The sequence below is a fragment of the Magnolia sinica genome, chromosome 10, assembly GCF_029962835.1.
Source record: "Magnolia sinica isolate HGM2019 chromosome 10, MsV1, whole genome shotgun sequence".
NCBI lineage: Eukaryota > Viridiplantae > Streptophyta > Magnoliopsida > Magnoliales > Magnoliaceae > Magnolia > Magnolia sinica.
In genome coordinates, this window is record NC_080582.1 from 29,529,462 (window position 1) to 29,601,550 (window position 72,089).

The 72,089-nt window shown below is 40.9% G+C and overlaps 3 protein-coding genes and 1 long non-coding RNA gene across 4 annotated transcripts in view; 2 read left to right on the forward strand and 2 right to left on the reverse strand.

The window, feature by feature from the left end:
- Window positions 1-9,660: 9,660 nt before the first annotated feature.
- On the reverse strand, window positions 9,661-40,597 carry LOC131217469 (uncharacterized). Its single transcript, XM_058212408.1, has 7 exons — window positions 40,511-40,597; window positions 40,267-40,318; window positions 38,676-38,864; window positions 37,771-37,938; window positions 37,521-37,634; window positions 37,002-37,190; window positions 9,661-10,318 (listed from the first exon to the last, which is right to left on the reverse strand). The coding sequence occupies exons 1-7, from the start codon at window positions 40,595-40,597 to the stop codon at window positions 9,843-9,845; spliced, it is 1,275 nt and encodes a 424-aa protein (XP_058068391.1). The 3' UTR covers window positions 9,661-9,842.
- On the reverse strand, window positions 40,443-42,182 carry LOC131217470 (uncharacterized). The gene is made up of 3 exons (XM_058212409.1): window positions 42,150-42,182; window positions 40,711-41,623; window positions 40,443-40,606 (listed from the first exon to the last, which is right to left on the reverse strand). The coding sequence occupies exons 1-2, from the start codon at window positions 42,180-42,182 to the stop codon at window positions 40,913-40,915; spliced, it is 744 nt and encodes a 247-aa protein (XP_058068392.1). The 3' UTR covers window positions 40,443-40,606; window positions 40,711-40,912.
- A 937-nt stretch (window positions 42,183-43,119) lies between these two features.
- LOC131257423 (uncharacterized) lies at window positions 43,120-45,287 on the forward strand. The gene is made up of 3 exons (XR_009177389.1): window positions 43,120-44,150; window positions 44,670-44,710; window positions 45,040-45,287. It is a non-coding gene; the product is annotated as an uncharacterized LOC131257423 (long non-coding RNA).
- Window positions 45,288-70,307: 25,020 nt separating this feature from the next.
- The window catches only part of LOC131258254 (lysophospholipid acyltransferase LPEAT2-like), a 3,900-nt gene continuing 2,118 nt past the window's right edge, over window positions 70,308-72,089 (forward strand). Inside the window, exon 1 of the mRNA XM_058259435.1 lies at window positions 70,308-72,089. This exon is cut by the window's right edge and continues 794 nt beyond it. The gene's annotated coding sequence lies outside the window, so the exon portion shown is untranslated.

Genomic DNA, 72,089 nt, shown 5'->3' on the forward strand with positions numbered 1-72,089 from the left:
ATTTTGGTCGAGACAAGACCATTGCCCTAGTGGATGATAGGTTTCATTGGCCAAGCCTCAAGCGAGATGTGGTCAAAATTATAGGGCAATGTCGTACTTGTCAACTGGCAAAGCAAAGGAAACAAAACACAAGGTTATACACACCTTTGCCAGTCACATTCATCCCTTGGTAGGACATCAGTATAGACTTCGTGCTTGAACTCCCCAAGACTATTTGGAAACATGATTCCATATTTGTTGTTGTGGACCGTTTTTCTAAAATGGCCTACTTCATTCCTTGTTCTAAGACCTCCGACGCATCTCATGTTGCCAAGTTCTTTAGTGAAGTCGTCAAACTGCATGGGTTACCAAAAACCATAGTGTCTGATCGGGACATGCGATTCATGAGTTACTTTTGAAAGACACTATGGCACATGATGAATACTAGGATCCAATTTTCTACTTTTAGAAGACGCTATGGCACATGATGAATACTAGGCTCCAATTTTCTTATGCCTACCACCCTCAGACCGATGGTCAGACTGTGGTGGTCAATAGGAGCATAGGGAGCTTGCTCAGATTTTTAGTGGGGGAGCACACCAGGACATGGGACATCGTACTACCTACAGCCGAGTCTGCTTTCAATAGTTCCGCCAATAGGTCCAAGGGTCTAAGTCCTTTTGAAGTCGTTACTGGTTATAAGCCTATGAAGCCTATTAATCTTGTCCCTATGTCAGTCCCATATGCCATCAGAGTCTGCAGAGTCCTTTGCGCATCACATTCATTTATTGCATTAAGAAATCAGGTGAAAGATCACTACTAGTCACGAACATTACAAATTTTCTGCAGACCAACATAAACGTTTCAAGGAATTCAATGTAGGGGACTTTCTGATGGTTCGTATTAGGCCCGAGCGGTATCCTCAAGGGGCCGTTTGTAAATTATACACTCGTAGCGCTGGACCCTTCAAAATTAGAAAACGAAACGGTCTCAATGCGTATGTGGTAGATCTTCCACCTTCCATGGGAATCAGTTCCACATTCAATGTGGAGGATCTAGTTGCTTTTCAGGGGACCACTGATACTTTGTCCGGCCCTTCGCCCACCCATCCTGATTCCCCAGATATGTTCCTTGATCCGTGGCCTCTTCCCGACCTTTCTTCCCAGCCTCTACCTCTCATACCTAACTTTCCCACACCCAGAGAGGAAATAGAGGATATTCTACACCATCAGATAATATCAATATCGAGCAACGGATTTCAGAAGTACCCGGTTAAGTGGAAGTCACGCCCAGCTTTAGATAGTACGTGGCTCGTTGAAGAGGATCTTTAGAGACTTAATCCTGACATCTTAAAGTGGTTTAGGAGTTTTGTTTCACCAGTGGTGAAATCTTCGCTACCAAGGAGAGTTGATGGGGACATCATGCGCACATGCACGCCCCCTACGTACGTACGCAAGGAGGACCCCACCATCGATCTGGATCGATGACGACGTCCAGGGAGGGCCTCCTAGTTAGAGGACTATGTTTTGGTTTGTTGGAGTGGGCCCGATAGCCATGTAAAGCCCACCATAGGTTCTCATGATCGTGGCCCACTAGTCTAATTAATTTCGTATTTTAGGTTTTGCTTATTATTGTTATTTAGAGTATCATAGACGGTTTAGATTACTTTGATCAGTTGTTATTTTTGATTACTTCATCGCCAAGTAATTGATTGCGCACATGGCGCGAGTTTTGGGGTACAGGGTTTTCTTATAAATAGGCACCCCTTGTGGGTTTTTTTTTCTTATTGAAGATTAATAAAAAATTACTGCGTTTTTCTACTCCTCTAAGCTTCTGAGTTGTGGAAATCCAATTGGGTACGAAACACACCCTTCCTCGAAGGGCTGACTACCGTAGTGCGAAGCCACATCTATCCCGATTCGCCCCCATCTTCTGCTATCCATACTTTTCATCTCTTACTATCATCTACACCTCAAATCCGCCTTTTATTGCAGATATTTTCCTCTTTACAATAGAAATTCAAAATCTGGCCCTGCAAGAAGGCTGAAACTTTGGCGGAGCACCACAACAGACCACACATTGGATCGAGCCAAAACTTGGGGGTTTTGGATTTCACCCCTAGCCGACCAAATTCAAGGAGTCGATTTTCGAATCCGCGGCCCCTTCACATGTGCAGTTAGGCCCCTGCGCACATGCATCAGGTCTGGCCCACTGTTCGCGCACAAGGACTATCGACAGGTTCTGTTTTCTCACCTCTCTCATCCCTCTCGTACTTATCTTTCATAACCCAAACCCTTGATTGTATCAATTCCAATTTATTTACCCATTTTCCCTAACCCTAGGGTTCTCTGGATTGAAACCTATGAATCCCCTTGGACTGGGGATATATTTCTGTGCATGTGTGGATGACTATACTTCCCTCTGAATATTGTATGGTCCATAATTTTTAGTGATCCAGCCCTAACATGTGTAGGCCTGGACCCGCACAGATTCCCCTTACTTGAATGTTTGAACTTTTGTGTGGGATGTGAAATTTATATGTGATTGTTTCTGAATTAGTATGATCTAAAGCCTAAGATCTTGCATACCATAGTTAATTTTCATGTCCTGCATCACCCCACATTAGGAGGACACACGTGTAGGATGAGTTAGAAGACTGATCTGTTATGCATGATTTTTTTTAACATTTTTTAGAAAGCTTTGTTTTGCGCGTTTATTTTTACTTTTGTTATAGGGGTATTTTAGTCATTTTCTTTTAAATCCGAATTTTATAAATAGGGTGCTTTCTATCATAAACCTAATGATGTTTTTTAATGAAAGCTTGGTGCCTCCTTCCCCTTTCTCTCTGTGGTAAGTTCTTCTCTTCCCATAATCCATTCTCTTCTTCTAAATTCTATTTCTAGCCCTCTAACCTTTTTCTTCTTCTCTTTCTATGCCTAGTATTTTATTTTATTTTGGTTTTATTGATCTTGAAAATCTGCGAGAATTGATTCCAATCTTCTCAGATTTTCCAGCCATCCCTATTCCAGAAATCCTTTGATTTCCTGGGCTAGAGAAGCCGAATTGATTGTTGGATTGAAACCATTCAAGATCGGGAGGTCCTATCCCTCGCCGGATCCAATTTACGCATGAATCGAATAGGGTACCGTAGGATTGTGATGATGGTTTACAACCATTGCATGTTCCCTTCATTATTATCTTTACTATGATGTAGAATGTAAATAATTTAATTGATTTGCTTAGTTTATTTCACTAGATCATTTTTGTGCTCACACATTTGTGTTTTTTTTTTTCTACGAGTTTTTCTTTGGTTCTTTTAGTTAGACCATCCTGCATCAGGTCCCCTCTCAAAGGATGAATATATAAGTATAATCATTTGTTCATCTTAAAACTTGTTAGAAAGTCATGAAACAACAGGGAACTAAGATCCCTGGAACACAACTTTCCCTTTACCAATAGCCATTGCGCCTCAACTCAAGTTCCCAAGGAAAACCAAGGAAACCCCCTCCTTTAACCCTTATACACGTATGATTTAAGATAAATGAAAGTTGATTGAAGGCAAGAGAGAGGCTAGGGTAACTTGTGTTTTTATGTTAGTCACTTGACTAACTCACACGCACACATATATATTAACTTAAAAGCAAGGTGTCCCGTATTCATTACGATACGGCATATACGTAATGGTAACGGCCAACACCGTTACGCGATACGAGGTCGAAACGAGCACCCCCCCCGATTATTTCACTGTAACGGCCATTACGGGGCCGTTACGGGCCATTACGGACCCATAACGGCTGTTACGGGCCTTGAAAAATAGGGAAAAAAAACTTACCTTTTTTTTTTTTCTTTCTTTTATTCTTCTTCTTCTCCTTCTCCTTCTTCTTCTCGGGCAGCTACGGCTGCGGCCGCCGTGGCCTTCTTGTTCTTCTTCTTCTTCTTCTTCTTCTCTCTCTCTCTCTCTCTCTCTCTCTCTTCTTTCCCTCTTTTTTCTTCTCTCTTCTTTCCCTCTTTTTTCTTTTCGATTTCCCTCCCTCTCCCTTCTTTTTTTATTTGTAGGTGTACCACGCACTAGCTAGCTGTTGTAGGTACGTGTCATGCTAAGACGAGCGTTGACACTCCTCGAGCTCTGAGTTGTACGAACGGTTCAAAGGAGATCAAAGTTACATGGGCTGCACAGTGAAGTATTTATTGTATTTACACCGTTCATCTATTTTCAGAGATCATTTTAGAGCACTACCAAAAAAATGAATTATATCCAAAGATCGTCTGGACCACACCAAAAATAGCAACGGAGATAATGATTTTCACTGTTAAACAATTCGTAGGGCCCACCGTAACATTTATTTTCCATCCAATCTGTTCATAAGGTCAAAAAGACCTGAATGAAGAGGAAAAACAAATTTCATATTAATCCAAAACTTTTGTGATCCCAAGAAGGATTTCAATGGTAGACATTCAATCCCCCATTGCTTTTTGCAGTGTGGTCCACTTGATAATTAGATCTGTATTATTGTTTGTGTCAAGCCTTGGGAAGAGCTCGTCAAATGAATGGACGGTTTAGATATAACACATACCTCATGATCAAACCCGAGTGGGCCCCACCATGATGTATATATTTTATCCATGTCATCCATCCATTTTGCCACGTCATTTTAGGTCAGGATCCAAAAAATAAGTAATATCCAAATCTCAGGTGGACCACACCATAGGAAACAGAAGTTATAAAATGCTCACCATTAAAAATTTCTTAGGGTCCGCTGTAATGTTTATTTTCAATCTAACCTATTAATTGGGTCACACTGACGTGGATGAAGGGAAAACACACGTCAGCTTGATCTAAAACTATTGTAGCCCCCAATAAATTTTTAATGGTGAACGTTTAATTATTGTTGTTTCTTATGGTGCAGTCCACCTGAGCTTTGGAAGTGCCTCATTTTTAGGCTTATGCCCTAAAATTATTTGGCAAAATGGATGGACGGTGTGGATATAACACATTCATCATGGGTGGGGCCCAAAAAACTTTGACACGTGTGCTACACTTCACAATCCGAGTCCCGCCTAAGTCGGGCTCTTAAAAAATTGTACACGAGACATATATTAACTTAAAATTTGCCAATTAAATTATGGACTGCAATTGCTAACTCACAATGCCAAAATCAAATTGTTTAAATAGTTTTAATTGTTAATTTGTGGACTTCTATTTTTTAAAATAGGGCCTACTGATTGTTTTCATGATTCAATATCCAATAAATGTCCACCAATTCATAAGTGGGATAATGGCAATAAATTGCATGAATTTGAGGCTGATTTGGGGCATAGATTGGTCCTCCAAGTCAGCCCCAAATTGGCAACGCCATCTACCAGAATTTAATTTCATTTTTTCAAAGAACTATTGGGAGAAATGATATCAAATTGTTAAGTATATAAATTAGATATTAAGAAAATTAAATATATGAATTTTGTAGTCAAATTCAGATTACCTAGTTCAAAAATTAATCAGACAGCCCAATACAACTTCTCACCAAAGAGTGGACCATTACACCACCATAAACATGTTCCAATTTATAAATGAATGCATATTTGGAATGCTTAGAAGATTCCGAATTTAATCCATATTTTTTCATATTTTTTTGGTAAAAAAAAAAAAAAATTGCACCGTTATGGGCCGTTACACCCCCGTATCTGTATCAGTACCGGAGGGCACCGTTACGCCAACTAATACCGATACGGGATACCTTGCTTAAAAGAGACATACAATGCTTCACAGGAGTATAAAATATACATATACATACAAGCACAATTACATGTATTTCCACACTCTCCCTCAAGCTGTAGCATAGATATTGATCATGCACAACTTGGAATGCTTACAAAGAAGAATATGATGATCAGCATGGACCATTGATCTTCGATTGTTGGTTGTCTATAGAATGTTGCTTAAATATTCTTTATTCCTTGAATCTTCTCTTCAAATAGGAGGCCACAACCATCAAATCACCAACTCATCACCCACATGCAGAATCTTCTTACAAACTCATGCAACATTATACAATGAGTAAACTACAATCACAACACTTGAGAGAATACACACACAATGACATGTGAAGACATGCATGCAACACATGTAACACTATGTGAGTGAATTACACTCATAACACCCAGATGCATAGCTCAAGTGGTAGACTGAGTGAAAGATACCTCGTTTCAACACCGAGGTCCTGGCATCGATTACCTAGTGGGGGGTGGCTAACAATGAAGTGTGATCTAACAGTGGGTGTACTAACAAGCTAACGAAATAAAAAAATAAAATAAATTTACATTCATAAAAAACAATAAGGTCCTAATAAAGGAAGAGATGATGAATGGAAAGGAAAAGCTCAGTTACTTGTAAAAACTCCCAATGTCAAGTTGAGTCAAGTATAATGTCGAATAGTTTGTGTGCACAGTACCTCTAACCACGGAATGAGAACATCAACTACACCATCACCATCAACATGATTTTGCATCACATTTCACAACCCCATAACATAAGAACATAAAGGAATAAAGAAATTCCAATAAAAACTGAAAAACAAGGGTCAATGACACCCATTTCTCACACACAAAAAATGTCATAGCATAACCAAATCTCGACAAAACTTCACAATTTTTGTTTTTGGTGATTGTAAATGATCAACTGCACCTGCTCCATGTGGAAAATCTATCTTAAAACCATTTTAAAAAAATAGTACAATAGGAAAACCAAAATCTGGACTTTTTCTGACTTTCTCTATTTTTCACTGAAAAGTCATAAAAAACTAATACAATAATTAAAGAAAAATCACAATTATTCTTCTAAAATCATTATCTTCTAGACGTCATATTTTTCTTCTTCAAAAGAACTACTTATCTGTACCATGGGCTCTACGTTTTGTAGGCTGCAATTTGATCCACAAACCGCTCTGATACCAAGTAGAAGTTGATTGGAGAATAAATCTCCAAGAGGAAGAGGAAGAGGAAGTGGAGAGAGAACTTGACTAACTTACACAGCATGTGTGTGTGTGTGTATTAACTTAAAAGAGACAGGCAACACTTCATAGGAGTATAAAACATACATACACACACAAACACAATTACATGTATTTCCACAAGATATATCTTCATACTAGTTATGGAATTAATTTACATGTCTGCACATGACCCATAGTCATCATGATTTATGGACAAGATCATCAATTCAACGATTAAGCTCAGTACATTGGCTTTTCAAGGCACACAACACTAACAATGAATCCAAATGACCACCTACATTTAATATATACAACGGATGTCATAATTAATGTGTGAAAAACTTTACATGTTTATGATTTTATGGGTTACAACAAGGGATTTCTCCAGTTGTCCTGGGGGGGAGATGAATTTGGTTACAACAAACATTGTCCAAGGGAGAATTGCATGGATCTTGGTACCCTAAATGTCCATGACCACTGTAGCAAGGTTGGGAGCATGAGTGTTCAATATGTATGCTGGTTATTATGTTTAGGCTTAACTAAACGCTTGCATCTGAGGATCACATCAAGTCTCTAATTCAGGAGACCCATCATGTCCAGATTGGATTGACTTGATCATGTACTAGCTTTGACTAATTTTTAGACTTGAGGTCGTGTCGGAACTTCAAGTTATGTCAGCTAACATGGCTCCCAAGGAGATGGCATCGAAGATGTATGATGTTAATATATGGAAACTAAGAAACTGAACTAGATATAGAAGACCATGGCCTACAATCAGACAGTGCAAATAGTGATTATGGAACACCTTGGTTAGAAAGAAAAGAAAAGAAAAAGAAAAAATCCCTATCTTGTGTAGACTGGACAGATTTTTTATTGACGATGAATGGGACAAAAAGCTTCCTTTCTCCAGGCAAGGAACCCTCCCAAAGCCTGCTTTAGACCACTGGCCATCTTCTTTCGAATAGAGGATTTGAGGAGGGCTCCTTAGCCATTTAGATCCGAAAATAAATGGTTACGAATTAGTACTTACAAGAATGGTGGACTGATGGAAGAGCTATCAGGTTTGGGGGTGGTCAAGATTCAGGATGATGAAGAAGATATAGTATTAAAATCTAAACTGGACAGGTGAAATACAGTAATGGAAGTAGCAGAATCAGGAAGACGAGAGGACACCATTGAATAATCCATCCTTGCTACCTCCGCCTGACTCTTGAAGAGAGGGCTTCCTAACTTAACCAGTTGAAAGACCTATGTGAGCTATCCCTGTGTGAAGAAATTGCTTCGAATTAAAGGTCCAAGGCTTGTTTGGCTTCAAGTGATTAAAAGAAACACCGACTTCTTACACGGGCTAGTGAATGGTCGGAAAGGAGAGATGTTATCTCCAAGCTGACCGTTAATGGAATTTCTCTGGAAGATAGAGATGAGATCAAGGAAGAAATGATGAAATTCTACAAAAAGATTTATTTGGGGGATAGCATCCTTAGAACTACCCTTAACAGGATTGTTTTTCAATCTCTATCTTTCCAGGATGATAGGTTGCTGGAAAAGAGCTCACTAAGTAGGAAATTAGAAAGGCGATCATGAATGTTGGCTCAAAGAAATCCCTCTCAATCAGTGGCAGATCTAATCCCTTCGTGCTTGATCTTGCTAGCAGGGGTTTCACCCCGTTATTGTTGTAATTGGGTCTGAATATTGTCGAATTTTGGGTGAATTTGCTTATGTTCTTCCTTCTTCTTCTTTTTTTCCCTTTTTTCTTCTTTTGAAGTGAATATGTTTGGATTGCATGGAAATATAATTTGATGGTAGAATTTTATTATTAAGTTTAGAAGGTTTATTTTACTGTTAAACTGATTCGACTTCTATTTACGCAGCATACGATTTATTTCCTGACCGTTGATTGCTTTGCATTGGTTCAATGTCTTTTCAGTATAGAGGATTTTCCAATGGAAATAATTCAATCAATACTAAGCCGATTGGAAGAAGCACATGATGTGGTAAGTGCGTGTGTTACTTGTCAGACATGGCTACATGCCCTCCTTACCATCACTTCCCTTCACTTCATTTACTTCAACTAGGTAGGTTACAATTCGCTTCCTCCCCATCAACTAGAAATGCACATAGATCAGCTCGTGTATCAAACTACGAGGTTAGTGTCCTTGTCAATTATTATGCATCCCAATCACGCTGGATTCACTCCAAATTCAGTGACGTCGTGGCTCTTACATACCAGAGAGACTCTGCGTTATCTGATGTACTGCGTTCAAAATACATATATCGACATCATGCAGGAATGCAACTCCTGCATGATTAAACTACGTAATGTGGATATCACCAGATCTAGATTAAAAGCCATTTTTATGTCAAGATGGAAATACATAAATTCTATACTTAAATTACGTAATGTGGATATCACCAGATCTGACTCATCTGACCCTGTAACCACCAAGTTGCCGAGTGTAAGCTCTCCAAAATTGGGCAAACCATGACCAACTTAACCAAATCTAACACTGAAATGGTGAGAGACATCAAGGACACGGTATGTAGATGTTCAAAAAAATTAATGGATGTCATGTTTGGAGAATGAAAGGCCAGCTAGGGCATTGTCGGGGCGAATTAGGCAACGGCCCGGGTCACCGTGCTAAGCGGGCGGGGCTAGTGCCACAGCGGGCAAGGCATCGTCGGGGCCCCTTTCATTCTCCAAACGTGACATCCATTAATTTTTTTGAACGTCTGCATACCGTGTCCTTGATGTCTCTCACCATTTCAGCGTTAGATTTGGATAAGTTAGTCGTGGCTTGCCCAATTTTGGAGAGTCTTACACTCAGCAACTCGGTGGTTACAGGGTCAGATGAGTCAGATCTGGCGATATCCACATTATGTAGTTTTAAGTATAGAATTTATATCTTTCCATCTTGACATAAAAATGGCTTTTAATCTAGATCTAGTGATATCCACATTATGCAGTTTAATCATGCAGTAGTTCCATTCCTGCATGATGTCGATATATGTATTCCAAACGCAGGATATCAGATAACGCAGGGTCTCTCTGGTATGTGAGAGCCACGACGTCACTGAATCTGGAGTGAATCCAGCGTGATTGGGATGCATAATAATTGACAAGGACACTAACCCTGTAGTTTGATGCACGAGCTGATCTATGTGCATTTCTAGTTGATGGGGAGGAAGCGAATTGTAACCTACCCAGTTGAAGCAAATGAAGTGAAGGGAAGTGATGGTAGGGAGGGCATGTAGCCATGCCCGACAAGTAACACACGCACTTACCACATCATGTGCTTCTTCCAATCGGCTTAGTATTGATTGAATTATTTCCACTGGAAAATCCTCCATACCTGAAAAGACATGGAATCAATGCAAAGCAATCAACGGTCAAGAAACAAATCGTATGCTGAGTAAATAGAAGTCGAATTAGTTTAATAGAAAAATAAACCTTCTAAACTTAATAATAAAATTCTACCATCAAATTATAATTCCATGCAATCCAAACATATCCACTTCAAAAGAAGAAGGGGAAAAAAAAAAAAGAAGAACAGAAGCAAATTCACCCAAAATTTGACAATATTCAGACCCAGTTACAACAATAAGGGGGTGAAACCCCTGCTAGCAAGATCAAGCACCAAGGGATTAGATCTGCCACTGATTGAGAGGGATTTCTCTGAGCCAACATTTATGATCACCTTTATAATTTTCTACTCAAAGACCTCTTTTCCAGCAACCTGTCATCCTTGAAAGATAGAGATTGAAAAACAATCCTGTCAAGGGTAGTTCTAAGGATGCTATACTCCAAATAAATCTTTTTGTAGAATTTCATCATTTCTTCCTTGATCTCATCTCTATCTTCCAGAGAAATTCCATTAACAGTCAGCTTGGAGATAACATCTCTCATTTCCGACCATTCACTAGCCTGTGTAAGAAGTCGGTGTTTCTTTTAAACATTTGAAGCCACACAAGCCTTGGACCTTTGATTCGAAGCAATTTCTTCACACAGGGATAGCTCACATAGGTCTTTCAACTAGTTAAGTCCGGAAGCCCTCTCTTCAAGAGTCAGGCGGAGGTAGCAAGGATGGATTATTCAATGGTGTCCTCTTGTCTTCCTGATTCTGCTACTTCCATTACTGTATTTCACTTGTCGAGTTTAGATTTTAATACTATATCTTCTTCATCATCCTGAATCTTGACCACCCCCGAACCTGATAGCTCTTCCACCAGTCCACCATTCTTGTAAGTACTGATTCGTAACCATTTATTTTCGGATCTAAATGGCTAAGGAGCCCTCCTCAAATCCTCTATCCGAAAGAAGATAGACCAGTGGTCTGAAGCAGGCTTTAGGAGGGTTCCTTGCCTAGAGAAAGGAAGCTTTTTGTCCCATTCATCGTCAATAAAAAATCTGTCCAGTCTGCACAAGATAGGGATTTTTTTTCTTTTCTTTTCTTTCTAACCAAGGTATTCCATAATCACCATTTGCACTGTCTGATTGTGGGTCATGGTCTTTTATATCTAGTTCAGTTTCTTAGTTCCCATATATTAACATCATACATCTTCGATGCCGTCTCCTTGGGAGCCATGTTAGCTAACACAACTTGAAGTTCCAACATGACCTCAAGTCTAAAACTTAGTCAAAGCTAGTACATGATCAAGTCAATCTAATCAGGACATGATGGGTCTCCTGAATTAGAGACTTGATGCAATCCTCAAATGCAAGCGTCTAGTTACGCCTAAACATAATAACCAGCATACATATTGAACACTCATGCTCCCAACCCCGCTACAGTGGTCATGGACATTTAGGGTACCAAGATCCATGCAATTCTCCCTTGGACAATGTTTGTTGTAACCAAATTCATCTCCCCCCCAGGACAACTGGAGAAATCCCTTGTTGTAACCCATAAAATCATAAACATGTAAAGTTTTTCACACATTAATTATGACATCCGTTGTGTATATTAAATGTAGGTGGTCATTTGGATTCATTGTTAGTGTTGTGTGCCTTGAAAAGCCAATGTACTAAGCTTAACCGCTGAATTGATGATCTTGTCCATAAATAATGATGACTATGGGTCATATGCAGACTTGTTAATTAATTCCATAACTAGTATGAAGATATATCTTGTGGAAATACATGTAATTGTGTTTGTGTGTGTATGTATGTTTTATACTCCTATGAAGCGTTGCATGTCTCTTTTAACTTAACACACACACACACACACATGTTGTGTAGGTAAATCAAGTTCTCTCTCCACTTCCTCTTCCTCTTCCTCTTCCTCTTCCTCTTCCTCTTGGAGATTTATTCTCCAATCAACTTCTACTTGGTATCAGAGCGGTTTGTGGATCAAATTGCAGCCTACAAAAAGTGGAGCCCATGGTACAATTAAGTAGTTCTTTTGAAGAAGAAAAATATGGCATCAAGAAGATAATGATTTTAGAAGAATAATTGTGATTTTTCTGTAATTATTGTATTAGTTTTTTATGACTTTTCAGTGAAAATAGAGAAAAGTCAGAAAAAGTCCAGATTTTGGTTTTCCTGTTGTACTATTTTTTTAAAAAATGGTTTTAAGGTAGATTTTCCACATGGAGCGGGTGCAGTTGATCATTTGCAATCACCAAAAACAAAAATTGTGAAGTTTTGTCGAGATTTGGTTATGCTATGACATTTTTTGTGTGTGAGAAATGGGTGTCATTGACCCTTGTTTTTCAGTTTTTATTGGAATTTCTTTATTCCTTCATGTTCTAATGTTATGGGGTTGTGAAATGTGATGTAAAATCATGTTGATGGTGATGGTGTAGTTGATGTTCTCATTCCGTGGTTAGAGGTACTGTGCACACAAACTATTCGACATTATACTTGACTCAACTTGACATTGGGAGTTTTTACAAGTAATTGAGCTTTTCCTTTCCATTCATCATCTCTTCCTTTATTAGGCCCTTATTGTTTTTTATGAGTGTAATTTTTTTTTTTTTTATTTTGTTAGCTTGTTAGTACACCCACTGTCAGATCACACTTCACTGTTAGCCACCCCCCACTAGGGAATTGATGCCAAGACCTCGGTGTTGAAACGAGGTATCTTTCACTCAGTCTACCACTTGAGCTATGCAGCTGGGTGTTATGAGTGTAATTCACTCACATAGTGTTGCATGTGTTGCATGCATGTCATCACATGTCATTGTGTGTGTATTCTCTCAAGTGTTGTGAGTGTAGTTTACTCATTGTACAATGTTGCATGAGTTTGTAAGAAGATTTTGCATGTGGATGATGAGTTGGTGATTTGATGGTTGTGGCCTCCTATTTGAAGAGAAGATACAAGGAATAAAGAAAATTCAAGCTACATTCTATAGACAACCAACAATCGAAGATCTTGTATCTTGCCATGTTGTGTTTGAGGGAGATCAATGGTCCATGCTGATCATCATATTCTTCTTTGTAAGTATTCCAAGTTGTGCATGATCAATATCTATGCTATAGCTTGAGGGAGAGTGGAAATACATGTAATTGTGAGTGCATGTATATGTATGTTTTATACTCCTGTGGAGCATTGTATGTCTCTTTTAAGCAAGGTATCTTGCATCGGTATCGGTTGGTGTAACGGTGTCTTCCGATACCGAAACGGATACAGGAGTATAATGGCAATACGGGGGCGTAACGGCCCATAACGGTGCAATTTATTTATTAATTTTTTATGCCAAAAAAATATGACAAAATATGGATTAAATTTGGAATATTCTAAGCATCCCAAATATGCATTCATTTATAAAATGGAACATGTTTATGGTGGTGTAACGGTCCACTCTTTAGTGAGAAGTTGTATCGGACTGTCTGATTAATTTTTGAACTAGGTAACCTGAATTTGACTACAAAATTCATATATTTAATTTTCTAAATATCTAATTTATATACTTAACAATTTGACATCATTTCTCCTAATAGTTCTTTAAAAAAATAAAATTAAATTCAGGTAGATGGCATTGCCAATTTGGGGCTGACTTGGAGGACCAATCTATGCCCCAAATCAGCCTCAAATTCATGCAATTTATTGCCATTATCCCACTTATGAATTGGTGGACATTTATTGGATAGTGAATCATGAAAAAAATCAAAAGGCCCTATTTTAAAAAAAGAAAGTCCACAAATTAACAATTAAAACTATTCAAACAATTTGATTTTGGCATTGTGAGTTAGCAATTGCAGTCCATAATTTAATTAGTAAATTTTAAGTTAATATATGTCTCGTGTACAATTTTTTAAGGGCCCGAATTAGGTGGGACTCGGATTGTGAAGTGTAGCACACGTGTCAAAGTTTTTTGGGCCCCACCCGTGATGAATGCGTTATATCCACACCGTCCATCCATTTTGCCAAATAATTTTAGGGCATGAGCCTAAAAATGAGGCACATCCAAAGCTCAGGTGGACTGCACCATAAGAAACAACAATAATTAAACATTCACCATTAAAAATTTATTGGGGGCTACAAAAGTTTTAGATCAAGCTGACATGTTTTTTTTCCCTTCATCCACGTCAGTGTGACCCAATTAATAGGTTAGATTGAAAATAAACATTACAATGGACCCTAAGAAATTTTTAATGGTGAGCATTTTATAACCACTGTTTCCTATGGTGTGGTCCACCTGAGATTTGGATATTACTAATTTTTTGAATCCTGACTAAAATAACGTGGCAAAATGGATGGACAATATGGATAAATATATACATCATGGTGGGGCCCACTCGGATCTAATCATGAGGTATGTGTTATATCTAAACTGTCCATTCATTTGACGAGCTCTTCTTAACGCTTGACACGAACAATAATACAGATCTAATTATCAAGTGGACCACACTGCAAAAAGCAGTGGGGAATTGAACGTCTACCATTGAAACCCTTCTTATGATCACAGAAGTTTTGGATTAAGATGAAATTTGTTTTTCCTCTTCATTCATGTCTTTTTGACCTTATGAACAGATTGGATGGAAAATAAACGTTACAGTGGGCCCTACGAATTGTTTAACGGTGAAAATCATTATCTCCGCTGCTATTTTTAGTGTGGTCCAGATGATCTTTGGATATAATTAATTTGTTTTGGTAGTGCTCTAAAATGATCTCTGAAAATAGATGAACGGTGTAGATATAATAAATACATCACTGTGGAGCCCATGTAACTTTGATCTCCTTTGAACCATTCGTACAACTCATAGCTCGAGGAGTATTAGCGCTCGTCTTAGCATGACACGTACCTACAGCAGCTAGCTAGTGTGTGGTACACCTGCGAAAAAAAAAAGAAGGGGGAGAGGGAAACCGAAAAGAAAAAAGAGGGAAAGAAGAGAGAGAGAGAGAGAGAGAGAGAGAGAGAGAGAGAGAGAGAAGAAGAAGAAGAAGAAGAAGAGGAAGAAGAAGAAGAAGAAGAAGGCCATAGCGGCCGCAGCCGCAGCAGGGCCGCAGCTACAGCTACTCGAGAAGAAGAAGAAGAGGAAGAAGAAGAAGAAAAGAAAGAAAAAAAAGGCAAGTTTTCCTCTATTTTTTTCCCTACTTTTCAAGGGCCGTTACAGTCACAGAATCGGGGGGGTGCCCGTTTCGACCCCGTATCACGTAACGGTGTCAGCCGTTAACGTTACGTATCGGCCATATCATAAAGAATATGGGACACCTTGCTTTTAGGTTAATATATATGTGTGCATATGAGTTAGTCAAGTGACTAACATAATAACACAAGTTACCCTAGCCTCTCTCTCTCTCTCTCTCTCTCTCTCTCTCTCTCTCTCTCTCGACTTCCTCTTCCTCTCTCTTGCCTTCGATCAACTTTCATTTATCTTAAATCATACGTGTATAAGGGTTAAAGGAGGGGGTTTCCTTGGTTTTCCTTGGGAACTTGAGTTGAGGCGCAATGGCTATTGGTAAAGGGAAAGTTGTGTTCCAGGGATCTTAGTACCCTGTTGTTTCATGACCTTCTAACAAGTTTTAAGATGAACCAATGATTATACTTATATATTCATCCCATGAGAGGGGACCTGATGCAAGACAGTCTAACTAAAAGAACCAAAGAAAAACTCGTAGAAAAAAAAAAACACACAAATGTGTGAGCACAAAGATGATCCAACGAAATAAACTAAGCAAATCAATTAAATTATTTACATTCTACATCATAGTAAAGATAATAATGAAGGGAACATGCAATGGTTGTAGACCATCATCACAATCCTGTGGTACCCTATTCGAATGATGCGTAAATTGGATCCGGCGAGGGATAGGACCTCCCGATCTTGCATGTTTTCAATCCAACAATCAATTCGACTTCTCTAGCTAAGGAAATCAAAGGATTTCTGGAATAGGGACGGCTAGAAAATCTGAGAGAGGGTTGGAATCAATTCTCATGGATTTTCAAGATCAATAGCACCAAAATAAAATAAAATACTAGGCATAGAAAGGGAAGAAGAAAAAGGTTAGAGGGCTAGATATAGAATTTAGAAGAAGAGAATGGATTATGGGAAGAGAAGAACTTACCACAGTGAGAAAGGGGAAGGAGGCACCAAGCTTTCATTAAAAAACATCATTAGGTTTATGGTAGGAAGTACCCTATTTATAAAATTTGGATTTAAAAGAAAATGACTAAAATACCCCTATACTAAAAGCAAAAATAAACGAGCAAAACAAAGCTTTCTAAAAAATTTAAAAAAAATCATGTGTAACAGATCAGTCTTCTAATTCATCCTACACGTGTGTCCTCCTAATGTGGGGTGATGTAAGACATGAAAATTAACTATGATATACAAGATCTCAGGCTTTAGATCATACTAATTCAGAAACAATCACATACAAATTTCATGTCCCACACAAAAGTTCAAACATTCAAGCAAGGGAAATCTGTGCGGGTCCAGGCCTACACATGTTAGGGCTGGATCACTAAAAATTATAGACCAAACAATACTCAAAGGGAAGTATAGTCATCCACACATGCATAGAAATATATTCCCAATCCAAGGGGATTCATAGGTTTCAATCCAAAGAACCCTAGGGTTAGGGAAAAGGGGCAAAAAATTGGAATTGATACAATCTAGGGTTAGGGTTTAAGTACGAGAGGGATGAGAGAGGTGAGAAAACGGAACCCATCGATAGTCCTTGCGCGCGGACAGCAGGCCAGACCTGACGCAAGTGCGCAGGGGCCTGGCCGCATGTGCGAAGGAGCCGTAGATTCAGAAATCGACTCCTTGAGTCTAGTCGGCCAGGGGTGGGATCCAAAACACCCGAGTTTCGGCTTGATCTGATGTGCGGTCTGTGCATGGTGCTCCGCCGAAGTTTCGGCCCTCCTACAGGGCAAGATTTTGAAATTTTGTTGTAAAGAGGAAAATATCTATAATAAAAGGTGGATTTGAGGCGTAGATGATTGTAAGAGAAGAAATATAGATAGTAGAAGATGAGGCGAATCGGGATAGATGTGGCTTTGCACTACGCTAGTCAGCCCTTCGAGGAAGGGAGTGTTTCGTACCCAATTGGATTTCCATAACTCAGAGGCTTAGAGGAGTAGAAAACGCAGAAATTTTTTTATAAGAAAACCCTACAAGGGGTGCCTATTTATAAGAAAACCCTATACCCCAAAACTTGCCATATGCTCAACCTATTATTTGGCGATGAAGTAATCAAAAATAACAACTGGTCAAAGTAATCTGAACCGTCCATGATACTCTAAATAACAATAATAAGCAAAACCTAAAATACGAGATTAATTAGACTAATGGGCCAAGATCATGAGAACCCATGGTGGGTTTTACATGGCTATCGGGCCCACTCAATGAACCAAAACATAATCCTCTAACTGGGAGGCCCTCCCTGGACATCGTCATCTATCCATATCGATGGTGGGGTCCTCCTTGCGTACGTACGTAGGGGAAGTGCGTGTGCGCGTGATGTCCCCATCAACTCTTCCCGGCAGCGAAGATTTCGCCACTGGCGAAACAAAACTCCTTAACTACTCCCAAGGCGTGTTTGGGCGGTGGGATTAGAAAGGATTAGGTGGGATGGGATTCAAAAAACATAATTATTACCCATGGTAGGGATATGCTCTCCTCTTAAGATTAATGTCATGCTTTATTGGTAATACGGTGGTACATTGAATGTATATACCCACCATCATTTGAAATTACTGAGAATAACACATGTTATATCTAAACCGTTCATTTGTTTTGTAACCTCATTTTATGGCATGGGCCTAAAAATGAGGCAAATCTAAAACTTATGTGGCCCCAAAGAAGTTTTCAACGGTAAGTATTCAATCCCCGTTGCTTTCTATGGTGGGGTCCACTTAAGCTTTAGATTTACATGATTTTTTGGCCCATGCTCTAAAATGATTTCGAAAAATGGGTGGACGGTGTGGATATAGCCCACACATCATGGTGGGACCTACACAACTTGCTAACATTGAGTTAAATTGGCACCGGACCCAATGCAATTCCATCTAATCTAATTCCAAGCTTTTCCATTCTTCCCAAACATGGAGTGGAATTGGCACAGGACCAAATGAATCCCATCCCACCTAATCCCTTCTAATCCCATTGCCCAAACACGCCCCAAGATGTCAGGATTAAGTCTTTGAAGCTCCTCTTCACTGAGTCACATACTATCTGAAGCTGGGCGTGAATTCCACTTAACCAGATACTTCTGAAACCCGTTGCCTTGTGTTGATATTATCTGATGGTCCAAAATATCCTCTATTTCCTCCTTGGGTGTGGGAAGGTTAGGTATGGGAGGTAGAGGCTGGAAAAAAAGGTTGGGAAGAGGCCATGGATCAAAGAACATATCTGGGGAATCAGAATGGGTGGGTGAAGGGCCGAACAAAGTATCAGTGGTCCCCTGAAAAGCAACTAGATCCTCCACATTGAATGTGGAACTAATTCCCATGAAAGGTGGAAGATCTACCACATACGCATTGAGACCGTTTCGTTTTCTAATTTTGAAGGGTCTAGCGCTACGAGCGTATAATTTATGAACGGTCCCTTGAGGATACCGCTCGGGCCTAATGTGGACCATCACAAAGTCCCCAATATTAAATTCCTTGAAACGTTTATGTTAGTCTGCAGAAAATTTGTAATGTTCATTACTAGTAGTGATCTTTCGCCTGATTTCTTGATGCAATGAATGAATGTGATGCGCAAAGAACTCTACAGACTCTGATGGCCTATGGGACTGACATAGGGACAAGATCAATAGGCTTCATAGGCTTATAACTAGTATCGACTTCAAAAGGACTTAGACCTGTGGACCTATTGACAGAACTATGGAATGCAAACTTGACTGTAGGTAGTACGATGTCCCATGTCCTGGTGTTCTCCCCTACTAAAAATCTGAGCAAGCTACCTAAGCTCCTATTAACCACCTCAGTCTGACCATCGGTCTAAGGGTGGTAGGCTTAAGAAAATTGGAGCCTAGTATTCATCATGTGCCATAGCGTCTTCCAAAAGTAGAAAATTGGAGCCTAGTATTTATCATGTGCCATAGCGTCTTCCAAAAGTAACTCATGAATCGCACGTCCCGGTCAGACACTATGGTTTTTGGTAACCCATGCAGTTTGACGACCTCACTAAAGAACAACTTGGCAACATGAGATGCGTCGTAGGTCTTGGAACAAGGAATGAAGTGGGCCATTTTAGAAAAACGATCCACGACAACAAATATGGAATTGTGTTTCCGAATAGTCTTAGGCAGTCCAAGCACGAAGTCCATATTGATATCCTTCCAAGGGATGAATGAGACTGACAAAGGTGTGTATAATTTTGTGTTTTGTTTCCTTTGCTTTGCCAATTGACAAGTACAACATTGCCCTATAATTTTGACCACGTCTCACTTGAGGCTTGGCCAATGAAACCTATCATCCACTAGGGCAATAGTCTTGTCTTAACCGAAATGACCTGCGACCCCTCCTGAATGTAACTCCTAGACAAGAAAATCGCGGAAGGAGGTGTGTGGTATGCACAAGCGGTCACTCCTAAACAAATACCCATCTAAATTCAAGTACTCACTGCTAGCTCCTGACGAACTCTCTAACAACGACGCGTACACAACTCCAACATTTGGACACTCAGAATAATCTTCTTTGATGTGCTCGAGGCCCGTGACTTCGACACTCATCGAATTGAGTAACGCGACTCGGCGACTCAACGCATCGATAAGCTTATTCTCTACACCAGCCTTGCGCTTAAGCACAAAATTGTACTCTTGAAGGAATTGAACTCACTTGGCGTGCCTAGGGTTTAATTTTTTCTGAGAGTTGGGATATCTCAAGGCCTCATGATCTGAGAATAAGACGAATTCTTGCAACAATAGGTAATGACGCAATGGCCTAGTGATTGCATTACCGTATAGAACTCTTTGTCATAGGTGGAATATTTTTGCTTCGCCTCATTCAGTTTTTCACAAAAAAGGCGATAGGGTGCCTTTCCTGACTAATTACTCCTATACCGACTCCTGACGCGTCACATGCAACTTCAAAAGCTTTTGAAAAATCCGAAAGTCACATGACTGGAGCTTCGGTCATCTTGACATTTATCTCCTTGAAGGCCTTTGAGGCTGCCTTTGACCATTGAAACTCTCCTTTTTTTTATGCAATCCATGATGGAAGCCATAATGGAACTGAAACCTCGAATGAACCACCTATAGAAGGTGGCTAGGCCGTGAAAGCTGCGCACCTCATGAATATTGCGGGGTTTAGGCCAATTGATGATGGTATTGACCGTTTCAGGATCTGCCGATACGCCCTCAGCTGACACAATAAAACCTAAGAACATAACACTACTAGAAAAAAAACGCACACTTCTTTAGGCTAGTGTACAATTTCTCGGCTTTACGGATCCCACAAACCTACCTCAAATGGTTGAGGTGTTGTTCTTTGGTCATGCTATAAATCAAGATGTCATCAAAGTATACAACCAAGAACTTCCCTATGAAGGGCCTCAACACTTGGGTTATCACACGTATGAAAGTGCTTGGGGCATTAGTTAAGCCAAAAGGCAAAACTAGACACTCGCGTAGCCCATCATTCGTCTTGAAGGCCGTCTTCCACTCATCACCAAGGCGTACACGGATTTGGTGATAACTACTTTTGAGGTCAATTTTTGAGAAGATAGTAGCATTGGCCATCATATCCAAAATGTCATAAAGACGTGGTATGGCCTTAATATCAACACACATCCTCCATGTGTCATCCTTCTTAGGTGTAAGAAGGGCGGGCACGGCACACGGGCTCATGCTCTCTCTAGTGAAACCCTTCTCTTGAAGTTCGTCAATTTGTCTCTTCAACTCAGCGTGCTCCTTTGGGTTCATTCTGTAATGTGGGAGGTTTGGTAGAGTCGCCCCAGGGATTAAATCAATGGCATGTTGTATATCCCTCATAGGGGGAAGCTCATTCGGTAAATCATCAGGAAAGACATCACGAAACTCATGCACTACGTGAATGGCCTCAGTGGGTAACTCTACACTAGCCTCTGGTACACTCTTCCTAGCCACAAGGGCGTATACCATCGAGTCCGCCTCCGTTTCTCGCTCAAAAGTCCTTAGCATTTAGAATATGGAGTGGTTTGGACTTCGACTTCGATTCCTTCAATTCTTTTGAGCCGCTCACACCACTCTGTGTAGTGGATTCCTTTCCAGTCGTGTTCTTGGGTGGCAGTGGATTTAGCCTGACCTTCTTACCCTCGAACTAGAATGTATACACATTTGAACGACCAAATATGGTAACATCACCATCATAGAGCCATGGTCTACCGAAAATGATATAACTGACATCCATGGGAACAACATCACACTAAAGTGTCTTTATATGATCCAAATTGAATAGGAACAAGACAACGGTGCGAGACTAGAATGGAAGTTTCATCAACCCAGGACACTCTATAGGGTTGAGGATGAGCTTCAAGCTTCAAGCCCAAACGGCTCACAGTGCTAGTCGATGCCACGTTGTCACAACTACCACTATCTATGATCATCTGACAGCACTTTTCTTCACATTTTGCATAAGTATAGAAGATCGTGTTGCGGCACCAATCATCAGTGTTCTTGGCCTGAGCCAAGGCGCAACGCACAATCGTGAAGGTTGCAAACTCTTACACTCCCTCTTCCTCATCATTAGTGGTTTCTACTGGCTCGTATTCTTCCTCTTCACCGTAACTCTCTGGGAGCACTACTTCTACTTACCCATCAATAAGGAATACTTTGGTGCCCTCTTTCATGTCGCACTGGTGGGCAAAGTGACCAAACCCCTGACACCTAAAACACCTAGTTGCCCCACTTCCACTTGAGCTAGACCCGACAATTTCTTTACCCTTATCATCCTTGGGCCTGGGCTGAAAACTGTTAGAAGGTTTGTTCTGGTACCTAGCACTAGGTTTAGCCCCAGAGGGGTTGGCCTTAGCACTAGAATCGCGAAAGTCAAACCGTCTTCTCACATATGCTTTGAGGTATTGCTCGACGTGTTTTTTCTTTCTTTCTTTCACTCTACTGTCGCCCAAAACCTCTTTGCTTGGCCCACAAGCTTCATCTTGGCGAATCGGACTCGACGAGCATCCGACATGTCATACCACTCAAAATAATGGTCCATATTCACCATCCAATCTAAAAATGCTTTAGGTCCAAGTGGCCATCAAACGTAGGGGCATCTACTACTCTCTTGAGGAGTTGCGCATCTGGATCATATTAATCATGATGTCCCTCGCGGGGTGGGGCCACAGGTGCGCGCCCATGACCAATTCCTTGGCCACCCCCATTCCTTAGTCTAACCTCCTAACCACCTGCTTGAGATTGAACATCTTTTCCAATGGTGGGGTTTGCCCCGAGGGAGGTCTCTAGTTGGGTAATACGCGCATTAAACTGCTCAAGGCGTTGGTCCATATGTTATTCCAACCTGCTGGGTCAACTTGTTCACTGATTCTTGCAATTGCTCCATGTTTAGTGTCAGGTGCAAACCAAAAACACGACCCGTACATGTGGGAATACAACTACTAACTCAACCTAAGGACCTTCTGCCGCAACTACATGCATCTAAATGAGACTAAATGATCTTATGGGACTATATGAGGGAACTTACACAATGTCACCGAAATTCAGCAAAATTGTTGTCAAACAAAAGGGATAACAGAAAATTACAGCAATGTGAATTGCTAACTTTCTGATAACAAAAATTTCAACAGTTTATATTAGGATTTATAGACCTCTAAACAACTATATATGATGAGAATGGATGCATAATGGACATAAACTAACTAAACCCTAAACATGTAATGCGTTCCTCCATAAGAACCCTAAGCTCTCTGATACCAATTTTGATGCAGGACATGAAAATTAACTATGATATGCAAGATCTCAGGCTTTAGATTATATTAATTCAGAAACAATCACATAAAAATTCCACGTTCCACACAAAAGTTCAAACATTCAAGCAAGGGGAATCTATGCGGGTCTAGGCCTGCACATGTTAGGGCTGGATCACTAAAAATCATGGACCAAATAATACTCAAAGGGAAGTATAGTCATCCACACATGCACAGAAATATATTCCCAATCCAAGGGGATTCATAGGTTTCAATCTAGAGACCCCTAGGGTTAGGGAAAAAGGGCAAATAAATTTTAATTGATGCAATCTAGGGTTAGGGTTATGGAAGGTAAGTACGAGAGGGATGAGAGAGGTGAGAAAACGGAACCTGTAGACAGTCCTTGCAAGCGGACAGTGGGCCAGACTTGACGCATGTGCGCAGGGGCCTAGTGGCATGTGCGAAGGGGCCCCGGATCTGGAAACTGACTCTTTGAGTCGGGTCAGCCAGGGGTGGGCTCCAAAACCCCCGAGTTTCGGCTCGATTCGATGTGCGGTCTGTGTGTGATGCTCCACTGAAGTTTTAACTCTCATGCAGGGCCAGATTCTGAAATGCTGCTGTAAAGAGGAAAATAGCTGCAATAAAAGGCAGATTTGAGCGTAGATGATTGTAAGAGATGAGAAGTATGGATAGTAGAAGATGGGGGCGAATCGAGATAGATGTGGCTTCGCACTACGATAATCAGCCCTTCGAGGGAGGGTTTCATACCCAATTGGATTTCCACAACTCAGAAGCTAAGAGGAGTAGAAAAACACAGGAATTTTTTTATTAATCTTCAATGAGGAAAAAAACCTACAAGGGGTGCCTATTTATAAGAAAACCCTATAGCCCAAAACTCGCGCCATGTGCGTAACCTATTACTTGGCGATGAAGTAATCAAAAATAACAGTTGATCAAAGTAATCTAAACCATCCATGATACTCTAAATAACAATAATAAGCAAAACCTAAAATACGAGATTAATTAGACTAGTGGGTCACGATCATGAGAACCCATGGTGGGCTTTACATGGCTATCGGGCCCAATCCAACGAACCAAAACAGTCCTCTAACTAGGAGATCCTCCCTGGACGTCGTCATCAATCCAGATCGATGGTGGGGTCCTCCTCCTTGCATACGCGCGTAGGGGGGCATGTGTGTGCATGTGATGTCCCCATCATGGGGCCTTCAATTAATCCAAGGACACGTGTAAGGTCTTCAAAATCATCCTTAATTATGCCATTAATAAGGTCTTCAAAATCATCCATAGTTGTGTAATTAACCAGATCTTCAAAATCATCCTTGGTTATGCCATGAACCATCATCGAGCCATAAAGATGTATTCATCGGCCGCCTTCGTCTTTGATAAACTTTGAAGGGCCTGATGTCCGCATCAGGACCGATGATGAATCGGGATGGAAGGTCTCCACCATCTGGTGCCTTTGCATACCTCAAATGGGATTGTTAATATTATAAAAATAGGATCCTGGCGTTAGACCCATTGGTTGCTTAGATTGGAGGATCAATTCAAGTCTCCGGATCGAGAGGCCCATCATGCCTAGTCCAGATCAACTAGTGTATGTACTACCTTTGACTAATCCTTAGACATGAGGACATAGGGATACTCAAGTCCCTGGTGCAATGTGATTTGGCCTGCATCATGAAATCAATTATAGTGAGTCATATGTGCTTGTTGCAGGTTCATACTTGGGATATGGTTGAGGCAAATGATCCAACAAAGGATTCATTAATTACCTAAGAACATTTTATGGCTGAGATCTGGTAGCTTGAACCATACATCAAGTGGTTTTTTACTATGCCTGACACTCAAAAAGGTTTTAAATGGTTTCATGAATGTTTTCAACCGCTGATCTTTTTTTTTTACTATTAAAATGTGTTAATCGAACTTGATGGTAATTCTTGAGATTTTGTGGTCCATCACGTGATTTGCATGGGAATTGGATCAAGAGTGGATGACCATGGTCAATGGAGAAATTGAGTCAATTTGGGAACATGGTTACCGCTGAGTTGGGTCACTAAAGGTAGCATTCAACATTTTGGCTTTACCCGATACTGTACTAAGGGCGAATTGCCACCTATCTATTATCTAAAGGCGATTGGTTTCTTAAAGAAAACACTAGTAGAATCAAAAACTCTAATTCCATTCATTGTATAGAATGGTTCAAAGAGATAGTCATTCTGCTCACTTTTCTCGTTAGAGTTCCTTTGTCCATCTTTTTTCAAGCAATTATTAAGCGACATCAATATTTTCCACCTAAATCTAAAATCCTAACCCAAAACCTCAACCCTAATGTTCTAAACCCTAATTCATCAAAGCCTAGATACCCAAACTCATTCCCCACATTCCCTAGCTCTTAAATAGCCCTAACACGTCAAAACTCATACTAAACATGTGATTTCCATTGAATTCAGATTTAACCCTAGCTAGGATGGGGATTCTATCTCCCATAGGTCGTAGGCTTGAATTTGGACGTCATGAATATGAAATTTCTAAATTTATGGTAAATTAGTTTTATTTTGCCGTTCCATTGCTCTAGTTAATCTATCTTTTAATTTCATGGCATCATATCAAGTTAGATCATTCCGCCATGCATCAAATTTTGGTATCGGAGCGAGGTTAGCATAGGGTTTAGCGTCCAACACATTTAGAGTTTAGGATTAGATAAAGGAATGTATTGAATTGGACGAGGGCAATATATGACATTGTTAGGTCTAAGTGGGATGCTGGATTGCCTATCTTTTTTAGTAAAGGTCGGTTTGAGTCAAATCATGATTAAAAAGTAATCACTTACGGCCTTCTTAAAGACAAAATGTGTTGGGTTGACCTAGCAGTTTCGATGATTAGGTAGGAAATGCTTTAGTACATTAGGGCATACAGTGTCTAAATTATCGGCAATATTATCGAATTATCGCTGATAATTTCGGTATTGCTGGAGTTCCAACACTAAAACTCCCTTTTTTCGTTTCTCTTCCTAATATCGCTGATTTTTCGGCGATTTTATCGATTTTTTGTGAAAATGTCCAGTTGTCAGTGAGAAATCACGGGATAACTATAGCAGACAACCCATTTTCAACGATAAAAGACCAATAACATCGGGGTGTTACATAAATACGCAAAATATCCCCAAAAAAAGGAAAAAAAATGTGGAAACTTACGGATTTCCGTACCTGTAGAAGAGGTGGGCCAATCGTAGAAGAGGATTGGTGAACGGAAATTGCGATGGGCCAATTGATTGATCGGTGTGCCGTAAGTGCCATCCAATCTCTCCTTTCCTCTTTTTTTCTTCGAATACTCAAAATTTTCAAACCTAGAGATGATTTCGACAAAGAATTTGTTGAAGATTAGGGATTTGGAGAGACTTTCCATCGAAAATTTAGGGTTTCGAGGGTTTCCTTCCGAAGTGGACGAAGCCCACTTCCGTTTCGAAAACGTAAGCTCTATTCGAGACTGAAGGTGGAGGGGTTCCCTCTAGGGGTTTTTACGGGCGCAGATTGGCTACTGACAAGTTGAGTAGCGAGACTACTACTAAAGTGACATCACCAAGTTCTGTGGGCCCACCATGATGTATGTTTTGTATCCACGCAGTCCATCCATCTGGAGAGATCATTTTAGATTAAGATCCAGAGAATGAGTCACATCCAAAGCTCCAGTGGACCCCACCACAGAAAACAGTGTGGAGAGTGACACCACCATTAAAAACTTCTAAAGGCCACTAAAGTTTTCGATCAAGCTGATATTTGTGTTTTCCCTTCTTTGACGTCTTTATTAACTTTTGAACAGGCTGGATTTCGATAAAACATCATGGTGGGCCTTGGGAAGGTTTCAACGGTATACATTGGGGTCCACTATAGCTTTGGATCTGCCTCGTTCTCTGGGTAATGCCTTAAAATAATATCTCCAAATGAATGGACGTTGTGGGTACAACACGTACATCATAGTGGGGTCCACAACTTGGTGACGTGTAGCGAGTCTTGCTACTCAACCTGTCAGCGTCCGCGTTTTGGGAACGGATTGGCTACTCCCCCTGCCACCAACCAATGGCTGATGGTCGATGCTCTGTGGGACCCACGATGATGTATGTGTTTCATCCATTCCGTCCATCTATTTTTCCATATCATTTTAACTTAAGAGACTAAAAATTAGGTATATCTCAATCTCAAGTGCACCACATTAAATGAAACAGTGTTGAATGAGTGTTGACCATTAAAAACCTTTTGGGGGCCATAAAAGTTTTGAATCAAGCTGATCTTTGTTTTTTCCCTTCATCTGGGCCTGTATGACCTAATCAATAGATTGGATGTCAAATAAACAGTACAGTGGGCCTTAGGAGGATTTTAATGATGGATATCCAACAACTATTGTTTTCCTTTGTGTGATCGACCTGAGATTTATATCCCTCTCATTTTTGGCATTAAGACATAAAATAAATTTAAAAAATGAATGAACGGAATGGATGAAACACATATATCATGGTGGGGCCCACAGAGCACTGTCCACCAGCCCTATGCGAAATCAGATTGGGTACTGAGTTACTCAGTATGCTCTCTCAGTAAGCTCTTATAGTACTGAGTAAACTCTGTTAGGCCCATCGTGAATGTATCCGGTCTATCCATGTCGTCCATCCATTTTCCATCTTATTTTAGGGGTTAAGACCAAAATTTAAGCATACCTAAAGATCAAGTGGACCATACCATTAGAAACAGTTGGAATAATAACTTCCACCGTTGAAACATTTCGTGGGCCCAAAGTGATGTTTATTTCTCATCCAACCTGTTCATAAGATCACACAGACATGGATGAAGGGAAAACACGAGCTTGATCCAAAACTTTTGTGGACCAGTAGATGTTCAATTCACATTATTTCCCATTGTGTGTTCCGCTTGGGGTTTGAATATACTTCATTTTTAGGCTCAAGCACAAAAATTATATATTAAAATGGATGGACGGAGTGGATAAAATACATAAATCACGGTGAACGCCACAGAATTTACTCAGTACACAGCCCACCGAGTTAGCTTCCTTTTAACGTGGTATGCAGGTGCGACATCAATGGCGTGTGGAAGTCACCAAGTTCTGTGGACCCCACCATGATGTATGTGTTATATCCACATGATCCATCCAACTAGCGAGATCATTTTATGTAGTTAACCCAAAAATGAGGCAGATCCAAAGCTAGGGTGGACCACATTGCCAAGGCAGTGGGGACAATGATTCCTACCGTTGAAACCTTCCTAGGCGCCCACACTGGTGTTTATTTGTCATCCAAGTTGTTCATAAGATAACACGAAGATGGATGAAGGTAAAATACAAAAATGACATGGATCCAAAACTTTTGTGGCCCCTAATGATTTTTCAATGGTAGGCATGTTCAATTCACATTGTTTTCTGTGGTGTGGTCCATTTGAGCATTGGATATGCTTCATCTTCGGGATCAAGCCTTAAAATTATCTTGTAAAATGGATGGATGGGGTGGATAAAATACATAAATCACAATGGGCCCCACACAGTTGACTCAATACGATAAGGGTACTGATTTATACTGTGCGCACATGTCACTTGTTTATATCGGTGGATTGATAGGTCGATGTTATGTGGGGCCATCATAATGATAAATATTTTATCAATGCCATCCATTTATTTTGATAGATAATTTTAAGGCATGAGTTCAAAATGAGACAGATCTGCATGACTGCATCTCAGGTGGACGTGGACCACACTAAGGGAAATAGTGGTGATTAAATGCCCACCATTAAAAACTTCATAGGGCCATTGTAATGGTTTTTTTTTTTTTGCCATCCAACCTCTTGATTAGGTCACACAAATGTTGATGAAGTGAAAATATGATTTAGATTATGTTTGAATTTGCCACATGTACCATTTTCAAATGCTAGGTATCAAGTGTCATACGCAGCCAGAGTATCAAATACCACGCTGATTGGATAATCTGATCCATCCTTGATTTGGCATCTTTGAGTTCATTTACTTTTACATGTCTTAAGTACTGTATGCCAGCTGTATTTGTATTATATAAACTCATTTTGGTTACTATTTGAGTGATTTCTTATGATAACGCATGCCTTTTGGCCCCCATTAAATGGAAACTTCTAATTTAATGCATTCTTTTTGCAATTTTTTCATTTATGAATATGTAAATATGTGTATTTAGGCATGTCCTGAAGTTTCACTAAAAAATTCCACCATTTTCTCCATATTTTCCCTTTTTTCCCTACATTTCCGGTTATCGGTGATATTGTCAGCGATAACGATATTATATCTTTATCTCTGGCCAGCAAAACTTGTAGCGATACCGACAACTCGAACACTGAGGGCATACCAAAGTTTATAGGGTAGTAGAGCACCATATTGGTCTCTCCTTTAAACCCTAGCTCCTCCTTATAAATAGATCCTATTTTGGAGGAATTAGGGGGGAAGGAGAGAGAGAGAGAGAGAGAGAGAGAGAGAGAGAGAGAGAGAGAGAGAGAGATCACCTCTCCTCATCCATGCATCCACACATAACATGTGGGGTCCATTGTTGTGGGGATGAATCTCAGTGCGTTGTCGTAGCCTTGCTCTAGGGTTAGGCATGTTGACACATCTATTCTCCTCATTCGGGATAGATTTGAGAGAGAACATTCTCAATTAATGGTATGACATTAGTAATCTACATGTTTTAAATGGCAGTGATCTACAGGTAATTTTAGATTCAGAATTCTCAGAATATTCTTTTTCTATAAAAACTTGACAATATCTTAATGGAGATCCTTAGGCCTAACATATTAAATTTGGACCTGTTGAAATTTTTAATTTTCTACTACATTTGAAAACTCTAACAAAAGTGGTATCGGAACAGTCCCTTTTGTAGATATTTATCAATTTATATGTTTTATAAAGCCTATGAATATGTCTGTTTTGCACTTAGAATGACCAAATTATAGAAACCTTAATGAGGAGCATCCTTTCTAAATTTGATTCTTACATTGTGGCCCACCTAAAGACTACAATTGTCTGATTTTTTAAGCCAAAGATCTAAGCATTATTTCCAACCCTTTTTAGAGAATGCAAGTCGTGTATTATATTTTGTGCTTCTCCTTTATTTCTTTCTGGGTGTATGCAGAAGCATAATGTTGTGTGCTCCTGCAGAGTATGTATATAATAAAAGATGTGTTAGGGCTTGCTTGAAGCCCTAACACACAACACAAGCTTCTCTCTCTCTCTCTCTCTCTCTCTCTCTCTCTCTCTCTCTCTCTCTCTCTCGTAGCTCTACTCTTTCCTCCTATTTTCTTTTCCCTTTTTCCTCCTTTCACACCCTAAATCCATCCCAAACAACAGGAAGAAGACAAGGCGTCGCTACTCTTAGCATCGCTTTAATGCAGGCGCATCTCCACACTAGGGTGAGGTGGCCCACAAGGTGGGGTCTGTGAGATGCAGAATGGCCACGGGGTGGGGCCCACTGTGGGACCTGTGAGATGTGAAGTAGCCCACAGGGAGGTCTCGATCGATTTGCCTGGGAGGACCTAGATAAAGGGAAATTTTGGTGCTTCCCCAACAACTCTAGAGCTTTTGGTGTATTAGCCGATACTCCCTGCTTAAAGTGGTATCAGAGAAGAAGACTAGTGTTCGAGTCTCCTTACTGGTGTGGGGTGGATGATGTAAGTGCATCTCCACATTGGAGTGGGGTGGCCCACAAGTGGGGTCTGTGAGATGCAGAATGGCCACGGGGTGGGGCCCACTATGGGGCCTGTGAGATGTGAGGTAGCCCATGGGGAGGTCTCGGTCGGTTTGCCTGGAAGGGCCTGGATAAAGGGATATTTCGGTGCTTCCCCAACAACTATGGAGCTTTTGGTGTGTTGGTCGGTACTCCCTGTATCATGCTTCCCTCCTCTTATGATCATCTTGTCACAACCCTACTTTATGTGAAGGAGACTAAAAACAGAGGAAGTTACCGTAGTGCTTTTGTCAAACAAGATGAGAGGAAGAAACCCGACAGTGAGGAATCCTAGGCAAAAGGGCTAGTGGCGAAAGGAAATCAAGGGCATTGGAGATCAAACGAGAAATCTGGAACAGACAGGATGACATCTAGATTGAAATCAAGGCCAAATGATGGTTATTACTACTGTAAACAGAAGGGACATTTTAAAAGAGTCTACTAAAAATGTCAGAAAGACACGGAAGACAAGAAGAAGGAGAACTTCAAATAGCAATGATGGGGACCTATTCTCGTTCTCCTCAGGTACGAGTTATCTTGTTGATGCTTGGATTTCAAATTCTAGTTGTTCGTATCATATGTGCCCTAATAGGGATTGGTTTGAGACACATAAATCTTACAACTATTGTACTATTCTAATGGGTAATTATGTTGCATGTAAGGCCATTAGAATAGGGACAATACAAATTAAGATGTTTGATGGAGTTGTAAGGACCTCGGGTGATGTCATGCATGTCCCTGGGCACATTAGATTCAAGTGGTTGCACATACGTGGTAATAGGTGGAGTTATAAAACTTACTGGTATTAATGAAGGGATAGAAAGTGGGAAATCTGTACAAATTGACAAGGAGCATAGTTATAGGTGGAGCTGTTGTTACTTCACTTGCAGAATCCCATACATACTATTCAAATATGTGGAATATGCAATTAAGGCATATGAGTGAGCGTGGCATGATAGAACTTCACAAAAGAAAATTATTGAAGGAGGTAAAATCATACAAAGTGGATTTCTGCAAATATTGCGTATATGGAAAATAATGTAGGGGTCTGGTTTAAGACTGAGTCTTATAAGAGTAATGAAGTTCTGAACTATATTCATTCCTATGTCTGGGGGCCTATGACAATACCTTCAAAAGGTGGAGCTTGCTATTTGGTGAACTTTATCGATGATTATTCAAGAAAGGTTTGGGTCTACTTCATGAAGCATAAGTATGAGGTTTTCACTGAATTCAAGTAACAGAAGGTAGAGTAAAAAAAGAAGAAGAAATATGATGTAGGGAGAGAAGAGAGAAGGGGAGAAGAGAAATGGCTTGGGCAACAATTGTTGTGTTGTAGTTAGTTGAAAGACCAACACACACACACACACACACACACACACACACACACACACACACACATTATTTGGAAGGAAATGTTGCAGTGCTCCACAAGAGTACATGACAACCATACGCACACAAAATTACACATAATTCCATACACCCCCTTAAGCTGGAGCAAGTATATTGATCATGCTCAGCTTGGAATAAATAAAAAGAAAATAATGGTGATAAGCATGGATTATCACTCCCCCTCAAACACAACGTGGCAGGATATAGACTATAACTTGAACTTCCTCCATCCATTGAACATTCTCTTCAAGTACATGGCCATAACTAAACTCGACAAACATCGAGTCACAACTTGTCATCCACATGAAAATTTCTCTCACAAATAAGTGCAACTTTCATAATAAATGAGCATGCGTCACGTGCAACACTCGAGAGAATACACACAATAGCATGTGAAGACTTGTGTGCATCACGAGCAACACAAAGGAGTGAACCACACTCACAACTAACGACATGGCCAGATAAAGGAAGGGAAGATAAACTGAGAAAGAAAGATCCCCATTTGTAAAGAGACTCCCATGTGAAGTTGACTGACACTTTTCATCAAACACCTTGTGTGCGCAGGATACTTCTAGGCACGGTACAAGCAATCCCCGCAACATGATATTACACAGGATTGCCATAACATATATAAAAGAAGGGAATAAAGAAATCCCAACAAAGGATCCAAAAATAAGGGGCCGACGACACACGCTCCTCATGAAACACGCCATAACATCAAGGTATTCAAAATCGGTTACGTAACGGCTGTAATGGCTATTACGTAATGGTAACTGTCATAACCGTTACGCGTTACGGGGTCAAAACGGTCATAATGGCCATCACGGAAAAAACAGGCCGTAACGGCCCCGTGATAGTCCTATAATAGTTTTTTTCAAAAAAAAAAAGGGTCATAATGGCCGTTGCAGCTTGTATCATAACAGTAATGGTGGTGGCCATTATGGCCACCATGCATCTAACCCTTGTGGAAGATTTACTCAAAAGTCCTTAAGAAAAAACAACATAGTAGAAAGAACAAAATCTGGACTTTGCCAATTTTGTTTCCATTTTTCTTAAAACACCACAAAAACTCCAAAATATGGAGAAAAATCTCCATTATTCGTTTAGTTTCCAGATCTACCATATCCTAGCTTTCCCTCCAAAAGAACTGTCGGCCGCACACTGCTAACGTCATCGGTATGTACGGACGACATCAGTAGTGGGCCCCATATCCGTAGGTTTTGATCAGGTCCCGGATCGCACTCTCTAATACCAAGTAGAAAAATAAAGAAGAAGAAATATGATGTCCGGAGAGGAGAGGGGAGGAGGAGAGACAGCTAGGGCAACAAGTGGTGTTGTAGTTAGTCAAAAGATCAACATACACACACACATTACTGGAAGGAAATGTTACAGTACTCCACAAGAGTACATGACAATCATACACACGCACATACAAAATTACACATACTTCCATAGGTTGAAGTAGAAAAGCAGACGGGGAAGTAGATAAAATGTCTTATGTCAGACAATGGGACAGAATATAGGGAGAAGGAATTCATTGAATTATGCAAGAATGAAGGAATCACTCAACATTTCACCACTCTAGGAACCCCACAACAAAATGGGGTTGCAGAACGTATGAACATGACTCTTTTAAAGAGGGCTAGGAGCATGAGGTTACATGTAAGGTTGCCGAAGAGCTTTTGGGCTGAAGTTATAAATAAGGCATGTTTTATAGTTAACAGGTCACCATCCACACCATTTGACTTCAAGGTTGCAAAGGAGGTTTGGACAGGGAAGAAAGTTGATTACAACTTAGGGTGTCTTACTTATGTTCACGTGCAAAATGGACAACGATCAAAACTAGACCCAAAGTTAAGAAAATGCATATTTCTCAGGTATGAGAAAGAGTGAAAGGCTTCAAGCTATGGGATCTGGTTGAACAAAAAATAGTCATCAGTAGGTATGTCGTGGTTGATGAATCCTAGGTGGTGAAAGCCAATAAGGAAGATGAAGAAAAGTTGCAGAATGGTAATAGTAACAGACAGTGCAGGTGGAGCTAGATGAGTTAGAAATTGAAAAGGAAAATCTTCAACAAGAAAGGTTATCTAGCGGGACAATCAACAACAAACTCAAAAAAGCATAGCTAAAGGCAAAGGAAAATGGACCACTAAAGCCCCAGTGAGGTATGGTTTTAAAGATATGGTTTCTTTTGCTCTGATAACTGGTAGTGGAGACCCATCTTCTTTTTAGGATGCCATCGAGTTAGTTAAACTGGTTTAGAGAGAGAGAGAGAGAGAGAGAGAGAGAGAGAGAGACCTCATGGTCAACCAAACATGGAAGACAGGAAGAAACAGACATGGAAGAAAGGAAGAAAGCCAAAGCTAAAGTGAAGCCATCAGTTAGGAGTGAGACCTCATGGTCAACCATTCCTAGTATTTAATCCCCTCTTCAATCATAAAGTCAGCTCCCCGTAATAAAGAAAAAGAGTCATGTTGCGTAGCATTTGCCTTGGTCATCCATTCACCTAAGACTATTACTTCAGAACGTATATTTGTTGTTTTAATTATAGGAATGATGATTTCCTCAGAAGATTGATGCTTCAAATTGTAAGAATCATATTTCCTATTTTTTTCTTTCAAAGATAGGACAAATTTCTATTTATCTCCTCTATACGTGGGGGTCACCATTTTACCACAAAAAAAAAAAAAAAATGAAAACCATCAAATATTCTGTTTCTTAATAATCTTAAAATCAACATTTTGAAACTCACCCGAGTCCCACGCAACTCATCTTAGGTGACTCAAACTTGGTCTGACCCAGTCCAGTTTGACCATCAGAGTCAGAATTGAAAATTGGGGGTGATTCTGCCTAACTTGGCCAAGTCGCCTTCACTTGGCCGAGTCATGACTTAGCTCAAGACCAAACGAGTCAGTCCAAGTCGTTAAGTCTTAAAACCATGCTTAAGATTATAGCATATTCATTATACAATGTATTTCTATAAATATAATTTAATACAACTATGCACAGGAACACTCATATAGTACTTAATATAATTATGCACAGGAACACACATATATAGTACATATTCATGCAACTAAGGTATTGCGAGAAGGAATCCCATAAGCATTTAAGAGTACTGCTTATCAAGATGCATCAAGGGAATACGATGCAAGAATATGGCATTTCAGCCTTCAATATTAGATTTATTATTATTATTTTGTGTGTGTGTGTGTGTGTGTGTGTGTACTGACTATGAGAAATTAAAATAATACCCACTACTTAAGAAATCTCTAGTAGAATAAAATTAATTCATTGTGGTTGTTTAAAAGCTTCAGAGGTGTATGACTCTAATGCACATCTCAAATCAAAAATCTCACAGGGCACATGCGTTACTCACAAAGCATGCCTCAACAGTCCAGGTGTGTGCCCCCTCATGTAATGTTCAAGAGGCAACATGAGTTTGGATCATTTTATCCTTTTTTATTATTATTATAGAAGTTTATCCTTTCTTTTCTCAATTTCTTTCCATCACTCGCCCTTAGATTATTTAGTGTCGTTATGATAAGTTCAAGTAGGAGGTATTGAAACATAAAATAGAACTTGTAGATATTCATTTGAAATCATCATAATTGATACATGCACTCCAGTGAAACATTGAAGCAAAGGTAATAGTAGAAGTCAAATACAGATCATGTAGGACCACGCATGCATTTAAAGACCCTCTCACATGAACAATGTCAAATGGAGAAGGACGATTTTATACGAATACGACATTTTTTTTTTGGCAACTAATAATTTCATAAAAGGAAACAAGGTGTGTCAAGGAAATGGAAGAGACTCCCCCTATATTGAGGGACCAATACAAGAATTTCTCATCAACGAATTGGTCGATGAGAGTGGCTCTAGGAGTTCTAAACTAATCAAGCAATAATTAGTTACTTTTGCTTTTGGTAAAGTGCTCGAAATGTTTTGAATCATCGCCTCCTTTGAGAAGCATATCAGCCCAGCGACTGTCAGCCTCTTTGGGCAAGACTGGCAACAATTTCAGTAGGAGGTCTCCAATGTGCACCCACACGTGCTGCTTATGGGATTCACAGTCCGCAAATTTCTCACCACACAAGAAACATGCCAATATCAAATGGAGAACCGCAAATTTATACCAATACAAGATTATCATTATTATTATTTTCAAATGACAATTAATAATCTTATAAACGGAAACAAGATGCATCAAGGAAATTGAATAGAGTCCCCTGTACGGGAAGGTCGATACAAGATTTTCTCATCAACTCATTGGTCAATGAGAGTAACTCTAGGAATTCTAAACTAATCAAGTAAGAATTAGTTACTTCTTTTTTTTTTCTCTCTCTCTCTCTCTCTTTTTTTTTTTTTTTTTTTTTTTTTTAAAGCTTACGTGCTTGAAATCTTCATGCCTGCTAGTAGCTGGGAAAGCCAATAGTTTGATTGTAATCACAATGTCACATATCAACATGAAATAAAAGAAAGGCCTAAATAGTTCATCTCAAGTTAAACAAGAATGAGAAAAATGGGGGAGGGGGGGAGTATACAAGGATGTGTAAAGTGATATGATATTTACCAAGGCTCTCTTGCACAGCTTTTGTAAGGTTAGCTTCGAATCTTTCCTCATCAATTTGAGAAGGGTTGTCCTCGTAGTGTTTGTTCTCAGATAAGGTTTGGGGATGTCTATCACTGGCAGGGTTCTGACTATGAGCTTGCCTTCCACTTGGTGAAAGACTATCCTCTGAAATTCCTTGGACTGTTGCGCCTGAAAAGACAGAGGATATGAAACACATTTTAGACAAAAGCATCCATATTAATGCAAAAACACCAAGCCTAAGCTTGAGCATTGGATCTGTAATCTTCCAAGGTTCTATCAAAGATAATATAGGACCATGCATGCAATTAAGGATTTTCTCACATGAGCAATATCAAATGGAGAACCACAAATTTATACCAATAAAAGATTTTTTTTAATGGCAACTAATAATTTTATAAAAGTAAACAAGATGCATCAAGGAAATTGGAGAAAGTCCCCTATACAGGGAGGCCCCACAAAGATCAATTCCATGGATGTGTAAAGTGATGTGATATTTACCAAGGCTCTCTTGTATAGCTTTTATAAGGTCAGCTTGGAATCTTTCTTCGTCATGCTCCTCTGCAGAGAGATGTCCTAGTGCCTTTCTTTCATTATCTTCTAGATGTGGATCAACTAATTTTCAAAGTATATGATCATCATGTTAATTCCATGTTTCAGAAGCATTTCAAACTCTTACAACTGATTGAGCCAAGTAAACAAAAGCACAACAACTCAGCCATACTGCAGCCAACATGGAAATAATCCTTACCCCATAGATGAGTTTGCTCCTTGAAGCAACCTTCAATTTGAGAAAGGTTGGCTTCATTTTCTTTCTCAGATAAGGTTTGAGAATGTTTATCACTGGTAGGGTTTTGACTACGAGCTTGCCTTCTACTCAGTGAAAGACCATCCTCCGAAATTCCCTGGTTTGATGGGCCTGAAAAGACAGGATATGACATATATTTCAGACAAAAGCATCCATCTTAATGCTGGGCCTGTTTGGGAGCCTGGATTCAGAACCCCCTGTATTTGAAACCCCCTGGATTTGAAATCCTCATACTGTGTTTGGCACCCTGGATTGGGAATCAACTTTAATCCAAAAGTAGCTATGAATGATATATGTACAGGGGTTTGAATTTAATTACTTAATCAACTTTAATATCTCTAATTAGTGACGTATGTAATGTTTGACACAATGGTTGTAATAAGCCTGCTGAAATATATGCTTTGCCCGAAAATGATGAAATTTCAAGTCTCGGATGGGCCACAAGCACAAGATCATGTTTGAGTGACTAACCAACGATTTTTAGTCGTTGATTTACATGGACAATGTTTGGACGGTGCTGGTCACCATATTATGCAATTGATAATATAATTGTTTTTGGATATCATTCGTAGGTCATGTGCCCAATAGAATAATAGTATGGTGACACATATGTTACGCATGCAACTATTGAAAGGATTTTAGGTGTAATCCAAGCTCTCACCTTGGATTTCAAACCCCCTCTTTGAGGGGATTTGAAACCCCCTAGATTTGAAACCCCCGGTTACTTTATGCTGCCAAACAACCAGGGGATTTGAAATCCCCCCTAATCCATGGTGCCAAACGACCCCTAAAGAAATCATATTAATGCACAAACACAAAACAAAAGCTTGTCGTCTTAGAAGATTTACCAGGGACTGCAGTCCTCTCAACAGATCCTGTATGCAAGCCCACTGAAGAACCCTCGGATTTGTCTGTGAGGCGTTTCTGTTTAGCCTCATTTTCTATTCGAATTTGATACTCAAGCTTTTCCACAAGCTTTCTTTCAGCTGCTTCAAGCTCCTCTTCTAGTTCTTTCAGTTCATCAACACTTTCAGCGGCTGCAAACACCAACACTCTCTGATGAACATCAGTTGCATCAACCAAGGTACTGCTGCAAGGTACAAATAGTGAAATGGGGCAGCGGATAAACTTCCACCTTGTTTCAAACACGTACGTGGCAAATAAAATAATTACAAGTTTATTTCCAATTCACTATAATTACATCAAATCAAACAAGTTCTTATATATTTTTTTCTTCTTTTTTTTTTAATGTGGTGTGGCCCGCCTGATGATTGGATTGGCATGATTCTTTTGGTTTTGTAAGCCAAACATGGGACACACCCAATTGACAGTTTGGATGACATATACAAAGCATAGGGAGCGCACCTTCGCTGGACACCCACCCAGTACATACGCACCCTCCTATTTTAAGGCATGGACTCAAAACTCAGGCCAATGCATGACTTAGATGGACCATACATTGGGAATCGGTAAGAGTAGATGCCCAACCATTAAAACCTTCCCGATTGTTTGTGGCCCACCTAGATGTGGTTCAGACATCTGTCCGTCCAATGTGTGTTTCACAGGGGCCACACAAAATTACAGGCCATTCCAAAAGTCAAGTGGGCCCAACTAACAGATTTTAGATGTCTTAGGTATGATTTCACACGGTTCCAGATGGTGTAGCCGACCTGATTTTCTTATTGATGTTTGGGAGATCCCGTAACCAGGAGGGGACTGATCAGATGCACGGTTCAGATGTCCACGACGCATTGAGGTTGACCAAAATGTATGGTCCAACTAGTTGTGTGTGAGTATCTCTCTCTCTCTCTCTCTCTCTCTCTCTCTCTCTTTCTACATATATATATATAGAACCGGGTGAGTTTGAATTTTCAATTCAGTGGTAATTGCCAAAGAAATGAATAATAATTATTTCACCCGTATTTACGGCACTATTTCTAGTGCTTGATTTGACCGGCTGCTCTTTAGATAAAAAAGGTCATACAATTTTTGTGGGTCCCACCATGATGCATGTTAATTATCCACACTATTCATCCATTATGCCAACTGAATTTATGGCATGAGCCAAAAAAATGAGGCATATTCAAAGCTCAAGTGGACCAAGCCGTGGGAAAAAGGAAATCGAATATTTATTAAAAACATCTCGAGGCCACTATTTCTTTTGGTGTGGGCCACTTGAGTGTTGTATTTTCCTCGTTTTATGTATCATGCCTTAAAATATTGTGGTAAAACAGATGAACAGAATGGATATATAATACACATCACCCTGGGTCCACAAATTTAAATTAATTCTGTTGAACCAGTTTTCAAGGCAGTAATCCCTTTCTTTTTCAACAGGGTGAAATGGTAATAATTACCTATTTACAGGAGTAATTACACAAGCTCTCAAAAATCAAACCGGCAAAGATTATTATATATAGAGACTCGAGAGAGACATACGCTTGTTCTTTAGTTTCCTGATGAGTGCAGTCTCTTTGTCACGAACAACGCCCTGAAAAAGATTTTAAAAAATTATAATAATAAACAGATTAGCAGGTATCAAATGAAAGCGGTCCTAATAAAAGAAACAGAACCAGACCCAACACAACTGAAAACCTCTGGATTCTTACTTCTTAGTTCTTCTATAATCCTTCTTCTTCTTCTGTTTTCTTTGACTTTGCCTGTATCTGTTTTGAATCATCACCTCCTCTTTTGTTGACATTGCTTTTGGCTTCAAGCTAAAGCTCCAGTAAAAGTGCTTCACTGGCAGCATCAGATTTCTCTTTGGCATCTTTGCGTGCTATATCCTCCAAAGATAACCACCAAAAACATTTAAAACTCGACCTCAATCAGGCAAGTATAGAGGAAAACGGTTAAATCAAATCAATATAGACCCGCACGAACTTCTTCACGAGGAGTGACATAACTTCCCAATAATCAAAGCTGCAGATGACCTCAAGCTCACATTCCAACTGCTGCATGGCATCAAGCTTCTGCACGATCCGTACATCAAATCTACTCGTCTGCAGGACAGCAACCTACTACTAAGACCTCACTAAAATGTCATTTCTTCATTAAAGATTCAAATAGGAAAAAAAAAAAAAAACTAACCTCCAGATCTGAAGACAGCTTTTGTTTTCCGATTACTATTACTAGTCTCTCGTACGTCAACTTGATGCAGGTTGTCCTGAATTCTCAAATCCTCCTTGTTGTTGGACGTAACATTCGAAGCCTGATATTCTTTAAGAACAGTTGAAATAGCATCCCGCCCAATCTCGATGAGAACTGGATCATCTTTTCTTTCCGCAAGCTCTTCTTGCCGCTTCCTCAAGACAGCCTCCCAACTTTGATGAGGTACATATTCCACAGAGTCCTGTTCCCTTTTCCCAATTTCTTCAAGACAGAGATCTTCAAGATCACTGAAAGCTTCCATATAGCACTGATGCTTAAATTTCTCTTCACAGAAGCTCTGGTATAGATCAAACTCCTTTAGCTTTTGAAAAATCTCCATTCCCCGACGGAGTCTGTCTTTCCTCAGATAAACCCATGATAAAAGTTCTACATCAATCCGAGAAGGGCGAAATACCCCGTATAAAATGTTATCCCAGTCTGACCTTCCTCCACCTTCACTGAGGGCTGCATTTCCAGCTTTATTAGAATCAGTCCCAGTTGCCAACAAAAACTCATTCAAAATGAGATGAGTTGAATCGTCACTGAGCGCAATCTGCTCTAGAATATCACTCACCGGAGCGTCACCACGGGTATCATCTGCTGAGGTGGTCTTCTCAGAGTCTTTGCTTATGGCCTGTTTGGATGCCTGTGAGTCGGGTAAGTGGGAAGTAACTTACAGGGAAGTCACTTACAGGTGGTGTTTGGGGGAGAAAAATCAATTGTAAGTAACTTACAATTTGCAAGTCACTTACAGGCAAATCTACCAAAAACTGCAGGGGGTGGGGGTGAGAAGTCACTTCCCTGTAAGTCACTTACAGGGTCAACGGTCGGATTTTAAAAAAGAGGGGAAGAGAGAGAACACATCAAAGGGGATTGAAGGTTTCGTCTCTCCATCCCAAGCTCTCTCCTCCTCCCTCTCTGCAATCCCTCTCCCCCTCCCTCCCTCTCTGCAATCTCCCTCTGCAATTACCGCCTTCCGTCTCTTCTCCTCCTAGAACGGTAGGGTTTCATCAACCCTTTTTCTCTCTTTCCCTCTCTGCAATCTCCCTCTGCAATTTCCGCCTTCCGTCTCTTCTCCTCCTAGAACGGTAGGGTTTCATCAACCCTTTTTTTCTCTTTGAAAACGGTAGTGGCTTGACGTTACTCAACGAGGCACGCTCACTTATACGCACCTGCGCATGTGTGCATTTTTTCACACGTGTCATGGACCTCTAATCCGAACGGTCCATGTGATGCAGCATCCCATGAAACCAGTGCCGACCAATTTTCGCCCTGATTTAAAACTCTGGTGGGCCATAGAAAAGAGAGATGCAAATCAAGGTAGAAAAATGTTTTCTTTTGTCATGGTCCACCAATGTTTTAGATCAAAGTAACAGTTGGGTCATAAGGGTTTCATGGGGTTCAGCATCACGTGGACCGTTCAGATTTTGGACTCAATTCACGTGTGATGAGTTCTCAAAAAGTTCTCTCAGAGTTTGGATCCTCTATTATTAGGCAAATAGGGATCCCCTGATTGCCTAATCCTCATTGGTCCACGTCACCACTCACTTTTAACAAAAAAACTAAAAGAAAAATTCAGACTTCAAAATATTGTCAAAAAACCAAAAGAAAAAAAAGAAACAGAAAAGGAAAACGACAAGAAAAAATCGTTGAGTCCGGTCCAGCACTCTCTCTCCCTAAACTTCAACAAACAGCCCTCTCTCCCTCAATTCCTGCCACCGGACGCCCCTGTGCAGCCTCTCTCTCTCAATGCAACCCTGGCCGTGCACCCCTCTCTCTCCCTCCTTCAAGGAAGAAACCATAACATGGGTTTGGATCTAGATTCAGATTCAACAGTTCTGGCTCGGGATTAGGACATGGTTCAGGATCAGGAAGCGATTATGGGTCAGGCTATGGTGAGGTTTCGGGATCTGGCTCAGGGTACGGATATGGGTCTGGGTCTGGATCTGGATGCAGATAAGGGTCAGTTTTTTTTTTTTTTTTTTTTTTGGTGTAGATTATGATTTTCAGCGTTGGATTGATAACATTGTGCAAGTAGCATTTGAGCAACGTAATCATATTTTTTTTTTTTGTTTTTTTTTTTTGAAATGGATATTTATGTTCTCAAATAGTTGAATTGTGTTTAGTGTCTTAATGGCCAGGTTCGAAAATTTGATGGAATCTAGAGTTTCAACAACATCTTAGTAATTCCAATTGGTATGATGTTAAGTTCTCTTACTATTGTTGTTATGGTTTTGTTTTTAATTGAAATAGAATAGTTATTGCTATAAAAATGGATTTATTTTTATTTTTGTGTTTTTCTTTGTACTTCAAATGATTAACTGGTACCTTGGTTTTTTGGCAGTCATATCTTTCCATATCAGGTTAGAAAATGTGATGGAATCTAGCTTCTGGCTATCAAATGAGCTTGTATTTTTCTTTGTTATATTATTATTATTATTATTATTTATTGGTGTTTTTATACTGTATTGGAGGTCCCTGAAGTGTGGAAAACATCTCTACCGTACACATGGCACTTCTACAATATTGTGATCAGGGCCGTTTACTTGGCGGGCCACCACGTGGATGGACCATATACCAGAAAACAATAAGATTTATTTGTTGTAGGTAACTACTCTGCAGCCTGCAACTCTGTCTAGAATTCAAGCCTGTGGCCTGATTCACTAAAACAAGAAAAGGCAAAAGCCCCATAGGACTCGAACTTAAATTGACCTCATTTCATACTATTTAACACTATGTAAGATTCCCAAAAAGTATGAATATTTAGTATTTTTTTCCAGGACTATTTGGATTAGTACCTTGGATTTTCCATTCTAATTTCTAACTTCATGAATCTGGTCTTCTGTTGCAGGTTTCGAGGAAGAAACCATAGCACTTGGTTAATTAGCTTTGAGTTTTCATTTTCTTTTATGTAGTTGAACTGATATGTTTGCTATGTAATATCATCATTGTCTTTAGCCATTCAAACCTGAGGACACTGACTATATCACCATCATTTGACTTTGACTTGTAGAATACAAACAAATGACCATATCGCTTGGGACTAGGAGTGATGAAGTGCAAGTGCGGTTGATTGATAAACAACCGGATGGCAGTAGTGGAGGTGATTCGAGTGGGAACCATGGTCTTGAAACACAACTCAAGCTTTATGGTACGGAGGCCAAAGAACTCAAGTGGGTTTTTCCTTTTTCTTTTTTCTTTTTTTTTTCCTTTCTTTCTTGAAGACTCTGAAATGGCATTTGGTTGTTTTGTTTCTTTAAATTTGGCTCTCCACTGCTAGGAAACGGTAACTTTCATTTTGAGTTTTTAAATTCCTAGGGCCTCAACTGCAGAAATTCAAAGAACATACCTGTTGGAAGGTATATCTTCAAATTATCAGTTCATCTCTTATAATTGACAAGAATTTTGACTTGTAGTTGACTACGGTTGGACTAATCCAATTATCTGATCAGTTTGATGCCACTGGATAAATTAATCTTTTCTGCTGCTTATTGTTTTTGTAACTTATTATCCGGTTGTAATTTTGGAATGACAACAATCTATAATTTGTAGCTGAATTGGGTTTTCTTTGAAATTTTTCATTGGAATTCTGATTTCATTTGGAATTTTAATTTCATTATTGTATTTTTCTTTTGTCTGTTGATTGGGTTTTCTTCTATCTTCATTACTTCCGTTTTCTCAGTCCTTCCTAGGGCCTCAACTGCAGAAATTCAAAGAACATACCTGTTGGAAGGTATATCTTCAAATTATCAGTTCATCACAAGAATTTTGACTTGTAGTTGACTACGGTTGGACTATTCCAATTATCTGATCAGTTTGATGCCGCTGGATAAATTAATCTTTTCTGCTGCTTATTGTTTTTGTAAATTATTATCCAGTTGTAATTTTGGAATGACAACAATCTATAATTTGTAGCTGAATTGGGTTTTCTTTGAAATTTTTCATTGGAATTCTGATTTCATTTGGAATTTTAATTTCATTGTTGTATTTTTCTTTTGTCTATTGATTTTGTCTATCTTTATTACTTCCGTTTTCTCAGTCCCTTCTTCTTTGTTTTAGCAGATGAAACAGAGAAGAAAAGAAGGAAAAGTTAAAAATAAAAAATAAAAAATTAAACAGTAAGTTGTCTACTCCCTCTCTTTAGTTGTGGTTTTTTTTCTTTTTTTCGTGGATTATTTCTCCTTTTCTCAAATTCATCCTTACTGTTATGGGTTTGTAAGCCATGAAGTCTTTATCCGTATTAGCTTAGATGAGTTGATCAATCAGGACATTTACTAGCAATGGTAAGAGACACAATTATTATAAATATTTTTGGGTTGGATATGCGCCGTAGCTTTATTTCTAGATCTGTAGCTATTGCTAGCTTCAGCATAGTGCTATGGATTCCGTTCTACTTTTAGTTACAAATATTATCCGTAGCTATTTCGCTACATGGGGGCTACCACTTTAAATTTCTACATTTTGGGACAACAAGATTTGCCTTAAAACTGTACATGTTGGACAACTCCAATGAGCCACAAATCTGTACAATAATTGGATCATTCAGTAAAACTGGAGTACCCAGATGCTTGGATATTTTTTAAGGTATTCGCCACACAAAGACTTGGAATTCTAATTTAGCTGGGGTTTTGAACTGTATCTTCTTTATAGCTATTAACAAATAATAATCCTTGGGCATTAGCCATCAGTTAATGACTTGGTCTGAAGCTTATTATTAGATTAAAAAAATGTGTCTCTTGTTTCTAATTTCCTGAGAATGGAATGCCCCATTTTATGACTTCTAGTGTTCAAGGTATATCCTGGTAGACCACATGCATGCTTCTTGCTCACTTTAGATTTACAAGATCTAGAACCAAAGGCTTACAGAAGCCATGTTGAAATTTCACGTGTTGGTGGCAACATTGAGGGCCCGTTTGGATACCACCAAATAAGTTAACTTTTCTACTTACAACAGTAGATAAGTAACTTATTTGAGGTAAGTTTGGTTTAAGATCAATTTCCAGCACTCTTGAACTGATAATGTTGGCTTTAGCCACACATGAAGTTCATTTCTCATAAAGGATCCTGTTGGAGACTCCAATCCATTTCTAAGATCCTGTCGGTCAATTTATTCCTTCTCGAATGATTTTGACCAGCGACCATGTCAAAGTTTTTGGTGATTCTATCTTCATATGTCATTGTCTAAGGTCTTAGTCTGTTTCTCTTGTTAACTATCACATATTTAGTGCAGCAATTGTTTATTTATTTAGCTACTCTTTCTGTTTGAACTAGCTAGTGAATATCTGATTCAAGTGTCATTTAATGTTTATTAAGCCACTGAAATTCGATTGTTAAATGTTGTCATATTGCTTTGTGTTTGTTGATGTTGTTCAAGGCGCTAATTTCCAGCACCTTTATGGTATGTGCACATTTGGATGATCTATCCAATTGAATTGAATACTAATCTAATAAAGATGGAATGATCCAATTGCAATTAATTTCTTTTATGATACTGAGGAATCGGAGGAACACCACTTGCAGCTTTTTACAGACTAGTTTATGATACTCAGTAAACTAGTCTCTCAAGCCAACGGTTTCTGTATGTTTGGCTATAGCAATCTTCCTTGGTTATGGTGTCTCAAAGGCATCAGTCCTGTGGCAATATTGAAAAATGCAGCTCAAGTGACAAGATATTCTGACAAAAACCAGCAGCAATCTTCTAAGATACAGCAAGACATGTACAAGCCTAAGAAGCAACTGCAACCTTATTATTTCCTTCTACAAAGCCAGCTTCAGGAAAGATAAATGGGTGACATCTGAATGCAAATATAGGGTCTGAGCTCTAAGTCAACAGATGAAAATGGGGAGTTACTATGCGGAAGGATCTCCATTGTGGGGGTTTATCAGACAGCTTGAATTTGGAGCACCTGCAGCACATTGCAACGGAAGTGGAAATTGGTCCATGCAGATGCTGTATAGTATTTTTATGTGAAATGCCAATTCGAATGCAATGGGTCAGGTCCCAATCACGTTTCTACCATTGCTTCAGTTATTTTTTCCCATTCTCTAATGTTTTTGGTTAATCTACGTGCCTACACATGTAAATGTTGCGTATAGTGGCATGTTTGTAAATACTATAAGGAAGATGGATATGTGGTGCATTTGTCTTTAATATAATGTGTAAAGAGGTAGAGCTCACAATCATAGATTACTTTCGTAATTTATAAGGCTGATTATACGTACTTCACACCTGCAAGAAGTACATATAAATTCTTGGGCTAGCATTTCATGACACAGGTCTTGATTACATACCTTGTTCGGAATTTTAATTTTCAATTTTATAAGGTTTTCTGCAGAATTTTAATTTTCAATTTTATGAGGTTATGATGGTGATGGTGATATGTTTATGCATATGATATATTCTCTCCTGTTTCCTTTGATACTGAAATTACTCTTTTGGCAGGTGAGTCATTTCTGCCTGTAGAACGGGATATGTGCAAAGACCTTCCAGTCATTATCTACAGTCTCTGGTTAGTCGTATTCTTTTTTAAAGCACAAAGATATCTGCATTGTTTAGGGTCAAGGAACCACAGTAAAGATGTGATGCGATTAGTTCACTCTAACATGAAAAGTCCCATTACAAATATTTAGCATAGTTCTTGATCTCCATTACAAATAACTATATATAGTTTTTTTTTTTTTTTTTTTTGGGGGATGTAACTAAATTCTTTTTTTGCTAGTTTGTTTTGCAAGATTTAGGCTGGGATGAATGGGAGCTGGATCAATAAATTTATTCTTTTTTTTTTTTTTATGTATTTGGAACCATTTAACTTGTTATTGTAAATATTATTTTAATATTTTTTTTGAGGGCTGGCTAATGATGGGCTATGGCCGAGCTCAAGTTTGATGGATCTTTCCTTTGAGGAATCCACAAATCCCCGTTACATGCCCATTTTACAACCATTACAGGTCATGATTAGGCCTGAATTATAGGAATTGTTAGGCATAACTTCTACACTTTAATGAATAAGTCAAAAGGCTACATGCATGGCCGAAACTGCCTTCCATCAATATTAGTTTTTACGAAGGACAAAGCTAACATATTTTCTACAAGTGCTTTTTCGGGAGTTAACAATTGTGAAAATGCTGATTCAAGTGTGGCAACAAAGTTGACAATGGAATTTATATAATATTATCTTTTAAATTTTAAATATGTAAAAAAAAAATTTTAAAAATTATAAAAAATGCAGATTTCAATCAAATATAATAAATGTTGGCCTGCGCATGTACAGACCTTTTACCAGCACTTCCACATGCCTTTACCGGCGGTTACACAAGCGTTTACCGATTGTTCCACAACCCTTTACTGGCACTTATAAAAGTGCTGGTAAATCTTACCTACAGGGGCATCCAACACAACCGCCGGTAAAAGTCTGGAACTAATAACTAATTGATATTGATGACTTGAATTATTAAAAGGCATCCCAATGCAAGTAAGATAAATAGTTGTGTTTTTTTATAAGGTTGGAAAATTTCTACATATAAATGAAAGAAATGGCAGACACCATGTAAGAGAGTAAAATCTATATCAGAATAGGTACATGCATCTGTGGAAATGATACAGTTGATGGACTATGTGATGAGATTATACTTGATGCGTTGATATAATATTGTCCCAGTAAGATGGGGTTACACTTGAGAATGTAATATAGTTAATGGACTAAGTGATGAGTTTACCCTTAAGGATATGATGTGGTTGTGTGATAGTGTGAAGTAGTTCCACTTATGAATATGATATGATTGATAAACTATATGATGAGGTTGTGCTTGAGGATATAATATGGTTGTGTAACAGTGTGATATGGTTTCACTTGAGAATATGATATAGTTATCGTACTATGTGATGAGGTTGCATTGGAGGATATGATATGGTTGTGTGATAATATAATGTGGTTACATTTGAGAATATAATATAGTTAATAAACCATGCGATTCGGTTGCACATTCGGATATGATATGATTGTGTGACAGTATGAAGTGGTTCCAAATTGAAGAATGTGATACGGTTGATGGACTATTTGCGCTTGAGAATATGATATGATTGTGTGAGAGTGTGATAAATGATCTCCACTTGGGAATGTGATATGGTTGATAGACTATATCATGACGTTGGATAATCCAAGATTGTGTGACAATGTGATCATGTTACACTTGAAAATATGATACAATTGATGGACTATGTGATGAGATTACACATGAGGATATTATATGTGGTTAATATGTGGTTGTGTGAGTGTAATGTGTCCACTTGGAAATGTGATACGGTTGATGGACAACGTGATAGAGTTGTACTTAAAGATATCGCATGGTAGTGTGATAGTGTGATAAGATATATATCCACTTGAGAATTTGATACGATTGATGGACAGTGTGATGAGTTTGCACCTGAGGATATGATATGATTGTATAATAATGTGATGTAGTTACACTTGAGGATATGATATGGTTGATAGACTATGTGATGTGGTTACACTTGAGAATATGATATGGTTGATAGACTATGTGATTAGGTTGCATTTGCGCGCATGACATGATTGAGACGATAGTGTGATGTGATTCCACTTGAGAATATGATACAATTGATTGACTATATGATGAGATTGCACTTGAGGATGCATATGATATGGTTGTGTGATAGTGTGATATGGTTTCGCTTGAGAATGTGAAACACTTTATGGACTGTATGATGAGATTGTACATTCAGATATGATATGATTGTGTGACAGTGTGAAGTGGTTCCAAATTAAAGAATGTGATACGGTTGATGGACTATGTCATGACGTTGGATAATCTAAGGTTGTGTGACAGTATGATCATGTTATACTTGAAAATATGATACAATTGATGGACTATGATATGGGGTTACACTTGAGGATATGATATGTGGTTAATATGTTGTTGTGTGAGTGTAATGTGTCCACTTGAGAATGTGATACGGTTGATGGACAATGTGATGGAATTGTACTTAAGGATGTGGTATGGTAGTGTGATAGTGTGATGAGGTATATATCCACTTGAGAATTTGATACGATTGATGGACAGTGTAATGAGTTTGCACCTGAGGATATGATATGGCTGTATGATAATGTGATGTGATTACACTTGAGGATATGATATGGTTGATAGACTATGCGATGTGGTTACACTTGAGGATATGATATGGTTAATAGACTATGTGATTAGGTTGCATTTGAGCACAAGACATGGTCGAGACGATAGTGTGATGTGATTCCACTTGAGAATATGATACAGTTGATAGACTATATAATGAGGTTGCACTTAAGTATGCATATGATAAGGTTGTGTGATAGTGTGATGTGGTTTCACTTGAAAATGTGAAACACTTTATGGACTATGTGATGAGGTTGCACTTGAGAATATGATATGGTTGTGTGACAGTATGGTGTAGTGGATCCACTTGAGAATGTGATATGGTTGATAGACTATATGATGAGGTTGCACTTGAGGATATGATATGGTTGTGTGAGTGTGAAGTGATTTCACTTAGAAATGTAATATGATTGTTTATTTTGGCGAAGATTATAGTTTATTTTCTATTTACAGCTTTCAATCTTCATTCATTTAAAACCCTCAAAAGAAATAATAATAAAAAAAAAAGTAAAAAGTTATTTAAAAAAAAAAAATTCTTATGTGATAAAGCAAAAGTAATAGTTACCTAGGTAGATTCAAGTCACAAATTTTAATTAAATAAGAGGTCATGTCAGTTGATGAATAAAAGGTCATGTTTGGATGTTGAATTGAACTATGACAATACAATGCCGAGCTAAGTTTGGCTGCCACTTGGATTGTTTTGCTTGGGTCAAACGTGACAGCTATCCCCCTCAAGGAAGCCAGGGTCTAAAGGTGCAAATCAAGTTGAATACGTTCAATCATGCTATGCATTTAATTAGTTTTTGTGAAATGAAGATGCTAGTTGAATTTGTGTCCATTGAATCTTACGATTTTCAGCTATTTGGATTTGTTAGCTTCTTCACTCTATTTTAATCTGATTGCAACTTTCGTCATGTTTTATACCATTATTCTTGAAATATTGCTGCTTTGGCTTTTATTTTCTTGTGCTCTCGTAGCTTTCGTAGTAGCTAAAGATTTCTATGTGATATTTGGTTGTCCTTTATCAAGTTATTTTACATCTACATATTGTTTTTTTGGTGACTCTGGATGTAATTGCTTTAAAGTTATGGACATTGTCTCATGGGGAACTTATTTTTAATATTTGGGACTTTGAGGTTTGTAGACATGGAGTGTTGCATATGTTGTGGAGTTCTTTTTATCAAGACTTCACTGTTTGTTGTTAATAGGATGCTATTTGGACTAGAAGTCAATGTTCTAACTTCGACGGCTTTTATTTTGATTGCTTGTTTGTGTCTCAAGTCTTTGCTGCTCTAGTTGTAGCCAGTGTTGTGAACAGGTGGGGTCAGACGGTTGTGCTTTTGGTCTTGGCCTGATAAGAGCTGGCCACAGGCTAGCTAATGGTTGGAAGGAGGGTGATAAAATTGTTTTGGTCATTTGCTTTCTATGAATTCAAACAGGCCGTAAGTGTTTAATCCCAATATAGTAAGGTAGATGAAGTGGAGATGCACCTCTAGAGTTCTGTTTGATAGTCACATGTATTTAGCTTATTGACATGACCCCATGAGAGTAATCTCCTTCTGTTTAGAGATTTGTTCCACTAAACCAAGTGATACTTTCCTTCCTCCTTTCCTTTCCCTCGAAATCTTCCCAATCTGTCCACTACATATCAAACATTTCAAAATGTCCATTGATGGTAATCAGATGATTTTCCATGCAAAGAAGTTCTTAAACTATGACCCAAGTTGAAACTTGGTTGTGTACATGATTCCCATCCACCACTAATGGATGGTTGGATATGTAGGAACAGAGTCTCATTTAGAATTGAGAATGCATGCATGAATCTTGCTGTAGAATTATTTAAACCGCTCCAATTTTATCTTTTTTAACTATAGTTTCTGCTGCAGGTTGTGAAATGTGAGTTGCTGGTTGTCCCTGCAAGGGAATTACCATCTGAGGAACATGACCCAGTTGAGGTATGCTTCAGTTCAAACCATGTTTGATCTGAAGTCCTGTATCTCATGATCCTGTTCAGAAAAAAATTTCAACATGAAGGGATCATTGGGTGTGGGTCCCACCAAACTTAGCAATCCACATTCAATGTACATGAGTGCCCACCTGATGAGCAAATCAATCCAATTTCTAGGCCAGGGCGCATATATGGCAGGCATACCCAAGTAGTGAGTGGTTAGCAAAGCTAGCCATCGGATTTCTCTTTTGGTATTTCTACTCATGTAAATTGTGACAGACCCCTTCTACTAACCCCGTTCCTTCCACATCTCATTAGTAGCTACTGCCATGATGGGAGGGCCTGGTGCTTCAATAGAGAGTTCTAGTTGCAGAAATGTTTGGTTGACCTCACATCATCTCTCTTCAGTGAGGTTAGTTTGAAAAAAAAAAAAAAGCGATGAGCTCATCTTCTACCTCTTTCTTCTATGTAATGGATGAATCAGCCCCACACACTTTTATTTCTTTTCCTAATGTTAGAAAGGTTAATGTTTCCATAACTTCTTTTGTTGGTTATTCATTTTTTATTATGCATTTCTATTAAATAATCAGTTTTATAATTATTTTGACAGCAGCCCCTTTTATAACTTCTTTTGGGCTGAAACCAACACCGGATACAACCCATTGACAGCCTTACCTCTTGCTGCTCCTTTTCAAAATTTCAAAATTGCCCCACCTTTCTAACACCATATATTTCTGCCTTCCAACACTCCAATAACTTCATCATATTTCAGCTGTAATTTGTTTAAACAGACAAAATTGTTGAAATTATATATGAGTGGCCTACATGGCCACACCTTTTAGTCTTTCATTTCTGCCTTTTCCTATTCTGACCTTTTACATTGTAAGACTGTCTTCTAAGATGTCCTTTATGTGTTTTGCCTTTCAATTCCAAAATAATTCATTTTTAGTTAAGAATTCTTAGAATTATGTAATTACATTGAATTTCTTAATTAATTGAAGGAGATTAAAAAAAAAAAAGTCACATAATTGATAAGTTCCTTCACTAGGAGTTAGAACAAAATCAAATATGTATTTCAAAGCTCTTGGTCCCTCTTTCCAACCAAATATTGTATATATTCATGCATATTACGAGTCGAGTAGAGAGAAAATCAAACACAACTAATCTCAAATGTTAATCAAGCTAAAAGAGATGTAAAGTGAAGATTTAGACTATTGAAATCATTTTTAAGCAATTGTTCAGCACCAGCAAGCTTCATCATCTAATTCATAGGTTTAAGGTATGCTCTGCTACTTCATACAATCATTTGTTTTTGTTGAATGCATCAAGGAAAAATCATGGTACAAGTTGGAGAAACAAACAAAGCAATCAATTAAAAATTTAAGTGCTTCCTGGACGTGATTGGTTGCCAGCTGCAAAGCAACTGCCAACAACTGAAATGCATAGCATCAGTCATTAAACAGCCCCTGTAGCTCCCTTTGGAACCTCACATACGGCACTGGCTGGTCTATTGCACCACTTGCAGCATTGATATGCCATGAGTTACACTTTTACACTTGAAATTGAAGTATAGGATGAGCTACAGTGCAAACTAGTTGGACTATATCTTTGTATCCTAACCGTAAGAGGGCGAACAAATGATGTATCTTAGTTGAAAAATGTAGAACAGATGAGCCCACCCCTCTGCACATTGTAGAAAACAATGGCCAACTATGAGCCACCTAAGAAAATCAAGCCTATCCACGATGACCGTGCGACGTCCACTCCATCCATCCATTTCAACATATCATGTTAGAATATGACTCCAAAAATGAGGGCCAAGCCAGATCCATTAGCTTTTTTTGCTGATTAAAATTGGAGTAATTGCCTATTTTTTTGCTGATCTTATCTTTTTTTCCTACTCAAAATATGGAGTTTTTTTTATCCTAATGACCTTGATTTGGTTAGGAAGTAGCTGTAACCACGAACAATATCACGTTAGCTTTGTATTATGAAGTGTGCTCCAGCTTATGGTGGTACCAGGCAAATGTGGGGCCTGTGTGATGTAACATCCTAATCCATGCATCAGATGTGTGAGCTGAACACTATGGTGGGACAACAGCATAAGGAATGAAATTGGGTAGGAACACCCTCCCTTGATTTGCACCAGGGCCCACATGAGTTTCAAAACAACCTGATTTTTAGCCTAACCCTTCATCCAGGCTAGGTGAACTGTCTGGATGGCCTGGATTGCATATACACTCAGGTGGGCCCCATAGTCAAATCTGCAGTAGTTATCCACTCTCAAATAAATATTTACAATAAGGTAAAATATATAAATTTACAATAAATATCCTCACAGGAATTTCATCCAACACCCCACGTGCACATGCAATCTCTTTGTATTTCACATAGAAATTCAACAACCTGGTCTGCACAAACGGGCTTAAGTCAAGCCCATGGAGATTTGAAAAGAACCTAAGCAAAAAATATAGACAGTAGCACATCCAAATCTACTGATTTGAAAAGAACCTCCAATAAAAACACTCAGAAATCCCAAGCAAGAAACAAAGTCATCAGAAAATAAACAAAATCCATGTTAGATTTCCCAAATTAGAACGAAATCCTCTCCTCAAATCATTGCAAATAGAGATCGAAGAAATTTGGGCCGGAAAAGATAGAATAATGAAAGAGAAAACAAAAATTACCTTTCTAGATCTACTACAGAGATAGAGATAGAGATAGAGACAGAGATAGAGAGATGCTTCACTTCTCAGTGTCGATGCCATGCCAGATCCAACATCCAATGCCGCGCGCGCATGGTTTTTTGTTTTGAATTTATCCGGATCTTTGTGTCGGCTATGCTGTGTTGTCTTGAAGTGAGGGAGAGAGATCGAGAGGGAGGAAGATCTGGATTGAGGGAGTGGGAGAGAGAGAGAGAGGAAGAGAGATGGAGAGGGAAGGAAATCAGGCGTGAGGGAGCGAGAGAGAGGGAGAGAGATTGAGAGGGAGGGAGATCGGGAGTGAGAGGGAGAGAGATCGGCAGTGATGGAGAGGGAGAGAGATTGACAGTGATGGAGAGAGAGAGAGAGAGAGAGGGAGCGGGTGAGAGAGAGAGAGAGAGAGAGAGGTGAGGGAGCGGGTGAGAGAGTTTGGTTCAGATACAGGAATTAGGTTTTTTTTTTCCGTTCTTGTACGGTTCCAAATCTGAAACGGCTTAAGCCGTTCTAGAACCAAAACCATGGTCGTTCCAAAACTGCTATATTGGTGGTGTATCCTCAAGTTTAACATCATCATATAGTCCTTCAACCATATGACATTATTCAATCTAGAACCACTTCACACTGCTACACAACCATATCAATCCTAAAGTGCAACCTAATCACATAGTTCATCAACCATATCATATTCTCAAGTGTAACCACATCGTACTATCACACAACCATATTATATCCTCAAGTGTAAGTTCATCACGTGGTCCATCAACCGTATCACATTCTCAAGTGGAACCGCTTCACACTGTCACACAACTATATCATATCCTCAAGTGCAACCTAATCACATAATTCATCAACCGTATCATATTCTCAAGTGTAACCTCATTGTACTATCACACTACCATATCACATCCTCAAGTGCAACCTCATCATGTAGTCCATCAACCATATCATATTCTCAAGCACAACCACTTCGCACTATCATACAACAAATCATATCCTCAAGTGTAACTTTATTATATGGTCCATCAGTTGTATCACATTATCAAGTGTAACCTCATCACACTGTCACACTCATATCATATTCTCAAATGTAATCTGATCACACAGTCTATCAACTGTTTCACATTCTCAAGTGTAACCTCATCACATTACACACTATCATATCACATGCTCAAGTACAATCTCATCACATAGCACTACAGGAAAAATGACATTCACTGAATGCACCAATCAGCCCGCCATACCATCTGCTCCACCAATCCTTGCACTAGATGCACTGAAGCACCCGAAGCCCAAACAGACTATGAAGCAGAGGACTACTCTTAGAAGACACCACTCAAATGAGATACCTGCCTTGCAGAGCCCTGCATATTAGAAGAGATGGAACCAGTTTTCCCAAAAATTAACAGAAATTGAGATGACACCCTAGCGAAGGACCCGCCACCCTCACATCCTAAACCAATGCCCGAAGGCCATGCCTTGCCGAGTGGTACTGTAACTAAAATACTAATAATAGCTACATTTTAGCCCGTAGCTATAGGTTTGAAAATTTGTAGCTAAAAGTTGGACTAGATCCGTAGCTATAGATAGAATTAGGCACTTGCTATGGTTTCCTAATTAAAAGCTACGGTTAATATTCGTAGCTAATGTCTATCTAAAAAAAAAAAGGAAATATAAATGGTGTCTCTTACCATTGCTAGTGCATGCCCTGATATATCAACTCATCTAAAAATGATAGATTCAATAACAGCCTTCAATGATTCAACAATAAAAGAAACCAATGAATAGATGATGGTAAAAGATCTAGCAACAAATGCTAAGATCAACCCCAATGCAACTAGATATGAGAAAAAATGCCCTTAAACACCATCGCCTATCCCGGTCGAGGCAATCAAAACCCTCAATCCTCACGGCAGCAAGTTTGAGCCATGAAAATTCATGGAAAATGTTGCTATATTTTCAAAATACCGAGGTCATCTATTGACTATGAAGTAACTAGATTCTTGAACTATGGTTTGATCCAAGCGCATTACTCTAAAGCCAACAGTAGCAGTCCTGGAATAACTACTAAACAGTAAGCAATGTCACTAGCATGACAATAGGTGGAAAACTACGGATGTCTGCATATAATCCAATAGCGATGAGTAACAAGGAATGAGGTAGACAAGTTTACGGAATACAGAGAGCCATTGAACGAGTGAAATTGTGCCAGATGAAAAGTGATTGTGGACTACAAAGGCAAACTAAAGATATACACAAACTACATTAGTTTAGCAAAACAAAACACACACACACACACACACACGCACACACACAGTGAGTTGTGCAATAGTAAATGAAGTTATAAGTCTACAGGATTGACAATATACATACCACATCAGACAACACAATACACTTTCGTCACTGAATCACCTCTCCCAAGCTCCTTGCAGGATCCATATGCAATGTATGTTTTAGATCCTAGGTCAGGCTTCAAGCAACCCTTAGGAAGCTTTGTGGCAAGATTGAGAATACCATATTTTGGATGGGTATAATCATAAAATGGGGGCGCTGCAATGAATTCAGCACCATGCCTTGGCAGACACTCTTCAAATGAACAATTTTAGGCAATGAAGAAAAAACGCATGTTGCATGCTGAATATCTTGCCAATTATGTCCATAATCAGTTTTAGACAATGCAAATACATAAATTTTCACCATATTAGCAAGCAAGATAAAGTGTATGGAAATAATCCAAGCACTCTCAAGAGACAGAATGAGAACCTTTTGAAAATTTCTATTCAGGTCTTGTAAGGGTTCTGTCCGTATGAAAAAAGATACTAGATACTCCAACAAATGCGCGAAATAGTCCGTGTACTACCTGCAAATACAAAACATGCAATAAGCTAAAAAACATTTATGTGATAGTGATTATTATAAAAGGATGCAGTGGACATGCAGAAAGTCCCTAAACACATTCAATTGTTCTTACAAAAGTAAAAGCCAGAAGGTTACTTAGTCATCTTCAGATTCCTAGGAATCTTATGTGTTTGTGTAAACACATCCAAGTAAGCAAAGTGTTCAATGCTCTCCAAATTTAGAGTTGATGTACCTAGTTAAACAATTCATGCATATGCAGATATTGACTAAAAGCTTCTTGATGAAATGAATCCAAATTCGTGTCAATACAATATTATCTTATATAAAAACTGCAACTAACTAGTGGAATGCTTCAGACATCTAAACAAGATGGCTTCTTCTTTTCCATTGCCAAATCAAAGAGGGTCATTTCACAATCAGAAGTTGAAACCTAGACACTATACACTGCAAATGGGGCCTGCAATTCTATAAAATGGGACTTAAGATCCTAGAGCAAACATAAGCAAACCCCAATAAGATTTTGAGGTCTATGAAAAGCATGCATTTTGTGACAATTCTCATCTAACAACAATTCTTTATCTTATTTTCTTGTTAGATCTCAAAAATTGTACAGTTCTCATTTTAGCATTAGATCTGACTGGGCCATACTGTACGGCCATCCTGTAGGGCCCGTTGAATCAAGGCCGAGCCAGGATCAATCAGTTATCAGGCCTGTAGGCTCAAACCCAAATCAGGACAAAAGCAAACTGGGCCTGAACAATCCAGTCCATTTGCATCCCCAGCAGTAGTATTGAGAATACTAATGAGAAATTCTAGGATGATTCACTAGCCGTTTGTAAGATGGGTCCCATCGCAAAAATGCCCACAACAAAATATCATGCCCATTCGATTATCAGATGGGCCATGCAGGTATAAGAAGCTCAACATTCTACATTTACATGTGGACCGGACCACCTGATGAATGGATCTTATTGATCTTCACACCAATGCATATGCACTGTGGCCCACACCTGATGAATGGCACGGATCCTTCCAACATTTACCAAATTAGTGTGCAAACGACCCCTTTAATAACTCCACCCCAAAACGACCTATCATTTCACAAACGAAGAATCATATTTCTGAGATTTCCATTTCATTATCATAATCAGTACTGGTGTGGAGATTAAAAACTTATTTTCTTTAATCCTAAAATCCCAAATTCCTAAAATCCCCAAATCTCCAATTTGTAAAATCAGAAAATCCCCAATTTTAAAAGTCTTCGAATCCCCAAAATCCTAAAATCCCTAAATCCCCAATTTGTAAAATCAGAAAAACCCAATTCGGGGTCCACATTCAAATCTGTAAGCCCTAAAATCTCTAAATCCTGAAATAAGGGTCCACATTCAAATCGGGAATCTACAAACAACAAACTCCCAAATTCCAAAATCGGCATTAATATTGAGAGAGAGAGAGAGAGAGAGAGAGAGAGAGAGATACTTCACCTGTGTGAATCTGAGAGAGATGAGTAGAAGTATGGAGAGGAGGGACGCAGAGGCAACGAGCGGAGTCCAGATCTCGGCTTTTTTCTTCCCGTTTTCTTTTTCTTTTTTTTCTTTTTCCTTTGGTTTTTTTCTTGAGGTTTTGGAGTCCCATTTTTTCTTTTAGGTTTTTTTTAATGAGTGGTGACGTGGACCAATGAGGATTAGGCAATCAGGGGATATCTGTTTACCGAATAACAGAGGATCCGGACTCAACGAACGGCAAATGTTATTGCTAATATATATATATATATATATATATATATATACACACACGGAAACGCTCACCTGCGAACCAGTTCATACGTACTATGTACGAACTTTTTTGAGAACCCATCATAGGTGACGTGGATCCAAAATCTGAACCGTTCATGTAAAGCAACACCTCCTGAAACCCCCCAGTCCTAAGTTTTACTTTGATCTGAAACTTTGATGGGCCATGAAAAATGAAAACAGTTTCCTCCCTTGATTTGCATGTCTATTTACTATGGCCCACCAGAATATTATATCAGAGTGAAAATTTTTCACGTAGGGTTTTATGGGATTCCGCATCACATGGACCGTTCAGATTAGACACCCATGGCACGTGTGCAAAGGTGCGCACGTGCGTAGGTGCGCAGGGGAGCATGACTATATATATATATATATATATATATATATATATATATATATATATATATATATATATATATATATAGGGAAAAGGTACTATACGCTCGACCTTACGGAAGCACTCTGTAAGGTCGAGCGCTGTCAGCTTGCTTGCCGTCGAATGGAGCCATTTTGAAACCAACAGCCATCTGTTTACCGCAGTAGAACCGGTCATACCGGTTTCATTGAGGGCGAGGATGTACACGGCCCTTCAAATAGAAAGTTTTACTCAGCTGAAGTCATACCCGTGGAGCCCTCTCTCTCTCTCTCTCTCTCTCTCTCTCTCTCTCTCTCTCTCTCTCTCGATCCCCAAAACAGCTACATCCCGTGCAGCATCTCTCTCCCTCAATCCCTAACACCAGCCACGTCCGCCTCCACCTGTCTCTCTCCCTCTCTCCCTCAATCCCTACTACCAGCCACGTCCGCCTCCACCTGTCTCTCTCCCTCTCTCCCTCAATCCCTACTACCAGCCACGCCTGCCTCCACCTCTCTCTCCCTCATTCCCTACCACCACGCTGTGCAGACCTCAGATTGAGCATTACAGGTAAGGCCTCTGTTTTTTTTTAAATATTTTCTTCTTTTTTTTGACCTCTGTTTTTTGGTATTTTCTTTCTTTTTTTTTTCCCTAACCAGCAACATTCATATGTGGGATGCACCATGTTGGGAACAAAAGATATAAGTCCGTAGATTCGGACTTAATGCCTCGGCCGCCTAAGAATGTGCCGAACCCGAGGCATGATTCGTAAAACCGAGACAAAGGTTGAGTCGGTTCCGACGACAAAGGTTGAGTCGGTTCGGACGACTCATCCGCACTCCGGGCATGCGTCGGGCGGACCACCTTACCAGATCGGCCATCGCAAGATCAAGCCTCATCCCGGATATCTTGGGATAAGATCTCCAACCCCGAAGCTCACGGGATCGGATGAAGGCTCCAGATGGGCACGACCCAAATCCCCGGGATACTAGGAGAAGATCCCGCGCACAATATCAGGAAGAGAATCCTCGTGCGATTAAATGCCCCAACAGCTATAAAAGAGGGACCCCGATCACCCTGAAAGGTACGAAAGAAATTCTCTCTAAAAAGCTCCTCAATACTCTTAGACCCAGAATCCAGGCCTGACTTTGGCATCGGAGGGTCCCCTGCTCAAGCCAGGGTCTCCTTTGTCCCCTTTTTGTGCAGGTACACGAAGATCCAAGAGGAGGAACCGGACATTTGCATCAACAGCTTGGCGCCGTCTGTGGGAACGTATAAAAAGTCATCTCGTATCTCAATACTAATTTCAATGGTGATGACTAGAAGGACGGTCCCAGAAGAAGATTTGAATGAGAATGCGATTACAGGGCCAGCGGGTCCAATCGCGGTTCCCGCAGCCCAGAACCCACCTAACAACCGCCGACGAGGGGCGACTGGAACAAGCAACAATCAGCGGGGTCGCGACGATGGGCGGTTGGACAAGGAGGTTAAAGAAATCCGCTCCGATATGAATATGATGAAGCAGATGCTGGAACGAATGTATCAGCAGCAAATGCACCCACTCTCGCATCCTCAAGGGGAGACAGCGCACGTACCGACGGCGGCGGTTGATCCTCAACCTTCCGCGCCGCAGTCTTTCCGGCCGAGCCAACCCCAAGGCGGATCAGAACCATCTCCAGCGCAGTCAGCCAACGCTTCCCTCCCCCCGACTGATCTTCGGCACGAGATAGAGCGAAAAAGGCGCAATCGCCCATCCATGGAAGGCACGGCAGAGAGCAGTGAACCTTGGAAAGCCGATATTCAAAAATTTAAAAGAGAAGTGCGGGAAGAAATGGCGAAAGAGATGGCGGACATAAAGCACGGCCGGAATGTATATCCAACCGGGTCCGAAGCGAAGGCGTCCCCCTTTGTGGACTCGGTACTGAAGGCCCGGTTGCCCGAGAGGTTTCGATTACCTCAAATCACTCCTTTCACCAGCAAGACCGACCCAACGGAGCACATCGAATGCTTCAGAACCTATATGGAGCTCCACGATGCCTCGGATGCAGTAATGTGTCGGGCCTTTTCTCTTACATTGACCGATGTAGCTCGACTGTGGTTCAAACAGTTGAAACCAAAGTCCGTCAGTTCATTTGCTGAGCTGAGCGACGCCTTCCTCACCAACTTCATCGGCGGAAAGAAGAAATTGAAGCCCCCTGCACATCTGAACAACGTAGTCCAAAAGCAGGGAGAGCTACTGAAAGATTATATCAAGCGTTTTAATTTCGAATCCCTTCAGGTTCGAAAACATTCAGAGGAAACGGCTCTCAATGCGCTCATGCAAGGAGTTAGAGATAAGCCATTCCTGGCCTCTCTAGACAAAACTCCGCCCGACACTCTGGCAGAATTTATGGCACGGTCGGATAAGTATGCGAATGCCGAGGAAGCGCGAATCCTGCGTGAAACTAAAACTTTGGCAAAAGAGTCGGCCAAAAAGGAGGCCGACTCGGCCGGAGGAAGGAAGCGCAAGGATGATCAGGCGCGTGATGAGCGAAGGTCAGGCAAACGGCCGGATCGAAAATTTTTCACATATACTCCCCTAAACAAGACTCGGGAAGAAGTATTGATGGAAATAAAAAACGAAGGCTTTGTTAACTGGCCCAGTAAGCTCAGGAGTAATCCTAATCGGCGGGACAAAGATAAATACTGCCGTTATCACCGTGATCACGGACATAACACAAGTGATTGCCGTCACCTAAAAGAAGAGATCGAACGACTCATAAAAGACGGCCGACTCAAAGAACATATGGTTAAAGCTGGGGCAGCTGAGGCACGCCCGACCGAGAGCCAGCCTATGGAAGAAATCCGGACGATTATCGGCGGTCCACAAGGTGGGGGCGACTCAAACAATGCACGAAGGAATCATGCAAGAAAACTTACTCAGCCTCAGTCCGAGCTCATGATCATAGATCGGCCACCAAAGGAGAAGAAAAGAGAAAGATATTGCATCTCTTTCACAGAGAAAGATGCCCGGGGCATCTATCACCCCCACGATGACGCATTGATTGTCACCCTGGCTATCGCTAACCGAAAGGTGTTTCAGATACTCGTCGATACGGGGTCATCTGCAGACGTGTTATTTACCTAGGCGTTCGACAAAATGGGGATCGAACGGTCCACACTACGCCCAGTTCGGACCCCGTTGATCGGTTTTTCCGGAGGACAGGTACTGCCTGAAGGGATTGTCTCGTTGCCGCTCACTGCTGGTAGTGCCCCATGTCAGACGACGATGATGGTTGACTTCTTGGTCGTCGATCAACCCTCAGTATACAACGCGATACTCGGCCGACCTTCATTGAGTCTCCTTCAGGCCATGGTATCCACATACCATCTTTCAATGAAATTCCCGACCGAGTCGGGAGTCGGAATTGTCAAAGGAGACCAGCAGGATGCGAGGCGATGTTACATGATAGCCGTAAAAGGAGCCACCGACAAAAGTCCGACCAACATATTAACGATCGAATCATTGGACCCTCGGGGCAAGAATTATAAACGAGGACAGCCGATCGAGGATCTTGTCTCGGTCCCCTTGGTCGAGACAGATGGATCCAAGACGGTACGAATTGGCTCGTCTCTGCAGTCCCCTTTGAAAGAAAAACTGACAGCCCTGCTCCGTAGGTACGCCGACGTCTTTGCCTGGAGTCATGAAGATATGCCCGGGATCGACCCCTCTGTGGTAACTCACCAACTCAACATCGATCCGTCGTATCGACCGATCCGACAGAAGCGGCGACCGCTCGGCCCTGAACGATACGCTATCATTGAGGAAGAAGTCGACAAACTCCTCCAGGCTAATTTCATAGAAGAAGTATACTATCCAGAGTGGGTCGCGAATGTCGTGCTCGTAAAGAAATCCAATGGGAAGTGGCGGGTCTGTATTGACTATACTGACTTAAATAAGGCCTGCCCAAATGATAACTTTCCGCTTCCAAGGATAGACCAGCTAGTAGATAGCACCGCCGGACATGAGCTCCTTAGCTTCATGGATGCTTATTCAGGATATAATCAAATTGCAATGCATAAGACAGATAAATCAAAAACTACCTTTGTCACCGACAAAGGCCTTTATTGTTACCGAGTGATGCCATTTGGTCTGAAGAATGCCGGCGCAACCTATCAAAGATTAGTTAATAAAATCTTTGCTCGGCTTATAGGCCGAACCATGGAAGTATATATTGATGATATGCTCGTCAAAAGTATACACGCGGCAGATCATGTGAATGATTTGGAAGAAATGTTTCTCACCCTACGAAAGTTTCGGATGAAGCTGAATCCGAATAAGTGCGCTTTTGGGGTGCGCTCCGGAAAGTTCCTCGGTTTCTTGGTTAGTCAGCGAGGAATAGAGGCAAACCCTGAGAAGATAAAGGCTTTGATTGATATGGAATCCCCTAAAACCATAAAGGACATACAAAGGTTGACTGGACGAGTCGCAGCGCTTAATCGGTTCCTGTCCAGAGCCACGGATAAATGTCTCCCTTTCTTCAGACAGTTGAAAGGAAGACAAACAATGGACTGGACGGAAGAATGTGAAGCGGCATTCCAACAATTAAAATCATGTCTCGGTTCTGCACCTCTCTTATCAAAGCCCGAATCGGGGGAGTCTTTGCTCCTTTACCTAGCGGTGTCCGAGGCAGCGGTTAGCTCGGCCTTGATACGAGAATCCGAAGGAAAGCAACTGCCGGTTTACTACGTCAGCAAAGCATTATTGCCGGCAGAAACAAGATACCCAAGCCTGGAAAAAATGGCCTTGGCTTTAATCACTTCCTCTCGCCGACTCAGGCCGTACTTCCATGCCCATACCATCATCGTAATGACCGATCTTCCGCTTCGCCAGGTATTGCAGAAACAAGATGCTTCAGGCCGACTCACGAAATGGGCCATCGAATTGAGTGAATTTGACATTCAATATAGACCGAAGGCAGCAATCAAAGGGCAAGCAGTAGCTGATTTTATCGCCGAAGGAACTCCACCATTCGAGCTCCCGGTCAACGATATGCCAAAGGATGTTGCAGTTCCAACAACAACCGCTCCCCCGACCCTTACCTGCCCTATTCCCTGGAAACTATTTGTCGACGGTTCTTCCAACTCGAAGGCAAGTGGAGCTGGGGTTGTGCTGGAAACCCCCGATCATACCTATATACAGTATGCCTTACGACTCGGATTCCAAGCGTCGAACAATACGGCGGAATATGAAGCGTTGTTACTCGGCCTCCGTCTCGCCGCTAGCTTGGAGGTCACGCACCTCAGTGTTTTCAGCGACTCTTAGTTGGTTGTTAATCAAGTTACCGGTGTATACCAGACACGGAAAGACCAGTTAAGGGCATACATGCAGAAAGCGAAAGAACTTATCAACGGATTTCAACTCTGTCGTGTCACTCGGATCCCTCGTATGGAAAATAGCAAAGCCGATTTGTTAGCAAAGCTCGCCTCAGCCGATGAAGATGAAATACCCAGGTCCGTCCCTGTCGAATACGTCGATAAGCCGAGTATAGATGAACCAATTAGCGAGGCCGTCAATACAATCAACTCGGAACCATCCTGGATCGATCCAATCCGCCAATACCTTGACGAAGGAAAGTTGCCTGAGGATCGCGCCGAGGCTCGACGAATTAAGATCCGAGCCTCCCGTTACACCATACTCAACGGAACCCTCTATAAGAAAGGTTACTACGCCCCGTTGCTGCGGTGCCTCGAACCCTGCGAGGCAAACTATGTATTACGGGAAATCCATGAAGGAATCTGCGGAAACCACTCTGGAGGGCGATCTCTCGCCCATAAGGTCCTACGACAGGGATATTACTGGCCCACTATCCAACACGACGCTCGCCAGCTCGTCCAAAAATGCGACAAATGTCAACGATTCGCGGCAATTCCGAGGCAAGCCCCGAGGCACTGACGCCGAGTGGTCCCTGGCCCTTCGCACGGTGGGGTGTCGACATCATAGGCCCGCTCCCTATGGGAAAAGGTCGGACCAAATTTGTTGTGGTAGCGGTGGACTATTTCACGAAGTGGGCCGAGGCGGAGCCATTAGCTAAAATAACCGAGCGGAAGATCACCGAGTTTGTGTGGAAAAATATTATCTGCCGATTCGGAGTACCGCGCAGCATGTCACAGACAATGGAAGGCAATTTGATAATAGGAGCTTTCGCGAGATGTGCGACAACCTCGGAATCAGAAACGTTTATTCTTCACCTCATCACCCTCAAACCAACGGACAAGTTGAGGCGGTTAACAAGATTATCAAGCAACATCTTCGGACCAAGCTTGGCCGGGCCAAAGGAGCATGGGCCGAAGAGCTCCCGAAAATTCTTTGGGCTTTACCGAACCACTGCTCGAACAGCCACGGGGGAGACTCCTTTTTCACTAGCTTATGGCTCGGAAGCTGTCACTCCCGTTGAAATCGGATTACCTTTGGCTCGAATCACCTCATTCAATGCAGAAGAGAATGAAGAACTCCTTGCACTCGGACTCGACCTTTTGGACGAACAAAGGGAAATGGCGCGGCTGCGCACGGAGGCGCGGCAACGACAAGTGGCTCGGTTCTACAATACCCGAGTTAAGATTAGAAGGTTTCGAATGGGAGATATGGTTCTCCGAAAAGTTTTTCCCAACTCCAGGAATTTGGATCGGGTACGTTGAGACCCAATTGGGAAGGACCCTATATCGTCTCGGGCACCATCCGACCGAGAACGTATCGGCTAGAAGATCTAAACGGACAATCATTGCCTCATCCTTGGAACGCTGAACACCTCAAGGTCTACTATCCTTAGCTCGGTACTCAATGTTTAAAGACTCTGAACTAAGAAAGATTAAAGCCAAGTCAAATGAATAAAGCTAAGCATTTTTTTTCTTCATTCATCAAAACACATACAAATACAATGTGTGAATACATCAAAGTGAATAGAAAGAAAAAATCAAAGGGCCCTGGTAACTGTCCTCATGCACCGGCCTCGTCCCCAGCAGCAGTGTCTTCAGCAGCGGCGTCCGGGTTCTCGGATTCCGAGGCTGCTCCACCCTCGATTTCTGAAAGGTCAAGGTCAGGAAAAGATTTCTTTATATCCTTGACGCATTCCAGATATCCGCTTTGGAACAAGAGGTCCCTCTCGTCCTCGAACTCCGCCGACTCAAGGAAAGCTTGGACGGCTTGGTCCCTGGCCTTCTCAGCCTCCCGAGTCTTCTCGTCGGCCTGCCGAATATGCTCTGTCGCTTCAAGCTTAGCCCGAGCTAATTCATCTGCGCACGAAGCATGAACTGCGAGAACTCGCCGGTTCTCTTCTTCAGCTTCGGAGAGAAGAGCCAGTACCCGAGCAACCTCTGCTTGCGCATCCTCCAAGGCTCTTCTGGAGGAAGCCGCCTCTGCTTTCGCATCTTCGGCAGCCTTCCGGGCGAGGGACGCCTCGCCTGTCAGGACGCCGACTTGGATTTCGGCCTCCTCGCGTCGCCCTTCGGCTTCCGACAGAAGAGTCTGCAGCCGATGCGTCGAGGATAGCTCCTTGCCGGCCTTAATCAAGCAGGGAGCGAGTTCAAGAAGCACCCTTGCTGCATGGCTGACGGTTTGCGATGACGGGGCGTTGTAGAGCCTCACGAACTCTCTTTCGCCCCCGTGGGCTAAGGCCCAGGGAACCATCCCCGATACCACTTGCTGCAGGACAGACGGCCCTTCCTGGTTCGTCTCCTCCCCTCTGGAGGATGCGGTCCTCGTCTCACCTTCCCCTCTGGAAGACGCGGCCCTGGTCTCTTCCTCCCGTCTCGGAACGTCCGTCTCAACGTTTGCCGAGTCGGGTGCCGCCTGAGGTTCCGAGGCAGCAACCGCCGTTTCTTCAGCCCTTTCTTCTAGGTCGGGAATTACGACAACGGGAGGGGCAGAAGAACTCGCCGGCTCTTTTCCTTCCGCACCGCCCTTTGCCTCTTAGGCGGCCGAGGCTCCGACAGAAGAGCTGACCGCGGAGGAGCCTTCAACTTCGTGACCGCCCTAAGGGGAGGACGAGCTCCAGTCATTTCTGAGGGAGCCGGCTCGGGAACAATCCTGAGGTTAGGACGGGCTTCGGGCAGATCTAAAAAAAAAAAAAAAAAAACGAAGTAAGTCAGGGGAAATTCGGAAAATTCAGAAGATACATTTTCAGTTACCTGTGACTTCCGAATCTAGACCTGCAAGATGAAGGCGCTCCGGCTGTAAAAGCTCCTTCCAAGATCTAGCTGCCGGATCCAACGTCCTCAACTCTTTGATCCGAGCCGAGGCACTGGAGCCGAGCTTCGGCCGCTTCTTCGGGATATCTGCTAGACACAAGTCCTTCAGACTCAGAATATTACGAAAAATGAAAAGGGGCGAGAGAGAGAAAACCCAAGTCACCTGCCCTCTGGAATGTCCGAGGAACACGAGCCTCGCAGGGCCCGGACTCATCCATCTCCCAGCGACCACATGCCCAAAACCAACGCTCTCTCCAATGTTTGTTGGAAGTGGGAGGGTCAGTGATCAGGGAACCGCCTCCGCCTCGCCAAGCAGCGAAGACGTAGAAGCCAGGGTAGTTCGGATTCACCCGCACTTGATACAGGTGGAGAAATTCGTCGACTGTAAGCGGTGGCTGTTCCATCTCGGCCCACAACACCGCACACCCGAATAAGTTCCTCCACCCATTCGGGACTATCTGCCGGGGCAATCTGAATGCGAGACAATACTCCCCGGACAATGGCCTGAAGGGGCAGACGCAAGCCGCATTGCATTGACACTTGGTAAATGGCGACCGCCCCAGCAGGAGGGTGATCCGGCAAGTCATTTGGACGGGGGAGATAGGTGATGACCGACTCAGGGATATGATACCCGATTCGGATTCTGTCTAAGTCCGCCTCAGTTAAAACTGAGGGAACCGGACCACTTAAATCTTCCCCCGATCCTTCTCCTTCAGACTCGGCATGCGTCGGTTCATCGACAGGAACTGGATCGGAGGTTCCCTCGGCAATCAACATTTCATCTTCTTCCTCCTCATCTTCCTCCATGCCCCTCGGGAAGTTAGGCCTTCCCGGGCGGGTTAATAAAGACGACCCACCACGAGAAGGAACGACAGAAGCAGGGCGCTCTGCCGGAACTTCAGTGACTCTCTCAGATAGAAAAGCAGCGTTGGCATCCACTGCTATCTCCGTCAGTAAGGAAGGCGATTCCGCAACATTTCAAAAACGTTGCGCTTCGCCTTCGTCTCCGGAAGCTCCCCCCTGGGGACTTCGAGAACCCCTATCCGCCATTATTATCTAATAAAGAGGAAGGAGAAACTCACCGGAGGGAGAAAGGAAAACGGAAATGGCGGAAGGAAGCGCTGACGGTTAAGAGAGAGGAAAGGAAGAAGATGAAAGTCTGAGAAGGCTCTAAAGGGAATGGAAAGTAGGAATGACAATAGAAGTTCAAAATGCGGGACCCCCACCAATTTATAAGATTACCATACGGCGGGAGTAATTAATGAGGAAATGATTCGACGCCTGCATCGATTCCCCCACTCGACACGTGGCGCTCGTCGACTGACGACAATAACGCCCTTGCTACGTGTCCAACCCTCATTGGCGGGATAAGCGATTTGACGGCTGACGGCGCATGCGATGTCAGGAACCGAACTGCCTCCCGTCAAAGGCGACATGGAACGCATTAAATGACCACCTACTGTCTCGGACTGGGTTGTGAACCGACTCAAAACTCGCTACTCCTAAGTGTCATATGAAACACACGGAGTAGGGGGGCTTACTGTTGGGAATAAAAGATATAAGTCCGTAGATTCGGACTTAATGCCTCGGCCGCCTAAGAATGTGCCGAACCCGAGGCATGATTCGCAAAACCGAGACAAAGGTTAAGTCGGTTCCGACGACAAAGGTTGAGTCGGTTCGGACGACTCATCCGCACTCCGGGCATGCGTCGGGCGGACCACCTTACCAGATCGGCCATCGCAAGATCAAGCCTCATCCCGGATATCTTGGGATAAGATCTCCAACCCCGAAGCTCACGGGATCGGATGAAGGCTCCAGATGGGCACGACCCAAATCCCCGGGATACTAGGAGAAGATCCCGCGCACAATATCAGGAAGAGAATCCTCGTGCGATTAAATGCCCCAGCAGCTATAAAAGAGGGACCCCGATCACCCTGAAAGGTACGAAAGAAATTCTCTCTAAAAAGCTCCCCAATACTCTTAGACCCAGAATCCAGGCCTGACTTTGGCATCGGAGGGTCCCCTGCTCAAGCCAGGGTCTCCTTTGTCCCCTTTTTGTGCAGGTACACGAAGATCCAAGAGGAGGAACCGGACATTTGCATCAACACACCGCATCTTCTTCATTCATTGGAAGATGTTTCTAACCATATTTAATTTTATGTCCTGCATCAAATCCACTCATCAGAAGAGCCAGACCTGTGTGAGGAAAATGGTCAGTTGAAAAATCACTAATTGTCCCAGATTGTCCCATCAGAAGGGCCTGGCTGCTGGCACTGGGCAATGTTCACATTGAGTCTCACTTGGTAATGGCCCGGATCTCCTACACGTTTGCAACACAAGCTGTTGCTGCAGTTGCTTCTTGGGTCTAAATTCTCATGAGTGGAATCATATGATCCTACACCGACGCCCTGAACAATTTATTGGGCTTTTGAATCTCAACAATTTGCGCTCATGGTTCTCTAATCCAGACCATTGGTGTTTTTCGTCCTACTGTTTATTGACATACCACCAAAATGTCGCAGATTGGAATGTCGAAGTCACCGAACTTGGGCCTTTACACAATTGAATGGAGTCAGTTGCTGTATCTCTCTTTTCAACCATCTATTTGCTGGCAGCAAATGGAAACTCCTCTTTGGACAAGAGCTATCAAAACATAAAACTAGACCAGGACCATTTCACAAATTTCCACATGAATTGGACAGATCGTTTAAGTAGGTTAGATGAGGTCAATATTCCTTGGAATGTTGTTCACATGGGATGAACAAGATCTATTCTCTTTGAAATCACTCGGAGTAGGTTTTGGTTTGCTCAACAGGGCCTAGGTATCGATTCCACCAATGTTGTTTGTTGGACAGCATTGCCATAGAGATTCTAATGTATGACCATCGTCTTGCAAGCATGCATTTCATTCATATGCAGTCAGCCGAAAGAATGATTACTTTTTAACTTCAGTTGGTCCATCAAGGCCTCCTTATCACAGCAATCTGCCACCAACAATCAAAAGGTCCCCACAGCCTATCTGGGTTATAAGAAGGCCCAGCGCTAAAACCATCCAGTAAGATCTGGTTGGCCTGATTTGATGCCTATCAGATTTTGGGTTGCAGTGAAACTCATGCAGTTTGATCAGATTATGGACCTACATGCGAGCACTAATCATGCCTACAATGTTCACATGACTAACTAGGCAGTGATAATCACTAAAATTCATATGTGTTTCATCCTTTATTTATAGCAGTTATATCTATATGTCTCATGAAAGGCCACACACTTTGTATTGTACATGATGTGTCCTGATGACACTAGAGCACTACTTGATTACTACTTTTAAGCAATTTTGGCTATGGACCCACTTCTCTCTGTAGGTGATTTGCCACAATGTCAGCTTATAGGCTTTCTCTAGCCATCTAGAATTTAGGTGGTTGCTGTCTTAACAAGCCAGGCAAGGACGTTGGGATGGTGAAATAGCTATTTTAATTGTTGTACAAAGCCTGCAGTTTTTGTTTCCTGCATGGTGTTTCGAGGCCTTCCAACTTCTTCTTCTTCTTCTACTTTTTTTTTTTTTTTTTTTTTTTTGCCCATGTTCTTCCTGTTGGTGGGTCTGTTTGGCCTTTTTTCCTATAGTGGAAGCTAAAGGAAGTTCTGCCTTCTTTATGTGGTGCGCCCATTTGGGCTTGTTGTCACGAATCAGGTAGGGCCCCTACATTAGGCTGGTTCACTCACCAAGTGTGCCCGATAAATGGACTCACATGGTATTTGAACAATCTTTGTCATCTCCACAAAGCTGACTGGAATTGGTGTGCTGGTTTGTCCACAAAGCGAGTGGACCTGGTGTGCTAGCTCAAACATTATGTTTGTTGCAGTGGACTCGGCTGTGTTGTTTTTCTGTTTTTCTGTGTTTTGATGCTGGGTGCATTGTAAGGCGAAAAGGTTGAATGCGTACAAACGAAGTATAACAGTAACCAAAGCAATGAAAAGGAAATGGAATCAGCTGAGTGGCATTGGGTGACACAACAGTATCGGTGCCTATTTGCCGTGGGTGAGCCTACAAACATCCGGTCTACAATTTGGGTGGGTGATGGAATGTG

What these genes read in the sequence shown, in the direction of transcription:
- LOC131217469 (XM_058212408.1), bottom strand. Translation starts at nt 40,597, where the DNA reads ATGCCAAAGAGAAATCTGATGCTGCCAGTGAAGCACTTTTACTGGAGC. An exon ending in GGAGCAAACTCATCTATGGG is followed by an intron (nt 37,635 to 37,770) that starts GTAAGGATTATT and finishes TTTGAAAATTAG; the next exon opens with TTGATCCACATCTAGAAGAT. An exon ending in AGCTATACAAGAGAGCCTTG is followed by an intron (nt 37,191 to 37,520) that starts GTAAATATCACA and finishes CTGTCTTTTCAG; the next exon opens with GCGCAACAGTCCAAGGAATT.
- LOC131217470 (XM_058212409.1), bottom strand. Translation starts at nt 42,182, where the DNA reads ATGACACGTGTGAAAAAATGCACACATGCGCAG. An exon ending in AAAAATGCACACATGCGCAG is followed by an intron (nt 41,624 to 42,149) that starts GTGCGTATAAGT and finishes CCCGACTCACAG; the next exon opens with GCATCCAAACAGGCCATAAG.